The sequence below is a fragment of the Nelumbo lutea genome, chromosome 8, assembly GCF_056320005.1.
Source record: "Nelumbo lutea isolate HS-2025 chromosome 8, American lotus-T2T, whole genome shotgun sequence".
In the NCBI taxonomy this organism is placed as follows: Eukaryota; Viridiplantae; Streptophyta; class Magnoliopsida; order Proteales; family Nelumbonaceae; genus Nelumbo; species Nelumbo lutea.
In genome coordinates this window covers 56588925-56650436 of record NC_142691.1, presented here as the reverse complement: position 1 = coordinate 56650436, position 61512 = coordinate 56588925, and the positions used below count along the sequence as shown (strand labels likewise).

The 61512-nt window shown below is 37.5% G+C and overlaps 3 protein-coding genes across 15 annotated transcripts; 1 reads left to right on the top strand and 2 right to left on the bottom strand.

Moving 5' to 3' along the window:
- Positions 1-7032: 7032 nt before the first annotated feature.
- Positions 7033-14841, top strand: LOC148844324 (Protein kinase superfamily protein). 3 transcript variants are annotated; one of them, XM_088957472.1, is made up of 6 exons: positions 7033-7625; positions 9131-9441; positions 10776-10911; positions 13212-13348; positions 13839-13962; positions 14055-14841. In XM_088957472.1, exons 2-6 carry the CDS (start codon positions 9271-9273, stop codon positions 14684-14686), a joined length of 1200 nt encoding a protein of 399 aa, XP_088813598.1. In that variant the 5' UTR covers positions 7033-7625; positions 9131-9270; the 3' UTR covers positions 14687-14841. The 3 variants fall into 3 exon arrangements, with proteins under 3 accessions (XP_088813598.1, XP_088813597.1, XP_088813596.1); XM_088957471.1 differs by having other exon boundaries at positions 7033-7632; XM_088957470.1 differs by having other exon boundaries at positions 7068-7641.
- A 749-nt stretch (positions 14842-15590) lies between these two features.
- On the bottom strand, positions 15591-24067 carry LOC148844323 (ARM repeat superfamily protein). Of its 10 annotated transcripts, XR_016103208.1 has the most exons (11): positions 23957-24067; positions 23670-23739; positions 22855-22904; positions 21849-22526; positions 20936-21130; positions 20752-20854; positions 19977-20629; positions 18162-18875; positions 17710-17875; positions 15850-16000; positions 15591-15752 (listed from the first exon to the last, which is right to left on the bottom strand). XR_016103208.1 is itself a non-coding variant. In XM_088957469.1 (9 exons), exons 3-9 carry the CDS (start codon positions 22497-22499, stop codon positions 15739-15741), a joined length of 2496 nt encoding a protein of 831 aa, XP_088813595.1. In that variant the 5' UTR covers positions 22500-22526; positions 23670-23739; positions 23957-24065; the 3' UTR covers positions 15591-15738. The 10 variants fall into 10 exon arrangements, 4 of the variants coding, with proteins under 4 accessions (XP_088813595.1, XP_088813590.1, XP_088813593.1 ...); XR_016103205.1 differs by having other exon boundaries at positions 21849-22904; XR_016103209.1 differs by lacking the exon at positions 22855-22904.
- Positions 24068-33739: 9672 nt separating this feature from the next.
- LOC148844322 (THO complex subunit 7A-like) lies at positions 33740-61217 on the bottom strand. 2 transcript variants are annotated; one of them, XM_088957462.1, is made up of 3 exons: positions 60973-61217; positions 50135-50754; positions 33740-34231 (listed from the first exon to the last, which is right to left on the bottom strand). In XM_088957462.1, exons 2-3 carry the CDS (start codon positions 50726-50728, stop codon positions 34100-34102), a joined length of 726 nt encoding a protein of 241 aa, XP_088813588.1. In that variant the 5' UTR covers positions 50729-50754; positions 60973-61217; the 3' UTR covers positions 33740-34099. The 2 variants fall into 2 exon arrangements, with proteins under 2 accessions (XP_088813588.1, XP_088813589.1); XM_088957463.1 differs by having other exon boundaries at positions 50135-50798; positions 60973-61043.
- Between the last annotated feature and the right edge of the window lie 295 nt (positions 61218-61512).

Genomic DNA, 61512 nt, shown 5'->3' with positions numbered 1-61512 from the left:
ATTTATAATTATACTTAGAAGTGATGACCATCAATACTATAGGGAATTACGTGCAGGTTAAAAAAGTTACTTATATCAACATTAAACTGATCTTTGACGTAGCAACAATATTCATTCCAAGTCATTTTAGTGAAATAAAAATTCACATATGTTTGTCTAAAATACTCATATTGCTCCCAAATGCATTGTTGATAATGAGTTTGAGGTTGATAACTTGATTCATAATCATGTGAATCATATTGTTGTGTACTCTATGTTGTATGAAGATGAATCATCAACTTACTTATTATCATATCCTCTACCACCAAAACAATAACTCAACGGATAAACTAAATCTAGGAGCAGACTAGGCATTAGCCATGTGACTAAAGGGAAGGGAGATCCATCATGTGGATGGCCAAATCATGTAGGGTGGTTGGGTGAAATTTCAAAAATTTCTTTTTTTACTTTCGGGAATCGTATTCCTAGTTTTAGAAAAATTGCATTTTTCAATGGCCGTTCTTGAAACAAACCGAACCAGATCTAAAACTAAAAGAATGGGAGAGCAATACCTAATATGGAATCCACACGTATAGCTCCCAACATAGGTGTTCACGTCCAAAGAGGGTACCAAAACCCGCCTCCACTGAAGATGGCACAACTTAAGATGAAGCAGGTTCAACAATGTAGTCCTTCAACAATAACTGAAATCCTTCAGCAAGGATAAAAAAATGGATGGTGAGCATGAATTAAGTCTAATTTTTCTTGCAAAAATCAGAATCAAGATCCAATCTTGATCAGTCCAAGAAACTAGAGATCGAATAGGGTAGGGCGACAAGAACAAAAGGAGATAACTGAGAGCAGAAAAAGATGAAACTGAAGCAATCCGCCCCCTCTATTTATAAGCCTTAAGGATAAGCTTCTTCTAATCCAATTAGGAGTTTCCTAATCCAAATCTTTATTTGGATCTGGACTCCTTAAGTGATAAGGCTTATCCCCTTATCTTATCTATTGATCCAAACCCAAATCCATACCCATAAGATGTCATGTGACACTCTGATTAATCATATTAGTCTTGGGCCCTAGGCCCATTAAGTGAGTGGCCTCACTTCTCCTTTTAATTGCTGACTAACTTGGCTTTCTTTATATGACATGGGACCCTAACATTGATCTCACAAAAGCCATATGGGTTCAGCCTAGCCTCTGTTACAAAGTTTAGCCAAATTCACTGTTGTACACAGTAAACCCCTAAGTCCATCAATATGAGCTCTTAATAGGCCTAACATTTACACTAAATAGTCCTTGAGTCCAGCTAACTTATAAAGGCCCAAGGACTATGGTTCTTAAGTGAGATTAGCCCATCAGGTATAAAAGCCCTAAATAGTCTTACACTTAACCTCTCAGCCCATTATGATCAAACACTGCCCGACAAGATAAGACATCTCCTTTGGCTGTAAGGTACACAGTGTTACACTTTCTACTCGGGTGAATCCTAGGAATTAAAACATTTTGCGAATATTTTTTATAAAACATAATATATATATATTGTAAAACAAATCTCAAACATGGTTGAAATTGACTATCAGTAGTTTGGGTTTTCATCAGAAAGAGTGCAATCCCCGATCATTCACTTTGTCCAACAAAGGGGTTGATTATGTTACTATGATCACCCACTCGAGTGAATTCTCATACTGCCCCAACATACCCAAGTTTTGACCCCCATTAAGGATCTCACTGATTGGCATATAAAAAACAGTCAAATCCAACACCTAGTGTAGTACCATAATCGAGTCTAGGGGTTAGGTGTAACTTTCCAATTTTTTCCACCAGTCTCCAAGGTCCAGGGCATAACTAGAAAATGGTTCGGGTTTAGTGTTTCAAGTAAACACACACTACATGTGCTTTGAATCTCAATCTGGCAGCTGAGACAAATTACCCCAACCGACTTGGTAGCACATTAGTGTCAGCCTTGGCAGGATACCCTAGGTCTATCCAACGGCTGAAAACATTCTAAACTAACACAAATTTCATAAGTGTCCAGTTTAAGGGTAATTACATTGAAACATACCAGATATAACATGAATCAATTATATACTTTTATTCATTCATCTCTTCAATATTAGGAGTGCCCCTACTTGATGAAGATTTTTTAAAGAGATTTAGTTTTGAAAATGCTCCTTTCATACTCGGTGTACAGAATAATTTGCTTTTACTCCTTGACAAGGATGTTTGTGATGAGCCACCACCCCCTAATACTTTGAATCTGTAATATAGACTACTTATCCGAAATTGTTGTACTTGCTCCTCTTCCCACTGTGTGGCTTATGATGCATGTCTTCCCATATTATATGTTTTTGTTCTACATCATCATCATGATCATCATCATCTATGTTAAAATATTGAGGCTTTGATTCCATGCCCTCCTCTTCTTCTTCATCATCATCTCTAGGCCCTAATGTTCTTCTAATCATTTTTTATCATTTTCTTGTTGTTTTCTCAACATCTCTTGTTCTTTGAGATCTTTTTGCATCACCTCAGAAATTTTTAGTGGGTATTTAGGGCAATTAACAACATTATGATATCCTCTTACTAAGTGGTGTTTCAAGTGGGTCACACTACCACCTTTCATAACTTGCCCATAAAAGTTGCATTTTGTATGGAGTCGATTCCCATCAACTCTGGTGCCACATTTTCAACCAATGTATTCTTCTTCCTTTGTTTGGGTGCCATGTTGAAGGGTTAAATGGTCAAATTCTAGATCCCAACTCCTAAGTATTAGTGTGTCACAGATTCACTGTATTACATTATCATAATGCATATGCACAAAATTAATTAGAATTTAGAAGTAACAGTTAATCATAAATCTAACAAGTAATTAAATAAATTATATAATTTAAAAATAACAATCATTAATTACCAAATAACCAATTATCCATCATATAAACGTATTCAATCACAAATATGCACCATGAATCACATAAAAATTCAATTATTATATTAATTATCCAGTTTTAAGTATTAATGTGTTAATTATCCAATACAAATATCCAATTAAACAAATTAGTGATATAACAATTGTTTTCATATTTTTTAGGCCACAATTATGTTTAAATTCAAATTATAGATTATCACGTTATGCATTTTATTTTGTATTTGTTAAACATTTTTAAATATTACTAAAAATTCTTTTTAATTGTTTTAAACATTTTCCCAAGTGTTATCTAATATAATTAAAAAACTAACGATTATTGAATCAAATAATTATGTAAAATTGTAACTATTTAATCAAACACTTTTTCTATATATTTTAAATAATTATTTATTTTTATTCAAATAATTATTTTGCTTGTTTTATTCTAAAAATTAAACAAATATTTTTTTCTGAATGTCTTCATGGACATCTATTATTTTTATTATAAAATTAATAACTATTTTTCATGTTTCATTCTAAAAACTAAATAATTATTTATTTTTATTCAAATAATTATTTTGCACATTTTATTCTAAAAATTAAATATGTAATAGAAAAAATGAATGGATTTATGAAAATAATAGATCAAATAATTATTTTGCATTTTTCATTCTAAAAATTAAATAATTATTTATTTGTTTTAAATAATTATTTTGCATGTTTTATTCTAAAAATTAAACAAATATTTTTTCTGAATGGCTTCATGGACATCTATTATTTTTATTCTAAAATTAATAATTATTTTGGCATGTTTCAGTATAAAAACTAAATAATTATTTATTTTTATTCAAATAATGATTTTTCATTTTTATTCTAAAAATTAAATTAAAATCTGAAAAATTAAATATGTAACATAAAATTTGAATGGATTTATGGACATAATAGGTCAAATAATTATTTTGCATATTTCATTCTAAAAACTAAATAACTATTTGTTATTCAAATAATTATTTTGCATGTTTTATTCTAAAAATTAAACAAACATTTTTTCCTGAATGGCTTCATGGGTTTCTATTATTTTTATTCTAAAATTATTATTGTTTTGCATATTTCATTCTAAAAACTAAATAATTATTTATTTTTATTTAAATAATTATTTTGCACATTTTATTCTAAAAATTAAATTAAATTTTGAAAATTAAATATGTAACAGAAAAATTGAATGGATTTATGGACATAATAAATCAAATAATTATTCTACATGTTTCATTCTGAAAACTAAATAATTATTTATTTTTATTCAAATAATTATTTTACATGTTTTATTTTAAAAATTAAACTAGAATTAAAAAAGTAAATATGCAACAAAAAAATTGAATGGATTTATGGACATAATCACATAATAGATCATCCATATATTTACTATAAATATATATTATTAGAACTTAAATCATAGCAAAAAAAATCAGGGAATAAATATTTATTATCTAAAAATAAAAAATTAAAAAAACAAACTAAAATTTTCACATGATAGATCAATCTTATGGAATTATGGACTATGTTGATCATTCATAGCTCTACAACACGCACAAGTCTCAACCTATAGGGTTAGATGACATAAAATTGAAGAAATTATTATTATTATTATTATTATTATTATCATCATCATCATTTTGAAAATTAAAATTAAAAAAATCAATTATTTAGAAGAAATTTCAATTGATCTATGGACATGGTAGATCATTCATAGATCTACAACATAATCAATTTTTAGAGGTAGATCACAAGAAAAACCTAAAATTTTTATTTCTTTTTTCAGATTTTTTATTATTCTGGAATTTCTTCAAATATTCACAAAGATCTATATATAGCAGCAAAATAAGAGGGTTTTTTTGCACAAGAATAGCAAGTCAACATACATAAAGATGTTTTCAAGCATCCAAACTAAAAAAAAAAAAAACACAAAAACACAAAAACATTGGTTGAAACTATAAAAATAAAAAAAAAATTGACAAAACATGCCTATTTTCACTATTTTTTAACAACCTTGAAAAATTTGTTGAATCTTGCAAATTTGTAGATGTTTTGGTGGATTTTTGCTAGACTTGAGTGTATAGGAATTATATGAAGGTTTCTAGAGGATTTGGGAAAGAAAGAGGGCTTATGAAATGGGCTTAGATGCTCTCTTTCAAAAGAACTTTTATTTGGGTTTCTGTAACAATAAAATTGTACTGTATCGGTCGATATGCTACTGATACAATAGCGTATCGGCTGATACAGTACCGAAATGACCCAATACTTACCGATAAGGCTATAATACAGTTATGGTACTCTTGATATAGTACCATTTCTCGTGATATAATTCATATCTGTTGATACGAGTTGATACGAGTTGATAGTGACGAAATTTTGAAATTTGCCCATCACAACTAAATTTTGCATGCAAATATGATAAAAAGGTAAATTTCATTTCGTGTTTGTACCTATTAAAACTAAGCATTCGTGTTTATAAATGGCCAAGGCATTTGTTGGTAATTTAATGCCTCATCTAACTTAACAAATGGGGTATTTGTTGCAAGGTGAAATTCAGAAGTCTTTTTCGTAAATGAAAGTTTAGGGAGGTAATTAATTGTCACTATCCCCATAGTATGAGGGGGTTTTTATAACTTACCCTTATTAGTTATTAATATTTCTATTGAAATTGAATCTTATCCATATTGGATTTAAAATTAGATCAAATTCAAATATTAAATTCCTCGATAAATTAAAAAAAAATTACCAACTGAAAATGACTTTAATATTGTAAATAATGAATAAAAATGACTTGAAAAGAACTTGTATGACTTTAATATTGTAAATCATGAACATATAAATTTTTTTTCTTTTCTTTTCTTTTTTTTAGTATTTGGTGCCATGCACCACTAATAACCCCAATAAACCCCTCCCTCTTTTTCCCCAAATTGGTATCTGCAAGAATCAATTCCATGTTAATGCTGGAGTAAACCAACTAACATATTAACAAACCACCCCTCAGTTGATATAACCTATGAACCTTTGAAGAAAATATACAACATTCAAACTGAGTTTAGTACTTTACTAATAGATACATACTAGTTTTTATGTAGACACAATCATGCACGCTTATATATCATGGGATCCGATTTGGATCCATATTTGGAATTTAATTCAGAGCAAACCCAACACAACACAAAAGATACAAGCGTGCATGATTGGGGTTTGTGGATGGCCAAGAATTCAAGAATTTCATAAATTCATTTTTTTAGATTTTTTAACATCTTCCGACATAATAAAATATTAAATATTTTTTAGTATATTTTGTCGAGAATATATGATATATGAGAAAATTCCTTTCTTCCACAGATACTTGGGACCTCACAAATGGGAAATTTGGTGGGAATGGTCTACCGTCTACCCAATGCGTGTTCCCTAAATTAATAAGTAATTTTTAGAAGTTTCAAGTTTATTTTCTTTGACTTGTAATTGACCAATCGTATAGCTACGCCCTAGAAGCACGCTACGCACCATAACATAGGTGCCCCACCAATCGAACGGTTGAGATCAATGCATGCAACAGAAATCAAGGGCGGGTGAATAAGGGCATTTCCGTAATTTCGATAGGGATGTGTTTGGGTGCCATACAACTCAAACCGCGTGGACAAACCCAACCTCGGTCAGACTCTCTAACCAATCGCTTTTGAGTCTTTGAGATTGTGAAAACTTGAAAAGAGAAGCCACGCAGGAACCAAGGAAAAAAAATAGTAAAAAGTTTACAGTCCAAAATACCCTCCTCGAGAAGACACAATTACAAAATAACCCTAATACGCATCCATCGACTTTTTTCTCTAAATGACAAGAATGAAAGATATTCTCAATGCACGCTGAGATGTAGATGTGGGGCGCCCGTGGATCGCGATTTGTGGGGCGCCAATCTAATCTCCCACGCTTGGGTGTGGGCTGTTGAATGGCCAGAGGGAAGCATGGCACGAGCCACTTTGAACCCGAATTTCGAGGGGGACATAGTTGTGATTACATAGAATCTTAGGGGCATCTCTCGATTCTCTCCCCTGTTGTTATATTTGTAATTATAAGAATCGTTCAGGGTCATAATCGTACAAAAACTGGGGATGTAAATTGTAACTTGTGAGTAAGAGAGCTTACTCATGATTTGGCGTTTTCGACGGCTGTTGGTTTCTCCTTAATAAAAGCTCGAATCGACAAAACTTCGCAAATCAAATCCAACACCCCATCTCTTCAGTCTTCCCTCTCTCTCTCTCTCTCTCAGAACCCGAATTTTCAGGCGACCCAGATCGGCTTCCGGCGAAAACCCAGAGTTCTACCGATGTCCCATCAAGGATTTCCACGTACCCAGATCGGATCCAAGTGTTTTTCATTGTAAAAATATCTCTCAGATGAAGCTTGGATCCAATTCCAACTGATTGGGGACTACCACCGGCCCACAAGAGTAAACGGGAAGCTGAGATAGAGATTGGATCTGTGAAGTAGACGTAGAGATCAACTTGACTCTGGTCTTTGGAGAATCAACCCAGACGATGAGATATTGAGTTTGAATCGAGATATCTCATCCGAAGCCAATGTTGGGTAAGATGGTGATCGCGGCAAGGTTGTGTGTTGGATCGGAAATGGAAAGATGAGATTGAAATCTCGTTTGGCTATCAAATTGATGGGGAACTGTTTCACCGCTGAAGACAAACCAGTTAAGAGTAAGCCGGGTACCGATTTTTCTCAAATCAGTTCCCATTCTTTTTCTCTCTTTTTCATGTGAAATGTTTTCTGTTTTTTTTTTTTTTTTTTGCTCTGTGACTCATGCTTTTCCGTATCAGTTCAGTGCTAATCTTTGAGAATATTTGACAGCACTGCACTTACAGAAAAAAAAAAAAAAAAAAAAAAGCAAGAAAAGCATGACTTGATAATTCTGGAAACAGGGCGTACTGTTTTTTGCTAACGTGCGCACCTAGGTTACAGGAACTTAACATTCACCCCTTAGATTTTGAATGAATACGGAAATGGTTGCAGGGTGAATCAGCCTTTGTAAGCAGTGAACTGAAGTACTGACCCCACTTTTAAAATTTTGCTTTAGTTTCTTTTATAAGATGACAGAAATTTACAACCCTGAGATTAAGCCTAGAATGTAACTAAGATCACCCTGGCCAGAGTTGCATTGAACTTCTATAGTACTGTAGTTAAGTACAGCCAACAGAGTTGCATTTAAGTTGAAGGCCTTCATTAGTGAGTAGCTTGGGCTACCCTTCATTAGTGAGAATGGAAACCAAATGTAATTTAGTACTGAGCTTGTTTCTCTTTGGAAATCTAACATCATTGTCATCATCATTATCTAAGCCTTATCCCAACTCATGAATCCTGTCTTTCCATTCCTTCTGGTTAGTATTACATCCATTGTTAAATTATGAGGTCTTAAATCATTTCTTACTACTTGAGATCATGTCTTTCTGGCTCTATAACCCTTCTAACCCCTTCAATCCATGTACTTTGAAAGCTACATACATGCAACCCTTATGTTCTTTAAGCACAAGTTCAAGACCCATTTAATACAGCATTTATATTTCGTACCCGCAAGAATAATTGTTCGTATTCGATTATCAAGAAATGTTATTGGGATTATATACCACCTTATAGATTTGCATCCTCATAAGTGATTCTTTTATTGAAAAGGCTAACGTATTGTATTAATACAAAATAGAAAGCATCTCATCCCACCATAGCAAGATGCTGTGTCAAGTATACCATACTCAAACAACATATACATAAATGTTGATGCCTGTTAGTAACAAAAATTGTACCCATAAGTGATAGAAGCAACAATATTAGTGCTACTGTTATAATTAGTATTGGTACTAGTATATATTTTTTGGTCGAAATTTATTTGAGTATATTAATGCTCTTTTCTGACTGCAAATGGAATCCTCCAGAAATTTATTTGAGTACATTATTGTTAGTTGTGTTTTCTGCCAGAGGTGCTAGTTATTCTATCTTCTACTTGCTTTGACTTTCCATCTTTATGTTTACACCCACTCCTGCAAGCCAAACAAAGCCTTAGGGTTAGCATCAGCAGTGTTAATCGTCTGTAGCCAAGATAGAAACTGATACCTAATTATAAGTAAATACCGCAAAAAAAGAAATACTGAAAAAAACAAAACTGAAATCTAATCCTCAGTATTTCTTTCATATACAAAATTTCAGTTGAGATATCTCCATCCAAGAACAGACTAGAAGCACAAACAAACAACGGCAATGGAAGCATTTCTTTGACTCCCAAGAATGTCAAAGATCTTCGTCAGAACCCCGGGTATAGTAATGTTGACATCTTTACATATAATGAGATGAGACTGGCTACCAAGAACTTCCGGCCAGATCAAATTCTCGGCGAGGGAGGATTTGGGATCGTGTACAAAGGGATTTTAGATGAGAATGTAAGACCAGGTTATAAGAGCACCCAAGTTGCAATTAAGGAGCTAAATCCAGAAGGATTCCAAGGTGACAGAGAATGGCTGGTATGTTTTTTCCCTTGTCTTTATTGTACTAGCTTGCATTTTATTTCTCCTTTGGCGATATGAACCTTTTACTTAATCCCTGCTTCCATCTCTCCCTGTGCTTAAAATGGTAGTAAGATTTATCAAACAGAACACATATGTTTGTAGCATCTAAATTGATGCCTAGATGATTAAAAGTGCTTAGGTTCACCTGGTTGCCTTGACAACTATGACATTTGAACGATAGGCCTTGAAGGGTACTCACTCTACTTTTACAAATCAAATGGTTCCTTAAACACTGATTCCTTGTGCTCAAATAAACAATCCCTTACCCAACTACTTAGGCAAGGCTACATAAGTTATGTTTTACCAATACCATATTCAAGGGTCATATCATCTGACAGTCATCAGTTAAATGTGAATTAATTTATGGTTGTAATCAGCAAATAGATTCATCAAGCAGTCTAGAATGACATTTAGAAGTGAGGTGGCAGGATGGAGAGGCATCAAAAACCATTGATGCCCCACCTTAGGGTTACACTTAAGTGAGACTCAGATATAGTTTTGCATGTAACAATTCCAGGGCATGTACAGGGAGGAGAGGTTCCTATCACTTCTTCCAGCAAGCACTTAATTTCCCTGTGTTGCCAAGAAACTTCAAAGTGGGTGCCATGTCGGTTGTGGTATACCTGTTCATACTTTCCCCTCGTGGTATCTATCTCAAGAATAAAAAGGCCATTACTAGGGGTAATCATGGACCAGGCCAGGCCTGTGCCAAGCTTAACACCTATTCTAAGGGCTTTCATCTAGGCCCAGGCCTGACCTGCCCCAGACCCCTTTGCCTGAAATATAAATCCTATGATTTCAAGTACATTATATAGGGAGTAACAAGGGTAAAAAGATGAAAAAGCATTTTAGATGTTTTTTACTGTATTTCTTTAAATGTTTTGATAATTAGATTTGAATATTAAAATATTTGGACAACCACCATTGCAAATTACAATTTTTAACATAATATGATATTGTTAAAACTTAAAATATTATAATTTTGATAGATGGATGGATGGATGTTTGTGTGTGTGTGTGCGCGTGTGCGTGTGTGTGTGTGTGTGTCATGTGCATTGCGGGATGGGCTCAGTCCAGACCTGCACACAACCTAAGGCAAGCCGGGAAATTTCCAGGATGGACTAGAAATGATTACCCCTAGCCATTTCCAGCTATCTGTCACAAACCCCAATTCCAATGTGTTTGACACTAACTGTACAGAATCGCTGTGCTGTTTGGTGACTTTATTGTAAGTGGTATTCATCTTCTTTCTCATGGTAAAACATATTTAATTTATTTCTCTTTTGCAGGCAGAGGTAAATTATCTTGGGCAGCTCAGCCACCCTAATCTTGTGAAACTCATTGGGTACTGCTGTGAGGATGAACACAGGCTACTGGTCTATGAATATATGGCCTGTGGGAGCCTGGAAAAACATCTTTTTCGTCGTAAGTAACTAATTTTATACTGATATTCAAACTTGACATCCTAAGAAAACTGATAAAACTACATGACATCCAAAGAAAGTGATAATGATATATGTTATGTAGAGAAGCGATAAACAATAGGTCAGCTAGATGGACTAACCTAAAGGGGAGTATGGAAGTGCTGGACACTGCTTGTAAACTGTACTGCATATATTTCCTATTTTCACACATTAATAAAATTGATAATTAGCTATCAATCAAAAAAATGGCATACTAACAAACTAGTGCAGTTATGCTTTGCCCAATAGTAAAATAGAAATTTTATTAAGAAAAAGGAAGAAGGATATAGTCACAGTTCCTAGAAAACTTCTCCATTTGATTCAAGGGGTGGGAAGAAATCATCTCTTCTGGGCTGTTTTGTAATTTTCTTTTTTTTTATCAGTAATCAAAATCAAATTTTATTACTTAGAGAAAGAAGAGAGTACAGAAATAAGGGCAGCCTCAGCTACCATCAATAGAATACAAAGACAATGAATATCAGTCTTAGAACTGAGCCCAGAAGCATTCTGCCCTATTTACCCCTTGCTTTGCTAGTTGGTCAGCTAGGTCGTTTGCCGATCTAGGAGTCCAATGAAATTTCAGCTGCATATCCCTTGAGAACCTCTTGAACTGTTTGATTTTGTTTCTGAAAAACCAAGGAGCCTTCTCATTCTGTTTTAACCAACTTATTACTATTTTGGAGTCGCCTTCAACTATTAGCTTTTGAATCCCCACTTCCATACATTTCTGCATCCCATAAATTACTGCCTTCAGTTCTGCTGTTGCAGAGTCACCCATACCAATGGGGCAAAAGTACATTCCCATGATCATTCCGCATTCATTTTTTAAAACCCCTCCAATTCCTGAAGGCCCCGGATTCCCAAAACTACTTCCATCGAAATTTAATTTCAGGAATCCTACCTCTGGAGGTTCCCATCCCTCTATTACCTTCTGCTGTGCTGGAGATGAGGCTGCAATTGTTCTCCAGTTCCATAAAATATCATCAATGGAGAAAGCTGAGAAGAACTTCATTGTCTTTATCCAGAAAGCCACTTTTGCCATAATCCCTTCAATCAATGCTTCTTTGCTCCTTTTCTTTTCCTCAAATATACGCTTATTTCTTTCCTCCCATAGGGTCCATATTACTGCTGCTCTTGTGCACCTCCACATCAGTCTTCCCCTCCTTTCCGGCCAGCTGAAAATGAAACCATCAAACAATCTGTCCGGAGAATTCCACCTGCACCCAAAAAGAGAAAAAAACCAACCCCAAATACCACAAGCAAATGGACAGGAAATGAACAAGTGAAGAGCAGATTCACCATTGGATTCACACAGGCAGCACCAGTTTAGGGAAAGGCACCATCCAGGTCTCTTCCTTTGTAGAGCATCACAAGTGTTAATAGCACTATGAAAGACCTCTCAACAAAAAGCACTCACTTTGGGGGGAATCGGATGACACCAAATCTCTTTGACTGGGAATGGAGTATTTGGTTGAAAAGACAAACATAGAATTTGTTTTGGTTGACTGGGAATTGGAGTATTTGTAATTTTCTTTTCTTTTGGGCGAGATAAGAGAGGATATATCTCCTTGTCGTATTTCTTATGCTTAATTGGAAGAATCGATGAATTTGTTTCAGCTATTGATAAAATAAAATCCCCTTTTGTGACCTTTAGTGTGATAGCTCATAGGAAGGTGTTTGGGTACAATATATGAAGAAACATGGACAAAAAATGACTACAACGTAGAATTTACAGACAGAATATGTACAAATACTAAATGACTCCCTTTAGGAGCCCAACCTCCTGCAAGCAAAAACACTGCACACATGGCATCCAACCACACATCGGATATATCTCCTGTACATGTATGTTAAAGTCGTAGAAAGATGTTCCCAATGTGCAACTGGATGCCCATGTTTTCAGAGTTTGTGCAGAGTTTTTTGCTTGCAGGAGATCCCGTAGCTTCATTTAGACAAAAAAAATTCATGCATATTTGAAAGCATTTATACGTAACAAAGTTGAGCACCAAATCTCTTTTCAATTATTTCTGTAGTCCATACAACTCCCATTTTCAAAAGGAATCCTTGTTTCAAAAACGTTAGTCCATATTTATCAGATTTATGATGAGGACAAAAATGTTGAATCTTTTGATCAACCTAATAGAGAGAAATACTTGGGATGTTTTTCAAGGGGACGAAGCCAAATGGAATTCATGGGGTCTCTTTAGAATGAAAAGTTGACAAGCACATCTGCCCACTTACCCGTTTCTTCTCTGTTGACAGGAGTATGTGTAACATTACCTTGGTCCACTAGAATGAAGATTGCTTTAGGTGCTGCAAAAGGGCTTGCATTTCTTCATGGAGCAGAAAGATCTATAATATATCGTGATTTCAAGACTTCAAACATTCTTCTGGATGCGGTTAGTAAATTGGTCACCACAGTTATAGCTTAACATTGCATTTGTCTAGTAATTCTAAAGCCAAGTGCACCAAAATTCAAGATACATATATTACATGAGTTGGGCGCAAATGGCAAATGGGTATTTTGCACTGCTAATGGATTGGCAGATGGGATATCAGCAAAGTAAGGGCATTAAGGGATCAATTGTACCAGGGTCAACTGCCTAAAGGAGAGCTGTAACTGAAATTTGAGAGGTGGTTAGCTGAGGCTAGCTAGCCACTTCCTGAGGAGAAACATTATAGAATTATACTTTGAATACTTTTAAACAATAAATGAATTGACAATTATCTGAAAAAAAGTATCCATATAAAAGCCAAGCTGGTTGGATTTCTTAATAAAAGTACTTTCTTGCTATTTTGATAAATCCAGCTGTATTTCTCAGAGCCAGTCAACATGTTACATTATGTCAACCCTATTATCTTACAACTGATGTTGAAATCAATCTACAGGAGTACAATGCAAAGCTTTCAGATTTTGGACTTGCGAAGGATGGGCCTATGGGAGACCAGACTCATGTGTCTACACGAGTTATGGGTACCTATGGATATGCAGCTCCGGAGTATGTAATGACTGGTAAGTTTACCGACTGCTGATATAGGCTAGTTGACCAAGTGCCCATGATACACTACTAGCTTATCATCTGAGCCATTTATTTGTCTGACCAGGTCATCTAACAGCTCGAAGTGATGTCTATGGGTTTGGGGTTGTGCTCCTTGAGATGCTCATTGGAAGGAGAGCAATGGACAAGAGCAGACCAAGCCGAGAACACAACTTGGTTGAGTGGGCACGTCCACTCTTGAACCATAATAGGAAGCTTTTGAGAATCTTGGACCCAAGAATGGAAGGTCAGTACTCTGTGAGAGCCGCCCAAAAGATTGCCAATTTGGCATATCAATGCCTTAGTCAAAACCCCAAAGGAAGACCTACCATGAGTCAGGTGGTTGAGATACTGGAAGCCTTTCAAATACAAGCTGAGAACAGGGAAGACGCACTGCTCCAGAGTGGAGGCAGTGGTGTAACCCTTTACGAGGTTCCTAAGAACAATCCTGATAATCCTACAGAGGGTAGGAGAAAAGCAAGCAAAAGTGAGGATGAGAAAGAACCTGACGTGCATCATCAAAAACAAACAAAAGCAGGCAATGGCAGAAGCAGGAGCAGGAGCAAGAGTGAACTTCCCATGGATTCTGATTTGTATAGCCCTTCTCCAGACCGTCAACCCCGGGAGAAGAAATCGCCTGCTGCAATATATGGAAGAAAGACACCATCTATGGATGGAGTTGATCTGTACAAGCTCTGAAGAGGAACCAATGAATTTGTTTTTTGTTTTTCTTTTCCGGCTGAATTGGTATTTCTAGGAATTTGTGCTGTAAACTCCGTTTTCTTCCCACCTCATTTTCGAGCTTTAAATTTTCATTTTGATTTAATATAAAAGCACTTGCATGGAGAAAGTCAGTTGGGGCTTGGTCTTAGGTTGAAACTTGAAAGTTGAAACCTCATCATGGGATGGCATGGATGCTTTTTACCATAGAAAATAATTATTGGCCCTGGACCCCTTACCTGATGACGAGTGATGAAGAACACTACATACTCAGGTACTCTTTGATGTCATCACATTTTTCCTTGAGATCTCTCTTTTCTACCTATTAATCTATCATCCATGGTGCGGGGCTTTTGTGGGAATAATGACCCTTTGAACCAGTTTTCTTTGCAATGAAACTCTTCGTTATAACTAGCTAATGCCAAGGCTTTACTCAGTTTCCTGCTGAAATTGGTATCAGTATCACGGCCTCGATAAATTAATGAAATGAATTTTTACTACAACGAACCTTCCTGAAAATGGTACCAAAATTTTCCTAGTCATCTGCCAAGACAAACTTCAACCCAACAAGCGATGTAAATTCTGTTTGGGTGGTTGACACTCCAATATTTCTTTGTTCTGTAACATGTGAGTGGAGTTTTTTTTGGTAATAACATGTGATTGGAGTTGAGAAGAGTTACAAATGCTTTATTTTCTCTGGTCACGAGACTTCTGGAGCAAAGATTTCTGGACAAATTTTGTTATGCATAAATGGCTTTAACAAGAACTCCGCAGCAACTGCTAATCTTCAGTTTTTATGATTGCCCACGTAGTATTTCAAGGAACGGCACTCCAAATCAAAATTATATCAACAGAAAATTAACTGGAATTTTGAAAATGCACGTTAAAACAAAGCATTTGATGAACCATTCATGAACAAGACTGTAAGGTCATACACAGATTTGAGACAATTTCATCGTCTTTTTCACAAGTAAACATAACCGCGGACATCTGGCTCCAGGTTAATGCCCATGATTTTGGCGTCTTCATTATCAAGAGCATTTTCCTACAAAACAAGAAAGTTCGCTCAATAACCCACAAATCAAATTTTGTGCCGTTAAAAGGAACAATATTAAAAATGACAAGTTGACGCTAAAATTTACCAATCAGATGAAATAGAAAGGTCATAAATAAAGATTGGCTCAGGTAGTAGGGTTTGAGTATACAGGACCATCGTTGGAAGTCCGGGGACCTCTTAACTTGTATATGGCAGATGTATTTGAAGATCCAGGCCCATCATTGGACAGATCCCACCTACGGAGGGTTTACAGCAAAGGTCAATGCGATCAGAACACCTATTCCATTTCTTTCTTTTTTATATCTCTCTCATTACTAAAATTCTATTATTATTAATCCAAACATAAAGAAAACATATAGGACTAACCCAAGACCAAAACAAATATGAAAAACTATTTTTTCTTTTTTTGTTATTTGTTTATTTATTTTCAAAGGGATTGGTCTTGACACCAGAAATTTATTGTTACTAGAAAGATCAGTATCTCAACAGCTCAAAGGGAACCTATACTCGAAGCTTGTAAGAAAAAAGAGCTTCAATTAGAGGCCTAGAGGACATCCTATATTTTTGAAAAGGCAGGTACTCCTATTTGTCTTTTCACAAGGGATGTTGCCTGCTTTCCCATCATTAGTATCCACCCCATATCTGCTGTTGATCACTGCACACCATAAGCTATCCAGCTATCTATGAAGAACAGCTTCATTTCTATCACCCCTTCATCTTAAGGCTTACTCACATCCTTCCAACTTACAAGATGATTCTTTTTACTTTTTCTGGGATCCAAAAACAAGTCTCAAACTATATCCACAGCCCCGGCCAACATTTTGAAAATCAACATCTCATACCAAGGGACATGTGGTTCCTCTTCCATGATGCTAGTTTCTTCTCAAACCTCTCCACAACCAATCACTAAATGCTAGGGATCTAGCATTGTCACCAAGGTCTAATATGACCCAACAGACTCCAAAATGAAATCAACAGATTCCAGTTTACTACCATGCAGGTTTAAACCTACCACACATGATTTGCTAAGATTAACCTTAGAACTGTACCCTTTGGAGAATCTAAGGACCATTCTAAGAAAACAGTGACCATAAAAATTGATGGCATCATTAGCAAACTGAAGGTGGGATTACAGGCTCCTTTTGATTCCAAAACCACAATATCAACTAATTTTTTTTGCTTCATAGCAAGGTACAAAGTATCGATACAGTCCGATATGCCAAATCGGGTGTACCAACTTTGTATCAACACTCTTACATTTTTATTTTTTTCAAAATATGTTTAGGGTGTCAAAGCCTGGTTACCCCCTGAAACAGGTCTTACCCCAAAACTCTTTTTATTTCACATATTGGTGACCCACCAATACGATACGTATCGGCCAATATGGGCCAATACATGACGAAATTTGAACCTTGCTTCATAGAGGCTACACAGCAGGGGGTAGCCCATCCCCATCCCTTAACCCCTGCAACCCTGGTGGCAGCAGTATTTGATCCCAGGTTCTACTCCAACAAGTCAGAGACCCTACCAACTGAGACACCAACAGTTGGTACAATATCAACTAAATGAGATACCCAGATTCACTAAACATATGGACATATAAAACCATAGCCTTGGGGTTCTTGAGAATGTGATAGTACAGTCATAGAGGTAACTTCCCCCACTTCTTAGACATTTTGAAGTTCCAAAACCAATTAGCAACATTACAAGGATAAAATTATCTTTTCCCCTTTGGTAGTTATATGGAATATTCAGGACATATATTAGCAAATTAAAACTAATCCTACTTCGCATGCTTATCATACTCCAAAAAATTAAATAAATATAAAGCTTTTCTTCTAGTTTTAATCATTTTACAATTCCATGGTACACCTATCTGAAGCAACATAGAGTAAACTACATTTTTCTCTGAGAAATTAATTTTAAATGGAAGAATTGGTCTCACCCCAGAGTTGCCTCAACTTCATTGCAAGCTGTGTAATGGATCTCCTCTCTGCTGGATTTAGAAAATCCATCGTGGCTGCCTCATGTATTGCAGATAAGAATTCTTTCCTTACTTTTGCAGAAGGTACAAGGTAGTTCGGCCCATGGGTATTGCTCAGATCCACCACCTAAAATAATGTAGGGCAGAACAACATAAGCATAATAGGCAGCAGTTAGAGTTCTGCATCATATCATTGTTCATGAGTGTGCAGTCTTAACAGTAAATATGCAAAAGATAGAAAGACAGAAATTATCCATCTAATTAGCTTAGCCTAATGGGATTTCAAGTGCAGCTGCATGAGCTCACCTGTACATGTCTGTTAAGTACAAAATTTCAAATAAAATAACTAAACAACATGCCAGAAGCTAAAACATAAAGCCTGATCTATCTGGCAGAAAAATCTGAGTTCTTACCTGCTGCAACCACGGGATGATGGAGTCCAGGTATCTTTGATCTAGAAACTGTGCTGCCAAGGTGCTAAGGATTTCACTGACTGTCTCATGAGATAAGCTTTCCAAAACAGGACCAGTTCGGTCTAGAAGCTCAATCAAAATAAGATCATCACCAGAGCAAAGAGCCTCCATAAATGCAGATTCTAGGTCCCCTGCACATAGAAAATCCTTTACACGTTTCCACGAGTTATTCTTACTATCTGAACTGTTTTTTCTGTCATCAGCATTACGGGCAAAGGTAGACTGAGAATCTTCAGTTTTTTTTGTTTGACAGCATCCCCCACTTTGAGGCACACGCCCAAAGCTTTGTTGGACACCTTTTTCTATAGGATTTCGAATTATGTTCAATGTGGGATCCCTCCACATCTCTATCCCTTGTTTGATAGAAGCGCTTGATCTGTTTTTGGTAGGCATTGCTTCTTCCCAAACTTCCCGGTTCTTCATAGACAAAAGGGAAGGCTGTCTATTATTCATATCAATAGATGGCCTAGGACTACAAGTGGAGAGTCTTGGAGAAGAAGAGATGCTTAAGTTCTTCAAAAGCTTGGAACTTGCCATGTTAGAGTGGTTCCCACTGTAAACAATGTCTTGAGCTATTTTATCTACTGCATGTTCTAATCCAAACACCTTGGACTGCAACATAGACAAGCTCTCCATGGTGTTCCCCATAAACACCTGAATAGTTGATCAAGACAAAAATGTAAACTAAAGACATCAGAATAATTTTAATATAATGAGAAATATGCAAACTTTTTTTTTTCAAAATTTTTCATAGCTGGAGTAATGGGGATAGAGAACAATTTCATTTTGAACTTGTTAGGACAGTACCACTGAGAACCCCATAACTAAAGAGCGTATTATATATTGTAATCAGTGGCTCTGTGCATTGGCTCTTTGATAGCAATACAGGAAAATTACTTTTATGGCTATAAACCCACAGTTAAAGCAACAAAGTGCCAAAGATTGAACAGAACAAAACATTGACATGTTTAACACCATGAGAGAAAAAAAAAATTGAACCACTACTTAAGCAGAATTTTTCCAAATACAAAATGAATAAGAACATGGTAAAGACTTAGTGCATTGGTTACACCACTGATGAATCAGTTTGAGGTCAGAATTAACTAAAAGATGCTAAACAAGACGGTGCAAATTAAGAATCCGTACTTATATATATAAGGGGCTTGCTTTTATGATTTTGGTCGCAGTTCATTAATCTTAGGGTTACGAATCAAAGATCAGTGGTATTGTTGTTGCTTTGGAAATTTTGCTGTCTGATATTTTATCGTAACAATTAAAGTCCTCATATTTCTAAAAGGTTTTTGCTTTGTGTTTCTTTTAAAATTCAACAGACCAGTACAATGATGTAAAACATATAAGAATGCATAAAAAAGTGACCACAAAAGCAAACTTTTAAAAGGCAAACACCTAAGCCAACACACAAGGCAGCCCAAAGTACATGCCCATTGGAAAGGGTGGTGCCTAGGTTGAAGCAAGGGCAATGTCTCAATGCCACCTTACCTGTGTGCCCAGGTGTGCCTTTTAAAACACTAATTACAATATCATGCACCATATATCGTATATGTCCTAATTCAAACCAAATAGCAATTGTTTATCTAAGAGTATCAAAAGTTAGGCAAATTCATCTTCAATAATCCAGTACTTGGACAAGTTCATTACTAGAATGTTTACAGGAAATTCAGAGTCTTCTCAAGAACATACAATCTAAAGAGGGAATCTATGAACAATTAGACATATCTAAGAAAAGTAAATGACCTGTAAGAGATCAAGTAAATTTGATTGTTTGTTTTCAATCTCCAAGAGTTGCTTGCGAATGAAGGCCATTTCATTTACTGTTTGTGCACAGCACCCATGGACATTGCTCAATTCTGTGATGGTAGAATCCAAACTTTTTCTTTCCTCTATCCTTGCAGAACAATTTCGATGTTCACTAACAATCTTTTCAGCTGCAGGCCGGTGATTTATCCCCACTGGATGCACCACGCCACCCCCCTCAAGACTATCACGAGCGACTGTAACATGCTTATTCTCAAAGTTTGTAACTAGATTCAACACAGAGGAGCATTCCTGTTTGTCATCAATTGGTGCATAATCATATCCAACATCCTTTCCTCCTGCAGCATCCCCATTTGTTCTTTCAAAAGTCTTAGTTACACAACTACCCTCAGATTCTTCATTGTGTGTATCAGCTAATGAAACAGTATGGGTCTTTGGAACAGCAATTTCAATATGCCAATCATTTGCCTTGGAATGTTGAGAATCTTCTACATTATTTAAACATGTTTTCCTGACAGTTAGGGGAATTCTCTTCTTCAGTGACCTTGCACTAACTTTCTTGAAAGTTACATCTTTCCATCCACCATCACTGGCACTAGTGAGATCACTGTAGTCACCTCCACAGAAATTTTCTGCAATATGAATGAAATACCAGTTAACAAGAGAAACTACCAAACACATATAATGAATAGCAGGCCACAAACCAGTCTTGAACAGAATAAATTGTCAACGCATTGAATAGCAGGCCACAAACCTTTTGTAGAAGATCCTGCCTCTGAAGGTTCAGGAGAATCAGACCCTGGAATACTTTTCCAGTACTGTATGGCCTGTAGCACTGAATCTCTAACTGGTTTCACCTATAGAAAGCACAAACCCCATGCTTATCATTTGTGAGGAAGCAAGTCCTCCAAAAATATAGATAATTTATGCACACTAACCTTGTCAAAACGACAAGATTCAAGAGAACGGATGCATGAAGACTTGAAAGATCCCAAAAAAGAACCACCATTTACAGCAATTCCCCCCAATGCTACAGAAGCAGCTTTGCGTGTTGTCCAATCACTGTTTTTGAGAGCTTCTTGGATGCTAGTCAATGCACTAGAGAATGAACTTTGTGTTGGAGCACCCCCTGCCTGAATATTTGACAGAGAAAATGGCACAAAAAAAAACACAATTAGGAAAACCATATATGCAAAACCAAGGCAGACATCCAGTGGACTAGCAGATTTTTGACGGGAACCTAGAAACTGGATGGTGAAGAAAAAAAGGTCATGGAATTGGAAACCTCACGAAGGAAAATTTTAGCATAATATATTCAGTTGATCTTTTCTAGAATACCAAATATAAACCACCATGCTAGTTATAACTAGCAGGATGGCTAAGCAATAATCTGAAATTTTCTTAATTTATTTTCTTGTTATAAGTGGGGCAACAGGAAAAATAGATTTATGGGATAAACTGTTCGAGATAGAAAACTGATATCTGCATAATTAACATTGACAGGTCTTGTCAGTGAACCTGTAGGACTAAATTCCTTTTAGAAGACAAAGTTCCTCAATAATTCTCAACTCTGAGATGATATCTCTTATTTTCTATAGGTAGAAGTGTTCAGCACCAGAAACCTATAAGTGTCCAACATATCATAGGGCAATACCAAAGATGTGGAAAAGAAATAGCAAAGAAAAATCATATCTCAGACTTTAGTTACTAAGATGAAAGTACAAGACAACTACCTATGGATGGATAAGAAAAAACCACATGCTATTAGATCCACCAAAATCTAAACCTATAGCACCATTCATCTTAATGTCCAAAGCATGAAGAAAGCATGACAGTTTTGTCCACATTCACCTGCAATATGCTTCTAATCAGTTCAATGACCGCTGGTTTTGCCATGAAGTGTGGATTCTTAAGCAATTTAATAACTCGAGGCAGCATACGCAGCAAAATGGAGACTGGAGGATCATTTGAATTGTCAATCACCCTGGCCAAACATAATGCAGAACCAAACTGCACCTGTCTATTCTGTTCACCCAGGGCTTCAAAAAGAGGCTTCACTAGAACAACAAAAAACCCATCACTTTCTCCCCCACAGCTGCTTACTTTTGAAGCCAAGACACTCATTGTTTCCACACAGGCATCCCTCACAACAGAATCTGGATCCTTGAGCCTTTTAACAATGCTAGTCACCATCTTTCCAAGGTGTGGTGCAAGAAGCCCCTCATGAAACCTCACTAGTGTACCCAAAATCCTAATACATTCTTTCCTAACTGTGATCTTTTGCTCCGAATCAGTGTCAATGATGCAAGAAAGAAATGGCGCAATCCCTTCTGGAGTTAAACCTTCAGCAATTTTCTCCAATTCCTCAACCCCAATCTGGTAAGTATCCCGATCTGCAAGCTTGTTCAACGCGAGAACCACCCGATGCTTGAGCTCAAAAATTGCTTGCTGTGTGCCAGCCCTGCTGGGTCCTTTGGCTTTCAAATTTGTATGAGCCTTCATCTTAGGCACCCTTACAACAACATCTGCCTATGGTTTCAAATAAACAATGAGATGCAAATCTAATGCCAACCACAAACCAGCTTTCAAGTTTCAATTCGAAACCTCCACCTAGAACTTCGATTTAGATCCTATACCAGGAAGGTGGGATCAATTTGCTTTAAAGATTACTCTGTTCAACCATTAAAAGACCAACAAAGGCTCTTTTAAAGAACCAATTGATGGTCAAGCTCATACCAATGACTTTAGATCCTATACCAGGAAGGTGGGATCAATTTGCTTTAAAGATTACTCTGTTCAACCATTAAAAGACCAATAAAGGCTCTTTTAAAGAGCCAATTGATGGTCAAGCTCATACCAATCATAGGTGGAATTACTTACGGTTTCCTAGTTAGCACGATTAGAAACCTGGAAAACCACAACAAAAATCAAAGTTAATGTCATCAAATCTTAAGTCTCATACTACAAAATATGAAACCACTTCAAGTACCTACAGACAAAGATAACGAGAATATACAGAAATAAGACAGAATATATCTCAAAAGCATTTCAAAATGCAAAAATTAGTACCAGAATGGTAAAGTTTACATTCCGCTGTGGCAATCACTCTTACAAAAGAAAAGCAGATGTCTCATCACTAGTAAGCACAATGAACTAACCTATTTTTTTCCTTAATTTTTTTCTTCTGTATAATTGTCATTGTTAATGAACTAACCTAATTTAGATAAAGATATTAACATAAATCCCTGCCAATGAAAGCGTCAAAAACTCACAAACGCCAGCTTCTTGGAAACTCAAAGCATGATGGAATTCATACGAATCTTAGGCACAGACACAGTGATCAAAACCCAAAGAAACCTATGTGCACTGCAAGAACAGAAAGCACCATGCAAGGAGATACTGGAACGATAAATGAGGAAAGCGCCGGGGAAAAAAAAATAACTGTCCTCGAGGAGCCGAGATGCAAAAGTTTTGACTAGTGAGGGATAACTAAATAAAATCTTTTCAGGAAAATATATATATATATATATATATATATATAACCAGAAGCAACGAAAAAAAAAAAGAAAATAAAATTTCATAAACAAAAACATCAACATGATAAAAACCAGATCTTCAAAACGCAACACACCACGCGAAGATTCAAAAATAATAATAGACTCAACAACTTACATTACTCCAACAAGGCACAGTGCTTTAGTGAAACTGTTCTCTAATCCACTCCAACAAACTCCAAGAAGCCCTAAAAATCGCAATGACGAACATAAAACTGCTTTGAACATAGAAACCAGAGCTCAAAAGCTTGGATCGAACGACCAAATATCTTTCCGTACAAATCATGAAATAAAATTCAAATCTCCATTTTTATCTTCTCTCCCCTCTTACCGAGTCAAAATAAAAGAAATGCAGAAAAAAATGAATCTCAGTAAGAGTCGAGACGAGCTTCGAGGAAATCTTACCCGTAAAAATTCTCAGAGAGGACGAGCGTTTGAAATCTTCTCTCGAGGGTTTTTTTTAATTTTTTTCAATGAGCTAATAACTTGATGTTTTCGCGCTCTCTCTTCGGTTTCGAATTGGGTCGCATAGGGAGAGTTTCTCGTGGGACCCACATCTGGAGTTGGAGTAAATATGTATCGTTCGATGAAAGCCAGGTGGGGGCCGTATAGAGTTTCTGGTGGACATGATCCCGAGCTACGGAGGCTTTAATAAGACACTGATCAGGTAGGGCAGCGCAGGCTTTGGATTTAGCTCACGGACCATCCGTGACTGGGATATGCTGCTAAACCGAATAATGCGGACAAAAACATGGGCCCCACAGCCTTGATGGATTTTAATTTTTTTGTTGCACAGTTGTCCTATTCTGATTGGTTCTTCGAAAACTATAGTCTTGGAACAATGGAACTCATGTCCGATTTTTAGCTACGGGTGCAACTCGATCGGATTGGGTCGGGTCGAAGGTCAATCTTAGGCCCAACCCGAACTTAATCCAACACAACTCGGGTTTGGGTTTGGGCGAATTGGTGAATAATAGATGAGTGAAAAAATTTATGTATATATTTTTGTAGGGAAAATCTATGATATGAAAAAGATATGATATAGAAAGAGTTTTGACCAATTAAAACCTACTCATGAATTTTGATAAATATCACCTGATACACTACGATGTTTATGATTTCAGCTTATTGATCGGTTGTTTTTCGGATATCATATTTTTTCCATATCATAGTCAAACCCATTTTTGTATGGTCATTGGAGATATACATGTTTTACTTACAAGTATGTACATATTAATAATAATAATAATAATATGAAAACACAAAATTTTAAAAAAATACAAAAAAGTTGCAAAAAGACATTTAAGCACATCTCTAATATCATATATTTATCATATTAAACAAAAATGTGTTACAAATAAGAATAATTTTATAAACATAGAAATATAAAAAAAATTGTAGAAAACTTTAGAAACACATTATTCACAATTATCATCATCATAAATAATTGCCATGTGCTAGCACATGCACACTAGTTCCTATAAATCGCCCTATCCTCCACCATTCTCATCATACCAATTTAGCAATTCTCTTCTCATACTCTCTCAGTCTCTGATACACTCTCAATACTCTCTCTTTATTCTCTAATTCTCAAGTATAGACTTTATTAAAGTTTCTAAAGTTGCATAAGTATCTCAAGTTAGTAATTTGGGATGTTTGAAAGCTTCATCCATTAAAATTAAGTTGAGATTCTAAACCAACAATTTTGGTAAGTGCAATTAAATTAATTTTTATTTTTATAATTAAAAAAAATGGTCGGTTCCTTCCAAAACCAATTCCCCAACACGTTCAATGTTGATGATATTGTTCAGTAGCAACATGATAGTATTAACACCAACATTGATGCTATTGACATTGCCAAAGTTCCAACCCCTAACATTGCTACTAGGGGAAAGAAAAAGATGGGCACTAAATTGATTAACTCAGTTTGGAAAATATTTAAAAATAGAGGAGGTTTGAGAGGAAGGGAAAAAGTGCCATTTCCTAAAAATGTTGGAGTAACTTACCTATAGCAAGGGTGATACTGGCTACTTGGACAGATATTTACTCACCCATGATAATAAGAATAAGGAAAAGAAAAATCACAAACACAAATTGAGCGTGGGGGTTTTGGTACTTTTAAATATTCTCAAGAAAAAATGAGACAAGAATTAGCAAAATATATTGTACATGTTGAACAACCATTTTTATTAGCTAAAGATACTAAACTTGAAATTTTCTTTCCATAATTCTGTAAATCCATAATTAAAAAAAAAATTCTTGAAATACTATTAGAATAGATGCTTTGAAAAATTTTTATTCATATAAATAAAGTTTAATTTATATTTTATCAAATATTAATTCTAAAGTTTTAATTACTTATGATATTTGGACCTCTAATTTTAAGTTAAATTTGTGTTACTAGTCATTTTATTGATGAAAATTGGCTTTTGCAAAACAAAATTTTAATTTTCACTAGGCTTGAATGGCCACATACATACTGACCTAGCTATTGTTGCAAGTATTTTAAATACTTTACATTCATATGAAATTGAAAATATTTTTTTTCTATTAGTTTTGATAATGGCATAATGCTAGTAATAATGATTTTGAAATTAATATTTTAAAATCTCAATTAAAACCATGTTTAAATGGTAAATTATTTCATACTATATGTGCATGTCACATCTTAAATTTATGTATCCAGAATATAATATTTCTCATCATATTTCTAAAATTAGAAATTGTATTATATGTGTTAAAAGTTCTAGAGCAAGAAAACATGAATTTAAATATTTATTTTGAAATTATAATTTAAAATATAAACATTTAGATTAGATCTTCAACATAGATAGAATTCTACCTATTTTATGTTAGAAAGTTGTATTTTCTACAAACAAATTCTTACTAATTTTTATAATGCAAAAATGCCACAAGATATTATACTTGAGGAAGATCGGGAAATGGCAATTTGTATAAAAGATTTCTTACAAATTTTTTTATGAAACTAATGATTTTTAGGTGTTTATTATCCAACTAGTTGTATTTTAGTTAATCAATCATTCATAATTAGTGGATGTTTTGCAAAATATAGAAGAAATCGACAGTTTAAAAGTATTGTTGGAGTAATGGAAAATAAACTTAAAAATATTGGGAGAATAATTTTCCTCTTTATTGTTTAGCTACAATATTAGATCCTAGAATTGGGAAAGATGGTTTGGATGTTTTGCTTGAATCATATAAATATTGAAATTGGAAATCAAAAAGAAAAAATGAATAATTTATTATTTGAAATGTGTAGTTTATATAAATCATAAATGACAGGGCATAAAAATCTGCAACTTGTACAAGTGCAACTTCCACTTTTGAAGCAACTAGTTCCAGTAGTGGAAAAGGAAGAGTTTGGTCTTTAATAAGTAGGAGGCAAAAATTTTTTGCCACTTCATCAACAAGTTCATTTATTAAACATAATTTTTATTTATAAGCAAAATTTTATAGTCTAAACAATTCATTCGATTCAAAGGAAATGAATAGTTTTGATAATTTAGCCTGGTGAAGTGGATATGAAAAAAATTATCCAGTCATTGCCACTATGGCACATGATTTATTAACCCCTCTAGTGTCTGCAATTCCATCGGAGTCTTGTTTTAGTGCAAGTACTAAGATGTTAGACGACAATAGAAGCTGCATGAAGATAAAAATTTGGAAATGTGCATTTACTTCAAATATTGGCTTGATGCTGAGAATCGATTACAAGACAGAAAAGGGCATGACACTACACCTGATGTAGATGATGTGAAGTCAAAGAGATGGAGATGTAGGTGGAACTTGAAGAAAGATGGTGAAGTCAATATTATTTTGGTGTACTCAATAATTTTGTAGCATTTTTAAAATTATATAAAATTTTGTTTTTTAGTTTTATTTAAATTATTTGTTATTTTCCAATAATGAAATTTTTTATTTTCAATTTGTTCGTATTACATTTTTAAAATTATATTTTATTACATTTTGTTAAGTATTTTTGACCATTATATTGTTCAAATTTAAAAGAAATAAAATTCATATTTTTTACAATTTGTTGTCCATTATGTATTTTGTTAAGTATTTTTTTATTTCTTTATTAGAATTTTTCTTTTTCCAATTTGTTCCCAAAGGAAAGTTAAGTATTTAAGTTTTATTTAGAAAAAAAATCAAAATGTCAAAAAAAAGTCTGGCCCAATCCAGCCCAAGCCCACAGCACGGGCCCATGTGAGCTTGGGCAATGCTGTGCCGACCCCCCAAATTATCTCAAGGGAGAGACGCACAACCTGGCTCGGCCCACGATTCAGCACAACACAGCCCACTCAACACCTCTACCCAAGCCCAACTGGCACTAGAATTTGATGCATTTTGAGTTGGTTTCAAACTTAAGTCAAGCTTGATTTAATCAATCAGCCTAAACTAAAACTTGACATAAATGTATGTGTTTTATATACAGGTATTTATGCGTGCAAGTAAATGATTATATATTCATGCAATATATGTATATAGTCAAACTGGATTGAGCAACTTGAAGGCTAAACCTAGGCCTAACCCAAAAAATAAAATAAAAAAAGCTCAAAATTTTGGACCCAACCCCAACCCTAGGTCTAAAAATTGAACCCTAACACATAAAATTATGGGTTAAATGGGCCTAGGCTTAGGTTGGGCCTGTCCAAATTGCACCCTATTAAAGTTCAACTATAAACCAGAAAAACTTATAACCAACCAACCAATATCACAAAAGTGATAACCAATCAAGTGCGATCTATCGAAATTCACATGCAAGGGGTTTGACTAGTCAAAACCCTTTCAATATCATGTATGTCTTTTAGGCAACAAAGTTTTTTTTTTTTTTTTTTTTTTTTCCATAATCATCATCTAAGCATGATCCAATCATTTGGGTTCAGTACGATTACAAATTTCAGATGAGGTAGAGAATTAAACCCAAAGAATTGGAGGCTATGTAGTATGAGGCGGGCCTCACGTGCACCCATTATGTCCCCCTCCCCCACTTAATTACCTCAAATCTTTGAAAAGAAAAAAAAAAGGTTTTATATTATTTTTATTTTTTATTTTTTGCTTTTCTTTTCTTCTATGTTAACATTGCTTTCAAACAATCTTTTGAAAGTAAAAGCACAAAAAGTTTTTGGTTACGATGTATTACATTACAACATGGAACATGATAAATTCTACATACAAACTCATTATTGCTTGAAAATTGTAAAATATAAGTGTGAAATGTCATATACTTTGTTTATCTTCCCCACGTGCTAGATCCACATGATTTGGAAGACTTTATAATTTATATATAACACCAAAGTAGCAATGCCACATGGTGCATATTGTGAAAACAACCAAACCAAAGTTATGTCATATGGTACAAATTAATGCATGTATCACAACATATACTTTACCATATATCCTATGATTTTTCACGTGTTACATTTTTCCATTTGTCATGTACCATAATTTTGCCACATGGCATATATTTTGTCATATAATATGTGAATGAGCATCTAACATCACAAATATTTTGTCATGTATGTCAAATTTTGTCACATTATTTGTGCTTTAACATGTTTATATCACACATAGTAAGGTGAAATACGTTGTGTGCCTTACCATGTTATGCAAAAAGTTTATTTGGCCACAAGCACACAACTATAAGCACGAAGAAGCCCAAGTTAGGTGACATGGTATTTTGGTTCATTTTATTTAATTGGTTTTTTGTTGTCCATGTTCGGTTTTTCATTGGCCAATTTTGATTCCTTGCTTTGGTTTATGGAGTTCTCCATAATTGTCTTTTTGTTAGCCAATTCTATTACGGTAATTTTATTGGCATTTTTAATTATCTATTTGTTTGAGATGATTGGATTTTTAGTTCAGTGATTGTGATTAACCTTTTTTATGGTTAAATTCGATTTTTTAGCATGATACATGTTGGTTTTTTGTTGACCAACTCCAGTTTGATGATTACTAGATCATGACTTGGTCTTTAAGAGTCTTCTACAAAATTTTAAATTTCATGGCTATTACTTTAATAGTACACTGATTTTCATAGAGACTGCTTCAACATCCTTACTTGCAAATTCAGGCTAGTTTCTCCATCTTGGTTTGAGGGAGTGTACAAGAAGATATATTGTGTTTGGTTATATTTGGTTTTATTACAAGAAAGGTATTCGATGTTACATAAATATATTTGTAATATCGATAAAATTTAAAGATTTATATATATTTATGGGAGGAAGAGAGGTATGTTTGAAATATGATAAAATTGGGCCTTTTATTTATTTAAGCCGTTGGTTTTGTGGAATCAGGGTTGAGTGAGAGTGTATTTTATTGTGAGTCTATAAAGAGGTCAATCATGTATCTCTTGTTTTCATAGTGGATATTTTTCTCTCTTTTCCCGTGGACGTAGGCTACTAAGGAAAATCATGTTAAATTTTGGTATTTTGCCTATTTCTTCTTTCTATTTTTCTCTTGATTTACCATTCTCTTTCTTGTTAGTTGATACATTTTTCATCTTTCATTTTTTTCTTCAATTTTTCACCTTTCATTCAAGGATGTATTAAATATGCTTCCTTTTTTGGTGTGAGAAAAAATAGTAAAATAGTCCAAGAATAATTATAGGATGCCGATTACCTTGCACATTAACAAATGGAATGGTTTCAAATAGATTTCTTTACGTAATGGAACAACTCTGGGTAAAAAACAATCCTTTCTATTTAAAAGCTCATTAAGCTTAGTTAAGTGACTTTTGTATACTATTCTGGTTAATTTATTATGAAAATTGTTTAGAATTTTAAGCAAATAAAGTTTTGTTGATCTGAAATTGTATATCCTCCAAACAACCAACCTTGATCAATGGTCAATGCACTACTTGATTGTTGGCTTGTTATAGGCTGCGTTTGTTTTTGGCATAAACTTCATTGATGGAGTTCATCACCGATGGATTTAAAATTAGTTAACCGTTGGAACTTTTTTAAAGTGTGACAATTGATTATTGAAGTAAAACTTCATTGGTGCAAAACCTTACACTAAAAACAAACGTGTGAAAATATGGACCGGGAGTGGAGTTTTACACCAGTCTATATTTACACTCAAAAAAACATGAGCAAATACAAACCGGCAGTGGATTACATTGATTTGCATTTACACCGCAAACAAATGCAGCCATAGGAAAAAAGCTAAATAGTATGTAAAAAAGTAAAAGGGAAACATAACAATGGAATTAGGAGATGGAACATATTCTCCTTGATAACAACAATACCAGGCTTGTAATTAGAGGTTTTAACAGAAGTTGGTAAAAGCTTTGAGAGGGATTATCAAAATTAAAAAAAAAAAAAGTGAAAGAAAACATAAAAGAGAATTGGAGCTTCGAGACAAGAAAGTCAATTAGAGGACATGAAGCCCCTCTTCCCTAGTGCAAGCAAAGCTGACCTAATCGCAAATTTAAAAGGTGGAGGAGATAGGAAATTTCAAGTTTTATGGTTGTGAAGTTTGATTTTGTCAAAAAAAAAAATCGTAAGGAATTAGTTTCATTTTTTGTTATTTGATGAGAATAGGGAAGGGCTAAAGTCGTTTTAGAGATGTATATAAGAGATGGATCAAGAACCAATGGCCAATGCTTTTAATGCCATCTAATGACTTCTCTTGCTGGTAATTTCAATTGGTCAATGCCAAAGATGGTATGGAGAAAATGAGAGAAAGAGAGAGAGAGAGAGAGAGAGAGAGAGAGAGAAGGGGGTTGCCTCTGGTTGGTAGTTAGGAGGAAGAAGAATGTTGGAAGGGTTAGAATGCATCGTATGGATGGCTAAACCATGTTAGATGGCTGAGCGGAATTTCAAACTTTTTTATCCCTTCTAGGAACTAATTTTCCGATGTTTTGAAAAATTACATTTTAAAGATCGATCTTACATTGAAATCGGATCAGATTTGAAACCAAAACAAAAAGAGAGGTTGTACTGATACGGATATCACAAGTACAGATCCCAAGGTGGAAGTTCATGCCCAAATCTATAAATATAATCTCTATCATAAACATTAATCTCAACATACAAGCATGTCTCATATAATCCCTCTTATGTCTTCATTTTCTCTTTTAAAGTCTATAATTACTCTTTTCTAATAAAATCATTCCTAATTCACCCTCTCCTTCTTCGATAGCAATGTTTGTAACATCTACCCTCTCCCATTAAATCCCTTATTTGCTCTTAAATATCTTCAAATCCCTTTTAACCCTTTAATAAAATATTGGTAAAAAATAGATGGATTGTATGGGGTTCAGTGCCAACCCAAAACAAACCTAGGGATGCAAATGGCTTGGATTGGGTTCGAATCAAGGTATATCCAAATTTGATCCGATAATATAAATCTTGTATCTGATTCAATCAGATTAATCCGAATTTGAATTTGTTAAGGATGCTGATATCCAAATCTGATCTGGTCTGATTTAATTTCCATATGAGTGTAAAATTTAACAAATTATTAATAGAGAAAAAAAAAACAAAATAGAAGTATACACGTCTCTTTACACTACAACATAAATAATATAAAAATCAAATTACAAAAAAGCAATATAAACATGAATTAGTAGGGATGATCCAAATTCAATCTGATTTTTAAATAGAACATATTCTTTGATATGGTCCAATTCAAAAATCCGGAAATGAGAATCCGACAAAATAAGATTAGATTCAAATTCGAATCAGATCATAGACCTTGACCTGAAACCAAGCCCATGTCAAAACCCAAACCTAACTAGGTTTCTATTCAACCCCATGTATTTGCATGGATTCACTTGTTATGAATTATGATAGTAGTCATCATCTATATATAAAATTATTGTTTTTTTTGTAGGAAAAATTTTCCTTCATTTTTTTTTGTAATATTTAATCTTTTGATAAACCATAATAATCTATATGAATCTCCCAACTACATTCATAAGTAGCTATGACATATCTTATTGCTTAAGTTATTTTTCAAGTAAAGGCCACATTGTAACCTTTGAAGACCATATGACTTCCTCTATCAAAGCAATAGCAGCATAGCTGGTTGCAACTCTCGGCTCGTTGATGAATGACAAGTAAATATAATGGGAACCGGTCAATATCTTAATTATTTGTTATTCAGATTTAAATTTCAAATAAAATGAATAAGTAATATGCTTAATGACTTTTGCTTCACTTTGCACCTTTTCTAGGTATCCATTACTAGTTTCCTTTTACCTATAGATTTTACCATAGCAACCGATAGATTTGTTAAATAGGTAGCAACGTCTAATAATGACTAATCATGAATAACATCATAATGTCTCTATTGACATATCCATAGAGATCGCCCACAAGGGGCCGCCCGGTAATGTTTCACAATACATTTCCGTCATATATTAGAAACATCTTTCGATGATAGTACTAAAATCAATGATCCCAATACATGATGGGGATGTGCTGTGGGAATTTGTGGGGAGGAGATTTGAATTCATCCATATATCATTTTTGATCTAACCATTTAACAAAGAATACCGTTATTCCATTGCGTTTGTCACCAAAACATAGGGTCCATTTAATTTGTGGAAATAGGGGTTTAAAATTAGAAATAGGAATAGAATAATAGGCCATTCCAGTTTCAACCATTTGATTGACTAGAATCAGAATACCATTCCCATTCCTGGTGAAATAACATTCTCCCATGTGAGAAAATGGCCATTCCCTCCCTCCCAGTCCCTTGAGAATGAGAATTCACTCAGCAGTCAAGCTGATTCTAATTCCAACTCCTATCTGCGCCAAACTGCGAGACCCATAAATTAGCATTTTGATGACAGATCCTGAATATTCAAAGAATTAAACGTCAAGACGTGTAAAATCCACTTTTACTTGTAGTTTTTTCACATTTAAAAATCTTTCAATAATAATAATAATAAAAACAATTGAGAGATTGTGTTCCCAGGAACCTATTTTGTCTTCATATCAACTTTGCTAGCACCAAGCAGTGCCAAATGACAATACTCAATTGGGTCCTGGTTCAGTTTTTCATTAAAGCAATGTTTGGTTTGAAGGAAAATGTAGAGAAAGGAAGGGAAAGGTAGGGAAACCTTTACAACCCCTGTATTGGTTTCCCTGTCTTTCCCTTCCTTTCCTTACCTTTTCCTTCAAACCAAACATAGCCTAAAAGCCACAAGTGTCAAGCTATTAGAATCCTGAATAAACTAGCATTAATGTTCCTCTAGTATTTTTCTTCCAATACCAAACTATAGTACAACTGGATAACTCTTTACCATCTTTCTACAAATTCCTCCTACAACCCTCGTGGGAAATTTGTCATCAAAAGGTATGTAGGGATCAAATCCCGCTGCCACCAGGGTTGGGGGATGGGCTACCCCTCATCCCCATATAAAAAAAAAAAAAAAAAACCGAAAAGAAATGTCCATGACTACCTTGTCTCCTACGTATGGTTGAATCCTGATATTCAGCATATCCAATGAAGAGCAAAAATGCCTAATTTGAGCCAAAAGGCCCAAAACCAGTGCATAATCTTTGCATTAACTTCTTAATCCACGGCCATGACTTCAGAACCACCGTTAATATCTTCCAAGCTGATCTTCTGCTCTTCCATAGCAATCCTCTGTTCCTCGGCCAAACTCTTCTGTTCTTCCTCTATATTGTTCTGCAACTCATCCACCTGAAAACAGAAAACAGGAGATAAAGCATAAACACCAAAACTCGAAACTTTTCACGATACCCTTTTTCTCTGATAAACTTTACAAGATTGAATCTATCATAAATGAAAAGGACAACTGAATAAGGACCAAGGCCATATTTGGGAGTGCTTATGTTAAAAAATAAATGCTTAAAAACAAGTGCTTATTCAAATAAGCACTTATTTGCATTTGGCACCCAGCTTTTTCAAGTTCTTATTTAAAAAAAAAATAGACGCTTATTTCATGTTGGGCATTTGGTAGTCTTTTTCTCCAATAAGCACTTTTGACTATTTTATCCTTCATTTTCTTTCAAGTTTTCAAAATATACCCTGTGGGAGGTGGGCTCTCTCTCTCTCTCTCTCTCTCTCCCTCTCTTAAAACAACAATGAAACAAAGTATGGATCAAACACAGTGAATGTGGAGATGAGGAGGATGCCTATTTCATCCAATTGAAGTACATTCATAACCAATCAATGTTGTGGCTGTGGGAGATGACGGTGTCCTCTACACCGCTTCTGATGATGAAACCATCAGACTGTGACGACGGTATTTCTGTAGCAGTGGTCTACCACACTCCCTCACTGTAATCCTCCTAGCCAAGAAATCCTAGTGAAGGCACTGGCTCTGACCACAGAAGGTGGGTGCACAGATGGGTATATCCGCTATTGGCTCACAGGCTGGCTGTCGGGCCAACTACAATATGATGCCACCAACCCAACGGCAAAAAATGGAACAGGGGAGGACAAATCCGTTCAGGCTTGGATTGCCTAAAAAAAAAAAAAAAAGAGAGGAGAGGAAGAGAAGAAAATGCAAGGAAAGAAAATGATGGAAGGGAGAAAGGAGAAAGCCAAGGAGGAGCTGTTGCTGGTTGCAGAGGGACAGCTTCTCCCTCCCAGGTGGACTTAATTCTTGGGATCTTATCTTGGTTTGAGGTGGTCTCTGGCCTTTTTTTTTTTTTTATCAATAACACTTTCATTAATTCATCAATAGAAGATTTACAAAAGGTAGACAAACATGCATATCTTCCAAGAGCAACAAAGAACTTCAAGAAAAGGAAAAAAAGAAAAAGAAAAGAAAGAAAGAGAAAAAACACACTACAGTTACAGCTTGGCCCAAAAAAATGAGTCCCTTTCTGCCCCTTGTTTAGCTAAACCGTCAGCTAGGGAATTAGCCGATCTTTCTCCCGCACCAGCCACTTGAATTTCCTCTCATTATTGTACTTCCATAAACCATTGTGATCTTTAAGCAGCCACCCTATCACCACCTTTGAATCCCCTTCAATTAAGAGTTTCCTGATGTCCAACTCCTTAGCTTTTTGGACTCCTTCCATAACTGCAAAGATCTCAGCTCTAAGGGAGACACCCACTCCAATTGGGCCTGAGAACATGGCAGAAATGACCCCATTTTCATCCCTAAAAATACCCCCAATCCCTGATTGTCCCGGATTTCCCTTGCTACACCCATCAAAGTTTAGTTTCACGAAACCACTAGGTGGAGGGGTCCAAGCCACACACATTACTGACTTAGTTTGTGTGCAGCTTGCAATTTCACTCCACTTCCTCAACAAGTCATCCACAGTGTAATCTGTGAAAAGCTCCAAAGATTTCAGCCACTGTACCGCCCTAATTTGAATGATAGCCCTCAGATCTGCTGCTCCTCTCTAAGCTTCTGAGAATATCCTAGAGTTTCTTTCTTCCCAAAGTGTCCAACACACTGCAGCCCTTAGTCCTCTCCACATTGTCCTTCCCCTTTTTATCCGCCACCTGAAAAAAGAAGGGGAAAAAAGGCCTTGCAAGTCTGATGGGGGGTTCCAACTGCAACCAAAAAGGGACAAAGCCCATTCCCAAATTAATCTGGGAAAATGGCAAGACACCAGTAAGTGAAAACCAGTCTCCCCATCCGCTTTACAAAAAACACACCACTGAGGTGACAAACAAGTATTGGGTCTCTTCTTTTGGAGTAAATCACCAGTGTTGATTCTTTCCAGATAGGCTTCCCAACAAAAACTACCAACCCTAGGAGGTATTGCTCTGCACCAAACCTCATCAACAGGAAAAGGAAGGAAGGTAGGACTGGTGGATTGACTTAAGACTTTGAAGAAAGAAGCACAAGAAAAAATGCCATTAGGAGAAGGTGTCCAAATTCTAGAATCCGCCCTGGTGGGGTCTAAGACAACGTTATCAAGAATTGCAATAAGGTTCAAAATAGTGTCAAAGTCTGAGTCCCTCAAATCCCTTCTTAGACCCAAGTTCCACCCAATCCCAGAAATGGAAGAGGATGGGGTGGTAAAAGATGAGATTGGCTCATTTTTCAAATCAGAAAGAGCAAACAAAGAAGGAAACTAATCCTTTAGAGGGGCACTCCCCACCCAGGTTTGTTCCCAAAATTTTATGGAGTTACCGGAATTCAAATCATACCTGATATTAGGGGATAAAACTGGTAGTAGGGCATGAATGGCTTTCCAAGGAGAATTGCTTGTGGTCCTAGCTCTGATTCCAGCGTCCCATCCATTATGCTCCAGCCCATGAATACTTGCCACTATTCTAGCTCAAAGCTTCTCCTTCTCCAAGGGGAATCTCCACAACCACTTTCCCAACAGAGTCATATTCCTTCTCCTAATATTCCCAAGCCCCAAACCACCACAAGTCTTACTCCTACAAACTATCTCCCAGCTCACTCTATGATCCCTCTTTTCCTCTCCCGGTTCCCACAGGAAATCTCTCATTAACTTCTCCAATCTATTAGCAACCTTCACTGGGATTTTAAACACCGACAGGAAAAAGATAGGTAAATTAGCAAGCGTGGCCTTAATAAGAGTAATTCTCCCACCAAGAGAGAGGTAGTTCTTTTTCCATGACACCAGTCTTTTTTCGAACCTTTCCACCACCGGGTTCCAAAAGCTCTCTCTCATGAGATAATACCCTAAAGGTAACCCTAAGTAGTTCAAAGGCCATCCCGAGACTTCACACCCCAACACTTCAGCACTCTCCCTGATCTCTCCCTCCTCCAAATTCACCCCCACAACACAATTTTACCCAAGGTTAACTTTCAAGTTGGATATTTGCTCAAACAGTTGTATCACCGACTTCAAATTCCTAATAAAGCTCACATTACCTCCTTCACAAAACAGAATCGTGTCGTCAACAAACTACAAGTGAGTAAGAGGGGTTTCCGCACTCCCAACTCTCCAGCCTCTAATGAGCCCCCTAGAATCTGCTCTGTGAATCAATTTCCCCAAAACCTCTGCAATTAGAATGAATAAGAAAGGAGAAAGGGGGTCTCCTTGTCTTATACCCCTACTGCCTGGAAGAAGTCTACCATTGTCCCATTCACTAGCACTGAGTAATGACAATTCCAGACACAACCCATGATCCACTTACACCATCTAGCCCCGAACCCAAATTTAGTCAAAACTTTCCTAAAAAATTCACAGTCCACCAAGTCATAAGCCTTTTCCAAGTCCAACTTACAAACCACTCCCTTCTTCTTATCCCTCTTAAAGTTCTCCACACTCTCATTAGCAATTAAAATCTGATCAGTAATTTGTCTTCCATTCACAAAAGCTCCTTGGTAGTGTGCAATGATATCTGGCAAAACCTTCTTCAGCCTCAAAGACAACACTTTTGCAATGATCTTATACAAACTATTAACCAAGCTAATTGGCCTAAAATCCTTCGGGTGGGAAGCATCTTTCTTTTTAGGAATAAGGCTATAAATGTGGAGTTCACACCTGATTAACAATTCCTCTCTTGTAAAACTCCTCAAAAACCTACAAAAGATCATCTTTCAAAATGTCCCAACAGTCCTGATAAAAAGCCATTGTGAACCCATTCGGCCCTGGGGCTTTTGTTCTGTCCATAGAAAATACAACCTCCTTGATCTCTTCTAAACTAAAGCTTCTCTCCAACCTTCTCCTGTTCTCCACCCCTACATCTAGCCAATCCAAACCTTCTACCCACACCCTTCTACACACTAACCTTCTTAGGATAGATTTGAAGTGCTCCACACAAGCCCCGACAATCTCCTCTTGATGCACTAGCTCAACTCCATCTACTACCAATTTGGAGATCAGGTTCTTCCTTCTCATGCCTTCTATTAGAGAGTGGAAAAACCTAGTGTATATGTCCCCCTCTTGCACCCATTTACACCGAGATTTTTGCCTCCAGCTAATTTCCTCCTTGTGCAGGCAGTCCTTTAACTGTCTTCTTAAATCTCTCCTGAGAATCAATGTCTTCCTCTCCAAGTTCTCCCCTTTCTTCTTTAGAGTCAAGGCTTTCAATCTTATCCAGCAGATCTCCCTTTCTTTTTTCTATCCTCCCAAACTCCACCAAATTCTACTCCTTGATTTTTGCTTTCAAAAATTGAAGTTTCTTATGGAATTTCATCCCCTCCCATTCCACCAAAGGGTTATACTCATACCACCACTCCCTCGCTTTGTTGTTAAACCCTGGGTGGAGTAACCACATATTTCAAATCTAAAGGGGGAGGACCTCCACACCTTCTTTCCTCCTTACATAACACTATGGGCCAATGATCGGAGGTCACCTTTGGAAGAGCTCTAGAAGCCAAGGTTCCCCAATGAACTTCCCAATCCAAAGAGAACAAGAATCTATCCAATTTAGAGCAATTGGGTCTAGATTGGAGATTTGACCAAGTAAATGTCTTATGGGCTAGGGGGATCTCTTTAAGCTCAAAGTCATCCACAAAGCTGTTAAACTTCCTCATGCTTTTTGTCACTCTCTGGTTAACTTTATTGGATTCCTCCGAGAATCTAATCACATTGAAGTCCCCGCCCATGCACCAGGGCCCATCCCACCACCCTCTAACATCTGCCAATTCCACCCACAACTCCTTTCTCTTTCTGTAGTCATTCGGTCTGTAAACATTTGTGAGAACCCACGTAAAATCACCTTCATGCTGCTTAAACTTCACAGAAACCGAGAACTTTCCAATCAACTCCTCCAGGCCTTTAACCACATCCCTCTTCCACATTGTTACAATCCCACCGGATGCACCCCAAGAGGGAGCAGCCACCCAACTGATCCCCCTGGCTTTCCAAACACTCCGTGCCCAATTGTTATTAAACTCCATTCTCTTAGACTCTTGCAACAACACAATGTCTAGGTCAAACCGTTTTATTACCTCTTTTATTGTCGCTCTCGTCCTTGCACTCCCAATTCCCCTCACATTCCAACTAAGGATCTTCATTCCACTTCTTATTTAAACCCCTTGCCACCTTCCACTACTTTCCCCCTTTCCTCCTATCTCCTTTTACCCCGAGATTGTTGTCTCCTACATCTCTCTTCAATCTCTCTACTTCACTCAATCTCCTCTTCTTTGTTCTGATCTCCTTCTTCCTCTTCTGTAATCTTTCTTTCAACACATTCAAATCTTCCAACCTACAACCCAACTTCTCTATAAATTCAGCTAGCAAGTCTTCTCTCACCGAGTCCTCCACCCCTACCCTTCCTACAGAAACCCCTTCATCTCTGCCCATCTGCCCGTTCTTCCTCTCCCCTGGTCCCACCTTTGTTCTTTCCACTCCATCCAACCTCCCTCTCCTATTACTTCCCTCCTTCCCTGTTCCTTTCCCTCCAACTCTACCCTCAAACCTTTCCCTCCTCTCCACTAGCCCCTCCCCTCTCCCTTCCTCCCCTTCCCTCCTCCAAATCAATTTTCCTTCCACTTCCTTAAGCACTTTTTCAATGATTTCCCACACTTTTTCACTCCTAAACCTTCCTTCCCTCACCTTCCCACTTTCCTTCATCCCCTTCTCCCCCTGTTCGGAGAGCCCGCCTTCTATCACGGCTGCATATTCATGGGTTATAGGACATGGAACAGAAACAGAATCTGGAATCAAAGACACAAAAGACACGTTAGTAGATCAAACCGAATTCACTGGGTTACCTGGGATTGGTGGTCTCTGGCCTTAAAGTCACTAGAAGTTCAGGACTGTTATCAGTCTTGAACCCTAATGAATCTCAGGATCGAAGATAAGCAGAAAGAAAGAGGAGACAAGAGAAAGAGGGAGAAGAAGTAGTAGAACACAAGGGTTGAAAGGAGGAGCAGAAGTTTTATATTCTGCCGCCGCCACTTTAATTAATATTTATAGGCTATGCTCATTACATGGAAAGGACAGATATGCCCTTAGTCTTTACATAACAAATAGAGTAAAACAAAGACTGAAATAAATAACTGAAACAACTAAATGACCAATAGCTAACCCTAGGCAGACTAGAATATCTTCTACCCTACGAACACAGTGGGACCGTAGCTGTGGGGCCCACTTCAATGTTCTCTACACTCCCCCTCAAGTTGGGAATAAATGTTTATCATTCCCAACTTGGATAGATCTGCCTCTAGCTTCTTCCGTGATACAGCTTTAGTGAGGATATCTGCCAGTTGCATATTGGAGGTGATGTATGGGAGACATACTTCTTGTGATGAGACCCTCTCTCGTACAAAGTGTCGATCAACTTCAATATGTTTAGTCCTGTCATGCTGCACTGGGCTGTGTGCTATATTAATAGCCGCTTGATTATCACAATACAGCATCAGGGGCTTCTCATACTCAACACCCAACTCCTCAAATAGTGATCTCAGCCAAAGAATTCAGCCACTCCATTAGCCATTGACCTATACTCAGCTTCAGCACTGGATCGAGAGACAACACTTTGTTTCTTACTCCGCCAAGAAACCAGGTTACCTCCCACGAGCACAATATCCAGAGGTAGACCTTCTGTCATCAACACTCCCAGCCCAATCGGCATCTGTATAAACTTCCACCTTCATGTGGTCATTGTTCTTGAACAGTATACCGCTGGAACATAACTTTGTCTTCAAGTAGCTCCCCACTCTCTGCATTAACCCTGTGGTTCTGTTCAATAGGTGTATCTGCAGGTTTGACACCTAGCTTTCCAGTTTCAGCCAAGAGATCTAACACATATTTCCTCTGAGAGACAAAGATCCCCTGCTTAGATCTAGCAACCTCAATACCCAAAAAATACCGTAGTGTGCCCAGATCTTTCACCTCAAACTCTTGACGAAGAAGCTGTTTGAGGGACTCAATCTCATGGTTGTCGTTTCCTGTGACCACAATATCATCAACGTAAACTACAAGTAGTGTCAGTGACGACTCCACCCTCTTGATGAATAATGTATGATCTGACTGGGCCTGTACATAACCGAACTTGCCAAGGGCTAGTCTAAATCTGTCGAACCAAGCTCTAGGTGACTGCTTCAAACCATACAAAGCCTTATTTAGCCGACAAACTTTCTTACCTGCCTCTGTATCATAGAATCCAGGAGGCAACTGCATGTAGACCTCTTCCTGCAAGTCCCCGTTCAGGAAAGCATTCTTAACATCCATTTGGTACAAAGGCCAAGTGTAGCTTGCTGCAAGAGATAATAGAACCCGAATGGTGGTCATCTTGGCTACCGGGGCAAATGTCTCCAAGTAATCTATACCATAAGTTTGAGTGAACCCCTTTGCAACTAGCCGAGCTTTGTACCTCTCAATGGAACCATCCGCATTATGCTTCACAGTAAATACCCACCTGCATCCAACTGGTTTCTTTCCTTTGGGCAAGTCAACTAACTCCCAGGTATTATTTTTCAACAGGGCATCCATTTCAACTTGCATTGCACCTCTCCACTCCGGGATTGATAGGGCTTCTTGCACTGTTCTCGGAATAGGGACATCAGCAACAGAGGTGAGATAGGACCTGTAGGAGGGAGATAGGCGATCATAGGACAAAAACTGGGAGATGCAGTGGGTTGTAGATGTGGTGCAATGCCGTTTTCCTTTACGGAGGGCAATGGGAAGGTCAAGGTCATCTGCAGAGGGTGAGGTAGCAACAATGGAAGGAGTCTCTGTGGGCCCTGGGACTGTAATATCTGGACTTGGAGCCGCAGAAGAGATTGTACCTGGCTGGGACTGCTGATGACCAGGATCAATCTGCCTGCATCGCCTATGATAGACTCTCAACTCCCGATCCCTTTGACCACCCTCATTACTACAACCCTCATCATCAACTGGAATAGGTAAGGGAACAGCCCCAAAGGTATTAACCCTGTCCTCACTGCACTCCTCCTCCCCTTGAAGAAAAAGACCCAAATCTTCACGCTCACTACTCTCCCCCTAGGAGAGACCCGAGAATAGTAGGGTGTCTCCTCAAAGAAAGTGACATCCATGGATACAAACTTCTTCCCTGAGACAGGATCATAACAACAATAACCCTTTTGAGTTTGTGCATAACCAAGAAAGATGCATTTGGAGGCCTTGGGTTGAAACTTGGAGTGATTGGGACCAAGAAGCTGAACAAAACAGGTACAACCAAATGTCTTGAGGGGAATAGTGAACAACTCCTCATTAGGGTATAGAAGGGAAAAAGGAGGTTTCATATCAAGAACCCGAGAAGGAATCCGATTAATAAGATATACCGCCGTAAGGATAGCATCACCCCAAAAGCGAATAGGGACATTGGAGGACACGTGCTCTGGTGGATAACCCCATGATTAAGGAGGTACGATGCCAATGGCTTAGCAAAGTATTCCTTTGCATTATCAGATCTAAGTACTTTTATCCTGGCATCAAATTGTGTTAGGATCATTTGGTGGAAGTTTTGGGTCAGGACAGGCACCTCATCTCGTGATCGCATAAGATAAACCCATGAAAAACGGGTGTGGTCATCAACAAATAGCAAAAAATACCTGTACCCCCCCATAGAAGGAATGTGATATGGCCCCCAAACATCAGTATGCACAATATCAAAAGAACTATTACTCCTTTTATTACTCAATGAATAAGAGTTTCTACAATGTTTAGCCAACTCACAACTTTCACACTTCAACTGAGATGACTCAACAAACTCAAACAAAGTAGGAAACAGACTCTTCAAGGACCGAAAAGATAAATGACCCAATCGGTTATGCCACAACATAACTGGACTCACAACTTGAGAAACAAGTAACTTCTTATCCATTGACTCTTCCCGACGAGAACTCTCCCCGAGCAGATAGATCCCATTCGTCTCACAGCCAGTCCCAATCACCTTCTTCGTCTCCATGTCCTGAAAAACACATCGGTCAGGAAAGAAAGTTACTGAGCAGTTCAAATGTTTGGTAATGCTACTGACAGAAAGGAGGTTAATATCCAGTTTAGGAACATGCAAGACAGAGGACAAGGATATGGTATTTGACAGTTTGATGTCGCCCTTGCCAAAAATAGGGACAAGAGAGCCATCAGCTATAGATACTTTATCCCTACCAGAAGATAAGTGATAAGTAGTAAACAGAGAGGGCAAGCTGGTCATATGGTCAGATACACCTGAGTCTATTACCCAACACGGTTCAGTAGTACCTAGAGCGGAGGCATGGTAGGCTGAGGCTCGAGTACCTGAGTGTGCAAAGGCTGATGTAGCTGGAGCTGATGATGATTGCGGTAACTGAGCTGAACTGCCAACTTCCTTCTCCAATTGTATTAGAGCTGCCCGAACTGCAGCTAAGGTCTCTAATGGTGTGCCTCTCGTGCCAGATGAGGATGCTGAATCAGTAGTCGTAGCCACATGAGCATTACTCCTTTTATTTCTCAACTTTGCCGGGACCAAATGTGGATGCAGCTTCCAACATGTTTCTTTTGTGTGTTTAGGTTTCTTGCAATGCTCACACACCACATCCCTTTTATCTTCTTTCTTTCTGTCCCTCTCTGAATCACCCTCTGTTTTGGGTTTGACAGCTACCAAGGCAGGTGTAAGCGGCTGAGGTTGCATCATGACTTTCCTCCTGGTCTCTTCACTGTGCACTAAGGAGTATGCCTGAAAGAGGGTCACACTATCTCTGGTCAAAATCTGCTGCCTCACAATATCATATTCTGAATTCAGTCTTGCCAGAAACTCAAACACTTTGTTTGTCTCAATGTGCTTTCTATGTATCTGAGCATCTTTGGGACTCTCCCACTCAAGAGTCTCTAAGTGATCAATCTCATGCCACAGGGACTGCAAGTTAGAGAAATAGACTGACACTGATTTTTCTCCTTGTTTAAGGGCATTCACCTCACATTTCAACTCATATGCTCTGGCAACATTAAGGGGTTGGGAGTAAGTCTCTTTCATCACATTCCATATCTCCTTGGTTGTCTTTGCCCATAAGTAATTTCGGCTGATATGGGGCTGCATTGAATTACAGAGCCATGTCATAACCAAGTAGTTTTCTTGGACCCACTTGGTATACGTAGGGTCTCCCTTGGAAGGCTCTGCTACATCTCCCAAGAGATACCCTACTTTGCCCCTTCCCCCAATAGCCATCATGGCTGATTGGGCCCATTCCAAGTAATTTGATCCATCAAACTTTACGGTTGTAATCTGAAAACCTGTCTCAGAACCACCACCATAACTGTTGTTCCCAAAACTGCCTTCTGCCTGATTCTTAAGCTCCATTTCAGTCAAGAACCAAAAGTATCAAAGATTATGGTTACTACAGTCAAAAACAGCACTAGAAGTCCCAACAACAGTCACAAAATCAGTAGAGAACCAATCTGTACTCACGATAGATGTGCATGAAATATATATAAGACTGATCTGAAATCAAGAACCACACACAACAGCAACAGTCCGAACTGTTTTCACCCCCCCTTCAAAAGTGTTTGAAACCCCAAAATAAGACTGAAACACAGTTTGAAGTGCAATCTGATATGCTGAATCCAATTCGAGGTTTTAATCAGTCCTAAGAGCCTTACAAATAAGGTTTGTATTAGGGTTAATATGAAACCCTAAAACTGATCAATGTTGAGGAGAATTCTAGGGTTTGCCGTAGGAATAAGAACACAAGTTTCAGCCTAATACTAGGGTTTGCCGTAGAGATAAGACAAAACCCTAGACAAAACCCTAGAGAATAGAGAGATAAAACCCTAGTGTAGTTCGACCACCCTTACTGGATAGGTCCAACCTATCTTTTCTAATGTTACTTCTCTCAGAAAGTAAAAAACTTACAGTAGAATGCAGTTCGCTGCCTACCAAGGTTACCCGAACCTTAGCCTTCTCTGATTCTTCCTGATCACCAACTTGCTACAACTGTGATACTTCTTCAAACAGCTGCTAATCCTCTGGAGATCTCCAAGAACCAGTCAACGAACTCTGCTTTTTCAGTCTTCCATCCTTAGATGGTTCTCATGTGGTCGGTTGGACTAGACTCACATGAGAGAACCTGGCTCTGATACCAACTAGAAGTTCAGGACTGTTATCAGTCTTGAACCCTAATGAATCTCAGGATCGAAGATAAGCAGAAAGAAAGAGGAGACAAGAGAAAGAGGGAGAAGAAGCAGTAGAACACAAGGGTTGAAAGGAGGAGCAGAAGTTTTATATTCTGCCGCCGCCACTTTAATTAATATTTATAGGTTATGCTCATTACATGGAAAGGACAGATCTGCCCTTAGTCTTTACATAACAAATAGAGTAAAACAAAGACTGAAATAAATAACAACTGAAACAACTAAATGACCAATAGCTAACCCTAGGCAGACTAGAATATCTTCTACCCTACGAACACAGTGGGACCGTAGCTGTGGGGCCCACTTCAGTGTTCTCTACAAAGTCAATTAAAATAAAAGTCAAATCATTCCAGTGGGTTAGGTATCCAACTTAGCTGATAGTGTGGAGATCTTGGCATGTCAGATTGAGTCCCTTCCAGTTAAATATTTGGGTCTTCCTCTGGGGGCGAGTTGTGGGCTATCTTCAATTTGAGACCTGGTTATTGAAAGAATGGAGAGAAATTTGGCATTTTGGAAAGCAAAATACTTTTCTTTTGGGGTAAGGTGACTTTGATTAAGAGCACACTATCTAATTTACCTACCTATTTCCTCTCCCTTTTCCCTATTCCTAACAAAGTTGCAAGAAAGCTTGAAAAACATAAGAGGAATTTTCTTTGGAGGGGTTGGGAAGAGGAGAAAAAAATTCATCTTGTTAGTTGGGATCAAGTCTGCCTCCCTAAGGATGAAGGTGGTTTAGGCATAAGGAAGTTGAAAACTTTTAATTCTGCCCTTCTCTGTAAGTGGATTTGGAGATTTGCGGTTGAAAATGATGCCTGGTGGAGATCTCTCATTGCTGGTAAGTATGGAGTGGAGTGGGGCAACTGGAGAACTAGGGACCCTTCTCCCAATTGGGGAAATTCTCTGTGGAAAGGAATAATGAACTTCTTGCTGATGGGATCTCAATTAAGATCAGCAATGGTAGTAGAACCAAGTTTTGGAAGGATTCTTGGTGCTTGGATGGCCTCCTTGCCAAATCTTTTCCTCTCCTCTTTCAGTGTGCATCTAACCAAGAGGCTTCTATAACTGAGTGTTGCAGCTTATCTGGAGATTCAGTTTTTTGGTCCCCTACCTTTGGAAGGAACCTTTTCGACTGGGAGCTGGAAGAGATAATGAACATGTTAACTATTCTTCAGACTCAAGAGGTTGATTTCTGCTCAGAAGATAAGTGGTATTGGAAGTGGAATCCAGATGGTGTTTTCTCTGTCAAGTCTTTGGCTTCGAAGCTTTGTAGAAGGGGTGCTACAGATTTCCCTTGTCATCAGGTGTGGAGTCCCATGGTTCTGAATAAATGTCTGGCTAGAGCTAATCTTGTGAGAAGGGGCATTCAGCTTTTGGACCTTTCATGTAGTCTATGTGGGAACAATTCTGAAACTAATGATCATTTGTGCATTCACTGCCCGTTTTCTTCTCAGCTGTGGAATCACTTCTTCAGTTCTATGAACTTAAGATGGGTTATGCCAAGTTCGGTAAAGGAGCTTTTGTGTTGCTGGAATTTTAACGGGCTTAACAAGAAAAGAAAGATAGTGTGGAAGACTATTCCTAGTGCTGCCTTATGGTCCATCTGGTCTGAGAGGAATAGTAGGCTTTTCTGTAATAAGGCTTTAAGTCTTGAAGAGGTTATCCAGAAAGCTGTGGGCAAATTAATCTCTTGGGTGTCAGTCTCTGAGGAGCTCGGAAATTGTAATTTGTCTGTTGCTTTTCATTCCAGTTCTTGGTGGAAAATGTAATTGCTGAATTGTTCAGTTGGCCTTTCTGGGGCTGATCTCAGCTTGTTTGTGTAACTTTTGATTCAATAAATATTACGTTACCTTTTTCCAAAAAGAAACATTTGAAGGGCATAAATGGAATTGTAAAAACTAAATGGAGACAGTTTTGGTAGAAAAATTTTGAATAAGTGTTTATTGTTTAAGCACTTACAAGAAAGCTGGAAATTTGGGCTTAAAAAATAAGCACTTATTTCAGGCTTATTTCCCAAACACCAATAAGTGCTTAATGGTGTGGTCCCAACCCAAATAAGCACTTATTTCGACTAAGCACTCCCAAACATAGCCTAAGAATAATGCAAGTCACTTGTGGATAGCAGCCATATTCAACCTAGAAAGAACATATGCAAAGCATTACAATATACAACCACAAAAGAAGCTTCAAACCTGATCCCATTGAGTTTCCGTAGGAGAATTCCCAAATGTTGTATTTTTTACGACATTGTAAATAGGAAATATGCATCTCCTGTTAGTTCTTTTTTACCCAATGAAAGATTTAGTGGACTGGCAGCTAAACCATTGTTTTCCACTTTTGTTGATGTGGCAGTAAGCATTGGGCTCTCATTAAGCTATATCATTGCAAGTGAATTTAAAAATCCAAAATATCATTGTGGCAAGCAATGCAATCAACATTATCTCCTTTATGGAAAAACTCACCACATCAATGCCATAATTATGCCCCATTTATTCTCAATTTGAGGACCATTTTTTTTTAACAAAAAATAATGAAGATGATAAAAAAACATGATTTGTGATTTTTTTTTATAGAAAATCAAAGAAGCATTCACTAAAATTAAAATAAGTACAATGACAGATAGGGTAATGAGCTAGAACCCCATATCCAGTGTTTTAAAAGAGCAAGGCTCAGTTTGGAAGGAGTACAAATACAAATATGTAGAGTGCAAAAGCTCTGCATTTTTATTATTTTGTATGTATTTGTACTGTATATATTTGTATTTGTATTCCTTCCAAACTGAGCCCAAGGAACAAAAAGTGCAAAGGCCAATTTGCACCCAAGGTGTGACACGCGAGGCACACACCTTTTCAAAGTATGGTGAAAAAATGCAAAAAAAAAAAAAAAGAAAAGAAAACGAATGCAAAAAATGCCCAAAAATAAAAAAAAAATGTAAAAAAAATATATTAAACATAATATTAAAAATACAAACTTAAATTTTAAAATAAATGTTTTAAAAAAACCTATTATCCAAAATTAAAATACATAAACATAACATGAACAACATATTCAAATATAAATTTAAAAATAAGTCAAATATATAAAACATATCCAAGCATGCAAGAACTCCAATCTCCTTTTTTTTCAATTGCATTACTTCAAATAGCTGATGTGGTTTAAAACATTTTGCATTCCTGATTCTACAAGTCACTTTTGTACTAAGCCTCCGGCCCAGCAACTAGGTTCAAAAAAGAGCAAAAAATATAAAAGGCACATGTCTGTGCTGAAGCGCAAAGTGCACCAGGTGCACACCTAGGCACATTAGGCACACCATTTGAAAGTGCTGTGCCTGGGGCCCAGGTAATGCACCTTGCCTTTTAAATCACTGTCCATATCATAATCAACACCAGAATTAAACTAGTTCTTCATAAACTTACTCAGCAACTAGGTTCAAAAAAGAGCAAAAAATATAAAAGGCACATGTCTGTGCTGAAGCGCAAAGTGCACCAGGTGCACACCTAGGCACATTAGGCACACCATTTGAAAGTGCTGTGCCTGGGGCCCAGGTAATGCACCTTGCCTTTTAAATCACTGTCCATATCATAATCAACACCAGAATTAAACTAGTTCTTCATAAACTTACTCAAGCTACAGCATTGACAGTTCAAGAGCAAAAACTCAAAAAAGAGGATCTATCTACCCCTGCAAATTCTATGACAAATTGAGAACAGTATCCATTCATTTTGGTGAAGTACTCATTGTCTATCTCATTTTGGTGATATATATATGGGTTCATGTCAAAATAGGTTGGTACATAACCATTAAATTCAGAATCAGAAAAATCAGATGCATATTTGGTGGATTTGACAACACATTTTTTTGATGATTTAGATTTGATAACACATTACCATCCCATAGCAGTGTCATGTCAAGAGGGGTATTTGGGATAAAGTACAGGAAAGAAAAACTACATAGACAAGAAAGCATCCAATAACATACATATTACTCAGTGAAGATAGTCACTTAATAACAGACTGCAAAATCCATGGATTGGGAAACATGCTAGAGCAGACTGTTTTACAGTTCAGGCTTCTATATGACTATGAAATGTTTGCATAAGTTACATTCCATGAAAAATAGATTTTGCAGGATGAATGGAACAATTTGCTTTAATAAAGCTAGAAAATAAGTTTCAGAAACAGCAAAGCAAAATGAACACGAATTAAGATATGAAAGGGCATAACTGCCTAACTCACTTGGGTCCAAGGCCCTTGGAACCACATGGCAGGATTTTGTTACTACCTGTCTATTTATCTATAAGGATAAACAACCCTGATGAGAAGAAAACTAGTTAAGAAAATAATAATAACCTTCAATCACGAGGAAAAATATATTGATTGCCACCAGGGTCACCACTAGAATATTTAAGTAAAATGGTTTTGCAACCGTGAGGACATAAAGTCACCCCATGATTAGACAAACAGATGCAGACATGCATGCTACCAAACAAATACCAAATGAACACATATCACCAAGACTACCGTAGTATATGATTTTCTGTCTTTAAGCCTCCACGGAATAAAAATCTGCATCCACAGTGAAGCAAGACAAAACTAACTGATATGTGAAGAGCTGAACTTACAACATGCAACAAAAGAGCAAACTGTTTCTTGCGAAGCTCCAAGGTTCTTGAAGCAGCAGTACTTTCAGCCTCCAATAATGCAATCTCTTTCTCGAGATCTGTGATAAGCTTCTGAGTCTCTGACCGTGCAGGCTGCATAGCAACCAATTTCCTGATTGCTTCACATTCCTCTTTGTGTTGTCTTTCAATTTTACTCTCTTCAAGTTGTTTCTTCAGATCTTCAATATCAGACTGTGTTTGCAAGATCTGGCGTTGGATATCTCCTTGGAGCTCATTGAAGTTCTCCTTCTCTCTAAGGTTAGCATCAATTACCGCCTTACTTTTGAGGAGTGGGAGCTCAAAGGTGGTCATCTCCTGTAAAAATGCTTTGTACAACCTCTCACAATCATTATAGTTATCTGCATCCTTGTCAATCTCAAGTGCAAAAGAGATAAACTTCTTTTGGAGTTTCTTCAATGGAGGTTCACCTCTTGTGGTGGTTGTGCGAGTCAGAAGCCTATGTTTGATGATTGTGTCATCTTCAAGGGGACCAAAAGCATAGTGTGCTGTCATCTCTTCTCCCCTACCAGCAATTTTCCTTCCTTTTACTAACATCGTATCAGCCAAGAACTATTTCTACCCTGCAATATTACCACATTTATATAATCTGCATGTATAATAAAATCTGCAACAAAAAGAAGATACATTGTGTTTGAGCTGATGGAAGAAAAGAAGGCAGAGGAAGAATGGAGAATCCTCAAGGTTGAAGATATGGATCCCAGGCTTTAATGCCATCTATGTTAAAATTATAAATATTACATTAGTTGCTTTTGTAAATGTAGTGTTCTAAGTTTTCAGTGTCAGCATACTCTCCATTATAATTTCAATCATGTAGAACTTCATTATTTTGAGAAAAAATGGACATTTTGAAATATATTAATTATATGCTCCCCAAAATTCAAGGAAACTTGAATATTTAGTAGGCTGTAAACAAAACAAAACAATTTAAACTCAACGCTCTCTCATAATATCTCTGTAACCCAAAAATCTCTTTAAATTTCTCTTACTATATATACATGCTAGGATAACATCTCCACTCTATTTCTCAATACACCACGTGAGAAATAGCATCTCAATTCATATGACAATAACAGTGAGATTCAGCAATTTACAAACAAAAAATAATAGTTATGAGTTACTTAGTGATTTAAAAGGTGGTAAGGTGCACCTGGACGCACAGGCAAGGCACATTTTAAGGTATGTGCATGTGCCTGGTGCACCTTGTGCTTCAGTTCAGACATGTGCCTTTTGAAAATTTGCACATATTTTTGTTTTTTTGCCCCTAGATCCCCAACCAAGCCTCTTAAGGCAAGCCCAAACAAGTCCATATTAGGATCTTAAATTCTTAATCCCTACAAAACAAAAGATTTCATAATTTTAATTGTATTTTAAAATATCTTTTATTGGGATGAATGAATGAGCAACATTAGCAAATTGGGGGTTCTTGCAATTCCCCCCCCCCCCCCCTTCCCCCTTTCCTCTTCTTCCTCCTCATTCCCCTCCTCTCAAAAAGGCTTATGCCTCCTAATGCTTGGCAGGTTTATGCCTTCTAAGTTTTGAACTACGCCTCATGCCTCCAAGTAGTGAAACTCCTCACGTCATGCCTTCAACTTGAGTTGGTTCTCTCAAGAAAGTTGCCACTCATATACTCTTGTTTCTTTTATTGGATATGGTGATGCTTTGTTAGTTCCATCCCCTCAAGAAGTCTTGGATGTAAAATGGTCAAAAGGAGGCAAAGTTTTGACCCAATGTGCTCCAGGAATCACTATTCTCTCCATTAGATCTGCCTTGTGGTGCTATTGTTCCCTAAATATTCCCATTTTCCTTTCTTCCCATGCTGTCCATAGCACAGCTGCCCTAGCATAATTCCATAATCTTTCGCTGCTTTGTGTATACAGGAATCTTTCACAAAAGAAGCTCTGCTCACTGTCTGGAGGGACCCACCTACAGCCAAACAGAGAGAGAACAAAACTCCAAAGGCAAGAGGTATAAGAAATGGTTCTCACCACATGCTAAAGAACGGAGCGATGGAGAAAGAGTTCGTGGCGGAAAAGTTTGTGGAGAAAACAAAATGGAGATCGTCAATGAAGGTGGAGGCTACAGAAAAGAAATGAGGATTAAAGGAAGACTAAGATTGAAGATAAGAAAACAGAAAAAGGCTATGGTACTTCTGGAAGGCTTAGAAATGATTGCCAGACTGAAAGGATTTGTATCTGATGCAGCAACTAAAGGGAAGCAGATAAGCTGGAATTAAAACTTCTCAGAGATGGGTAGGAGGTATGTGATGGAAAGCAAGAGGCATGCAAAGGGTGCATTCATATCCCTCACTGAATATTTTGCTGAAGGAAGAAAACAAATGGTCTGTCTCCCAGCAGGGAAAAATAGTCAAGGTTGGAAAAGGGTGGCTGATATTTTAACAAGCTTCACAAATAGAAGGAAGATGGAGGAAGATGAGGTAATGGAATTTGGAGGAAGTGATCAGAACCAGTTCACTAGCAGTCCTATTCTGTGTGAGAAAGAGGAACAAAAGCAGGACTTCCTGGCCTTGGTAAATAACAGTAGGATTCCTTCCTTAGCAGTAAACGGGATAACAGGGCAATGGAAAAGCATGCTAGCGATTGAAGCTGAAAAGTTAGTGCTAGATTGGTGGGAAGTTGCAGAACTTTTGAGGCTCAAACTGGGGTTAAAGAAAACTTTTATGTTAACTCTGTTTGATCATACTAAGGCAGTTCTGAATCCCCTTGGAAACCAGGTATATATTGATGCCTTATGTATTCAGGATACTTTGGGGACCTTCTCGATCTTTAAATGGTCTCCATCTTCCAACTCAAATCTCTTCTCAGTGGAGGATAATGTGACTGTTCGAGTAGTTGGCTTGCCTTTCCATCTTTGGAATCAAGAGACAGCAAGCGCTATCGTGTTAATGTGTGGTGCTTGCCTTGATGGTGTGTTCTAGGGAGACCTTCGAAGTGCAGCCATCCTTCTGGGAGGAGTAAAACAAGAAGATACACCGAGGAAGGTTACTATTGGAGTGAATGGTTTATTCTTACCAGTTTGGTTAGCTTCCTCCATTGAAGCTGCACTTTGGAGGGAAACTAGGCAAGAGGAAGACAAGAAGGTAGAGGAGATGGAGCTATGTGGAAGCATGTGGCTGGATAAACAAAAGAAACTGGGCAATTTCACCAAAATGGAAAGACAACCTTTAAGCAGTCCATTGTTACCAACAACCTTTTTTTTTATCAATAACAATTTCAGCAATTTTATTAAAATATCACAAGAATACAAGAATAGTTACAGCAAGGAAGACAAACACTCCTATCTTCCAGAACAACTTAAGTCCTCAAAGAAAGAAGAGGAAAAGAAGAAGCAATTTGTTACAACTTAGCCCAAAACATTACATCGAACAACTTAAGTCCTCAAAGAAAGAAGAGGAAAAGAAGAAGCAATTTGTTACAACTTAGCCCAAAACATTACATCCCTTTCTATCCCCTGTTTAGCTAGCCCATCAGCTATAGAGTTAGTTGTTCTTTTGATCCAACTCATCCTGATTTCCATATCCCGCACCAGCCACTTGAATTTTCTCCTCTCATTGTTGTATTTCCATAATCCACACTTGTCTTTCCTCAGCCACTCTATCACCACCTCCGAGTCCCCTTCAATTATGAGTTTTCTGACATCCATTTCCTTAGCTTTTTGAATTCCTTCCATAACTGCCAGGATCTCAGCTCTAAGAGAATCCCCCACTCCAATTGGACCTGAGAACATGGCTGAAATGACCCCATTCTCATCCCTGAAAACACCCCCAATCCCTGAATGTCCAGGATTCCCCCTACAGCTCCCATCAAAGCTCAATTTTAGGAATCTAGCCGGTGGGGGGGTCTAAGATACCTTCACAACTGGTTTAGGCTTCATGCAATTTGCAATCTCTCCCCACTTCCTCAACATGTCATCCATTGTGTAGTCTACTAACAACCTTTGGGTCAGGGAGATAGTAAAAATCGTGGGCTACAAGGCAAAGATTTGAAAACCAATAGAACTTTTGCCCAAGTAGTAGACTCTGGCACCAGGCAAGGAAGGGGAAAGGTCCATCGTTAGTAACGGTTGATCTGGAGAATAGGGGGGGGGGGAAACCTTCAGGTCAGACTGGGGTCCTTGCAGCGGTGGAAAACCACGCGCCAGTTAACCCAGCAGATATTGGGCTCCTAAAGGCTTCTGGGCTAGCCAGGCCCAAAACTAAATTAAATTGGCCCAAACAAACTAAATGTTGTTTTAAGGGGGCACATGCAGACTTAAAGGAGCATGTGACCAGGGAGGGGGGGGGTCACAGGTAGGCGGGAAACAGTCTACTATCGTCTTCCTCGAGCTCCTCCTCTCGTTCGAACAAGTCTAAAAGTTTCCAACTTGCTACAGTGGGTCCCTACTAAGAATTTGGCTCAGTCTACACAGGATTGCCATAATCCAAGATGTGAGAAGCGAAGTGAAATAGACAACCTAGACACGAAAATGTTGACAGATGATGAAGATCTTTCTGATTCAGATGCGGAATCTGGAGAAACCCTAAGTTTGGGAAGCCTTGACCTCCAAAAATCAAAAGATATTTTTGAAGAGGATAGCTTAAACACTGAGCTATTATTTCCAGAGGAGGAAATGGTACCACAAGATTGCAACAATGATGAACTTTTGAGGTCCTTGAGTTGCGACATTGGTGAACTAACTTCCTCCCTACTAGAACTTGTGTCGAACAAAAATCAGATGGATTTAGTAGCGATTACAGAGGCTTGGCAATTTACACCTGTTCCAATAAACGAGCCTATTCCATTAACCCAGCAAATTCAAGATAATGGGCCAGAGAGACGGGAATCTTCTTTGATGCCTTATGTAAAGGAATACATAGAGGGAAAGACTAGTGAGTTATCTTTGACTGCAGGGGGTGAAAATGTTATGGTTGAACCTGGTCCACTTCCACAGCTGAATCAGGAACAAGGAAAGGGTTTGGTCTTGAACTCAACAATTGATACCCCTCTTCAGAGTTCATTGCTCCCACCATCATTACATCTAGGTAAGCCTGTCCATTTGTTTTTAGATACTAACCTGGGTGCTATGACTGTACCAGATATCCTGACATCACAACCAGAATAACCAGGCGGTAGCAGGGGAGTGGTGAAGGAGAGTGTTGGAATTGGTACTGAGAAGGGGGATCTTTTAGTAAAAAAAGAAACAGAAGAAGAACTGGAACGAGATTTGGGAGCAGATCTATACCTTGTTGGAGGAATATAAACAGAAAGAAGAGATGTTGGAGGAAACCCCAAATAAATCTAAACCTCTTTTTAGCCCCAATAGGTTGGTGCAGGAAACAGGAAATAAAGAGCTGTCTAAGAAATCAGTGGGTAATAAGGGTGGGAAAAAGAAGAAAAGATCTGAAGTAGAGACTCATTTTGGACATTGAAGGAGATATTGAATTTAGTGGAAGAGGGGAGAGATAAAAGGCCTTTAAATGATGGAAGATAGTGTCTTGAAGGGTTTATATCAAGTAGGTCAATGAAGATCAACAGTTGGAATGTGAGACGGTTGGGCAGTGTTAGAAAAAGGAGACTGATTAAGGAGTTGCTTAGGAGAGAAAGACCTGATATAGTCATGCTTCAAGAGACTAAGCTGGCTGAACTGGATAGGAGGTGGGTTAGAGAGACTTGGAGAGTAAGAGAAGTGAGGTGATGCAGAGCTCCATCGTGGGGAGCCTCTGAGGGCATAGTAACTTTGTGGAGGGGAGGACTTCACAGAACTAGTTGAGGAGCTGATAGGAAATTTTATTGTCTCCCTAAAATTCAGAATGGTGGAAGGCGGATTTACATGGGTGTTAACAAATGTGTATTTATTGATAAAAAAACAAATGTGTATGGGCCAAATAATTGTAGAGAGCGGAATGGGTTATGAGAAGAGCTAGTTTCATGAAATACAAGGTTTATGGGAAGAACCATGGTGTTTGAGGGGGGGGGGGATTTTAATGTTATAAGGTTCACACCTGAGTCAAATAATCCCCCAACAGACCATCACAACTAGTATGTGGAAGTTTAATGAATGCATTGATTCTTGTGAGTTATGAGGGCTTCCTTTACTACAAACTATCTTCACTTGGTCCAACTTCTAGGAGAACCCGACTTGCTCTAAGCTTGACAGATTTCTGTTCAATGAGGGTTGGGAAAGCCAATGAAGAGGTTTGGTGGCCAAGGCTTTACCTAGGGTTACCTCTGATCACTGCCCTATAGAAGTGGGACAAGAACCTTTTGGAATCGGACCTAGGCCTTTCAGATTTGAGAATATGTGGTTAACACATTTGGATTTCGTGAAAAAGGTTGAGGAATGGTGGAGTGAAGAGTTGACGGGGGTGAAATGGAAAGGGGTTAGATTTTTTTTTTGATAAATGATTGAAATTTTATTCATGATATTCTGGAAAGGGGTTAGATTCCATAAGAAATTGAAAAGGTTGAGAGCTAAAATAAAGGAATGGAACAAGGACCATTTTGGTAGGGTGGAGGAAGCAAAAGATACCCTATTTTACTCAGATTGAGAATCTTGATGCCAAAGAATCCTTAGAGGACAATGTGTTTGCAAGATAGAGAATTGAGGGAGGATCTTTTGAGGGAGGAGATCTCGTGGAGGCAAAAATCTAGGCACAAATGGATCAAGGATGGGGATGGAAATACTAAGTTCTTTCATGCCATGGCTAATGGGAGAAGGAAATTTGACAGTAAAACTAGAGGTGGATGGAGTTGATCTAACTTCTCAGAGGAGATTGCTAGAGGTTTTGTGTCTCACTTAAAATCAATCTTCCAACGACCTTTAGAGAATAGAGTAAGAGTGGAAGAGGAGGACTGGCCAATTATGAATGAGGTAGACAAGGGATGGTTAGAAAGAAGGATTGAAGAAGAGGAAATTAGATAAGACATCTTCCCAATGGATAGAGCTAAGGCACCAGGACCAAATGAGTTTACAATGGCATCTTTATCAGGATTGCTAGGATATAATAAAAGAAGACTTAGTTGGGGTTATTAGAGAGTTTGAGGATAAACATGTTGTGAGCCTTGGAGTCAATGCCACTTTCCTAGCTCTAGTTCCTAAAACGACTGATGCCAAATATCCCAAATATTTTAGGTCGATTACTCTGGTGACGAGAATGTATAAGATCTTGGTGAAAGTGCTCTAGGAGAATCAAAGTAGTTTTACCTTCTCTCATTACGCAAGCACAAGGAGCCTTTGTACATGATAGACAAATTATAGATCAGATCCTCATTGCAAATGAGAGTGTGGAGAAGATGAGGAGATCTTGTAGGCAAGGCTTTGTATGCAAACTAGACTTGGAAAAGGCCCATGACTTTTTATTTTCTTTTTTGATCAATAAAAGGCCCATAACTTAGTGGATTGAAGCTTTTTATTAGAGGTGTTAAGTGGTTGGGAACAAATGGTGTAATTGGATAAGTGGTTGCTAAAGTTCTGTCATTACTTAGTCTTAGTCAATGGAGTGGTGAATAACTTCTTTCTAGCCATTAGAGGCCTACAACAAGGTGACCCACTTTCTCCGTTCCTCTTTACTCTTGTTGCTAATGTGTTCAATAGATTGATTTCTAAAGCAAATGAGGAGGACCTAATAAGAGGTTGGAGATTGAGAAGGAGAGACATTCTGGTTACCCACCTTCAGTTTGCTGATGATATTGTTATTTTCAATGAAGGGAATGATTTAAGTAAGGTGTACAAACTTTAAAGTTTAATAAGTCACTTCGAGCAAGCTTCCAATTTGAGGATAAACTTGGATAAAAGCTGCGTGGCCGGAATAAATTTGGAGGTTTGGGAGGTAGAATCCATTGCGGGGTGCTTAGGTTGTGCCATCTTTCCTTGGCCTTTGACTTTCTTAGGTCTACTCTTCCCTTAGGAGCTAACCCTAAAGATAGCAGTTTTTGGTCCCCTATTGTGGAGAAATTTGGTAAATACTTGGTAGCCTAGAAAAAGAACTATAGGGGGAAGGGTGACTTTGATTAGGGCCACAGTGCCACACTTGCCAACCTTCCAACTTACTTCCTTTCTATCTTTAGGATCTCCCCAAGGGAGGCTAAGAAATTGGAAGATCATTAGGGATTTCTTATGGGAACCAGGGGAGGTAAAAAAGGATCACATAACTAGATGGGAGATAGTGACCAAATCTACGGAAGAAGGGAGACTAGGGATAGGAAACTTAGCACAAAAGAATGAAGCCCTACTAGGAAAGTGGTTATGGAGATGGCCTTGGGAGAGAGAGAGGGGCTTTGGCATGAGGTGGTGTCAAGTGTTCATGGCTATTCAAGAAATGATTGGGATGCTGGGATATCTCATCGGGCTACCCTCACAACACCTTGGAAAGCCATACATGGTATTCTCCCTCGCTTCCTCAGGTTTGTCAAGTATGATGCTTGTCCCGGTAATTCTATTTGGTTCTAGGAGGATATTTGGGTGGGTAACCAACCCCTCAAGGATCGGTTCCCTTATGCTCCCTTTTCCCTTTACAAAAATGAGCCAATTTTAAAGTGTCTTCTAGAACTGTTGCTTCCCTTATCCTTAAACTGGAATTTTGGGTTTCGAAGAGGTCTAAGGGGTGGTGAGTTTGCTTGTGTTACTGAGTTGCTTCACTTACTTGAATTAGTTTGTTTGGACCTAACAAAACCTGATGAAAGAGTCTGGACTCCCTTACCTAAAGGTACTTTTACTTGTGCCTCATTTCTAAAATCCCTAAGTTTCAGCCTAAACACCCGAGAGTTTCCTATTAAAGAAGTTTGGGCAAGACCTATTCCCCCCAAAATTGTTGTTTTTTACTAAGAAGTTTACTATGGGAAAATCAATACTTTGGAAAACTTGTAGAAAAAGAGACCTCTTCTTTGTCTTTCCCTGAACCGGTGTTCCCTATGTAAGGCCCAAAGCGAGGACCGCTTCCATTTATTGATATCTTGTTCTCTTGCTATAGAGTTATGGAATTGGAACTTTAGTTTATTTGGTTGCAGGTGGATCCGACCATTTGATGTAAGCTTGCTATTTAATCCTTCTTTTTTTGGGTGGCATGCAAGGAGAGGTAAAATCACGTGGAAATGTCTTAGGGCAACTACCTTATGGACTATTTGGGAGGAAAGGAATGCTAGAATATTCCTAGAAAAGGAAAGAAGCTTGGCTGAGTTGAAGGACTGTGTTTTGACAAGAGCAATCCATTGATTGAAAACCTTGGATATGTTTGCTAATTTTTCTTTTGATGACCTATGGAGGAATTGGTCAACAGTTGCTAATACCTCTACTAAGAAGAATAAAAGAGTTATAGGATGGAAACCTCCCCCGGAAGGTGTCATCAAACTAAACTTTGATGAGAGCAGCCAAGGTAACCCCGGGCCTTCAGGCGTAGGAGGTGTGCTGAGGAATAAGGAAAGCAACATCATGTCCTTATTCTCAAGGCCAGTGGGAGTGGGAGATTTTACAAGGGTAGAACTACTAGCAGTTGTACAAGGTATCCAGATCACCAACCAGCTTGGGGTGGAACATTTGCTAATTGAAGAGGATTCTCAGGTGGTAATAGGCTGGCTCTCAAACCCGGATGCTGTCATTTGGGGGTACAAAGACCTCAAAAATGTGAAGTGGCAAACTAGTAATATGAGAGTGGATGTTAAATGGGTACGCAGGTCGGCAAATACCATGGCTGATTCTTTGGTCAAACTTGGGGTTTCTAGGGAAGATCTTTTTTTGTGCTACCTTGTAACTTGTTTTAATGTGTTGGAAAGCTGTTCTTAACTAGTTTGGAGAGGTTGCATCTTGTGCCTCTCCTTGGGGAGCTTGTACCTTCTTATCTTTTGCGATTAATAAAATTTGTCATTTATCACAAAAAAAAAGGTCTCACCACCTGCTTCTAAACTTAGGGATTAAGGCACCAACCTAGTCTTCTCCTTTACAACATATCAACAGTATTGATCTTCATATCAGCCACTTCCCAACAAAAAAACTTTACCCTAGGGGGAAAAGGCCCTATCCAAACCAAGGTTTTAAAAGGTTAAAGGCGGAGGCGAGGCAGTTGAGTGCCAAAGAGGTGAGGCATAAGCCTCAAGGTGGTTTGAGGCGTAAGCCTCAAACTAAAAACTTGCAAATTATGGAAATATAGAAAAAATGAAAGTGATAATCTAACAAAAAAAAAAGAATCCCTGCCTGTTCGCATGTCTTTCTTATTCAATCCCAGAAGATAAGACCCAAAACCACCTAACCCCTGACTTCTGAACCAGAAGATAAGACCCAAAACCACTTACAAATTACTCTGACTTCTGAATCAGAGTAATAAAGTGATAATCTAACAAAAAAAAAAAATGAAAATCAGTCCCCACATCTAACCGCTGCCTGTTCGTATGTCTTTCTTATTCAATCCCAGAAGATAAGACCCAAAACCACCTACCATACAAACGACAATATAATTTGGAAATGATAAAGAGAAAGGGAAGAACAAAAATAAATAGATTGAAGTGATAATTACTTTCTTTTTTGTTTTTTTTTTTTTGTTTTTTTTTTTGTTTTTTAGAACAGATCATCGGCCTCATAAAGAAATCGTCACATTCATGGTTCTTCAACATTTACATATGTTTTTCATGTTTTATATTTTATGCTTCAACCAATGGTAACAGTAAAACCATGAATGATTCAACATTTCGAATCTGAGACAAAAACTCAACCACAAAAATTCACATTCGTCCACATTCCACAACGATTCAAGAAGAAATCTAGAAGAAGAAGAACGGGGAAGGACGACTGACCTGTACGATTTAATTTCGTCCCTCCTTGAGCTTGAATCTTCAATATTTCGATGAAACTATAGAGTACAGTGAGAAAACACCCTGAAGTTTTGGGGGTTTTAACTTTTCTTAATTTTCTTTGAAAAAAAAAACATTTCTTTATTTTTCCTTATTCATTAAATTTTTTTTAAGGATAAAAGACTTAAACCTCCTGAAGTTTTCTATAAATACTAAAATCTCCCTCATTTGAAAAAAAAAGATTTAAACCTCCCCTATTGATGATATCATTAGACAAATATTACCATTGAATCGTATGTCTTATCATGTGCTGGTCTGGCATTATTTCAAAAACCCAATTATACCCTTGATCAAGATTCCCAAATGATTCGGTTAGTCCCATTTCTCTCCTTCATAAATTTTTCTACTAACCTCTCTTTCTCCCTCATCAAATGGATGTTCGGCCACAACTGCAAATAGCAGACCTCATCAACAACAAATCTGAAGGTTCAGAGTTCAGTATGATGCATTGAGCAGCATTCATTGACAAGAAATGCTGCCATT

Excerpts from the sequence above, each read along its gene's own strand:
- LOC148844324 (XM_088957470.1), top strand. The coding sequence starts at position 7,560 with ATGAGATTGAAATCTCGTTTGGCTATCAAATTGATGGGGAACTGTTTC. Across the intron at positions 9,442-10,775 it reads AAGGTGACAGAGAATGGCTG|GCAGAGGTAAATTATCTTGG; the intron begins GTATGTTTTTTC and ends TCTCTTTTGCAG. Across the intron at positions 13,963-14,054 it reads TCCGGAGTATGTAATGACTG|GTCATCTAACAGCTCGAAGT; the intron begins GTAAGTTTACCG and ends TTGTCTGACCAG.
- LOC148844323 (XM_088957469.1), bottom strand. The coding sequence starts at position 22,499 with ATGAAGGCTCATACAAATTTGAAAGCCAAAGGACCCAGCAGGGCTGGC. Across the intron at positions 20,855-20,935 it reads AATCTTGTCGTTTTGACAAG|GTGAAACCAGTTAGAGATTC; the intron begins GTTAGTGTGCAT and ends TGCTTTCTATAG. Across the intron at positions 18,876-19,976 it reads ATTTACTTGATCTCTTACAG|GTGTTTATGGGGAACACCAT; the intron begins GTCATTTACTTT and ends TCAACTATTCAG.
- LOC148844322 (XM_088957462.1), bottom strand. The coding sequence starts at position 50,728 with ATGTTAGTAAAAGGAAGGAAAATTGCTGGTAGGGGAGAAGAGATGACA. Across the intron at positions 34,232-50,134 it reads TTGCTCTTTTGTTGCATGTT|GTGGATGAGTTGCAGAACAA; the intron begins GTAAGTTCAGCT and ends TTCTGTTTTCAG.